The 72,089-nt window shown below is 43.8% G+C and overlaps 1 protein-coding gene across 1 annotated transcript; it reads left to right on the top strand.

Annotated features, from left to right (window-relative positions):
- The first annotated feature begins 25,129 nt into the window (after nucleotides 1-25,129).
- LOC142791063 (uncharacterized) lies at nucleotides 25,130-67,840 on the top strand. Its single transcript, XM_075885408.1, has 2 exons — nucleotides 25,130-25,203; nucleotides 67,105-67,840. Exons 1-2 carry the CDS (start codon nucleotides 25,130-25,132, stop codon nucleotides 67,838-67,840), a joined length of 810 nt encoding a protein of 269 aa, XP_075741523.1.
- The last annotated feature ends 4,249 nt before the right edge of the window (nucleotides 67,841-72,089 follow it).

Raw genomic sequence — 72,089 nt, 5'->3', positions numbered from 1 at the left:
GTTCCTGTCGCCAGAATAGCACAACCTGCACTTCCCTTATGCTCTTCGACGCTATTTTCACGTCTTTATTTGAACGCAAATAACAATCTTGGTCGCCACTGGGGGTGAAACTAGAGTTTCGCACGTGTTACTTCGTGGAGGGTCGTTGAAGAAGGGCTCCACGCGTTGCACTCTGCTATTTTTTTTTTTTTTGGTGAGAAAACATGCTCGGTATGCACAGACACACCTCATTACAAGAAAGGTGCGATGAAAACGAGCGTTGTCGCCAGCTGGGCCCCTCGAAAGTGCGTAGGTTACTACACCTCGGCATTATTGCCGAAGAAAACTACGGCATGCACCAACATGAATCAGTTTTTGTATGTACCACAAGAGGCTGCTAGGTCATATTTATTATAGCTGTTTTACTCCCTCATTAGCAGGAAGCAAAATTCTTTATGGTAGAGCTAACAAGGAGCGGTATACAACATAGGGTCACGAAAGAAGAATGAAGTTCCGGCACTGAGCTTTCATTTTGACTACATTGTTTTAAACTATGCTCAATAATATATGTAAATAAACAGGCGAAGAGAACGTGGTGTCTTTTATACAGCCAGTTTTTTTTCTTTTGTTCTTCAAATGTGGCGTCGGCCTTTCGATACTAACGCAGACTCTTCTTACGCATTCAAATTATTATCGCTCTAACACATCAGTTGGAATTGAACTATGATGAATCACAGCAATCAGAGTAACAGATGATAGGTTATAATTAACAAACTATTAGGCTATTATTTCCGAGCGATTGCGTGAATTACAAATTCTTGAGTATTTTTAATGGTGGCGAGTCTAGCAGTTGACATTGCAGGACCTCTATTCAGTGAATGGGTACTGATAGCCTACGTAATTGATTGCGAGGTTCTTGCAATTTCTTTATTATTGAACGCACATGCACCCAAACAACGTCATTTCAGACTGGCGCATACACTATTGATATCCATTTGAGACACCAAAAAAGAGTACAGAAATCTGTAATCAATAATGTGCACTCAAAAGCTCCAACTAATTCTTTGCACGTCTTAAGAGTCTAGTCCTGTCTGACCATATAAATACGACTGCGGTTTGACGCTGAAACATGCTGTTATGTTTTAATTTGAAAGGGTGACTAGATTACGTTTATTGTTGTCCATAGCAACATCTGTTTCTCCTCGTGTCAAGACTTCACTAGTTTTGTGTTATTAACGCGATAGTGTTAGAAAGCTCGTGTTCCAGAATTTCTGCCGTCCGCGTTGGCACCATTGGTTGTGAGAGAAAAATTGTGCGAGAGCGAAAAAGTGAGAAGAAACAAATAAAGTAAAAATAAAATTTTTGGTTCAATTCAGGATCGAAGCGTTTGTGTGGCAAACAGGAGCTTGCCACAAAGCCACGACATTACTTCCAGCTTGTTCGGAAAAAAACACTAAATAAATGGCGTGTTGTGGAAGGAATCAACGCATTTTGTACGACAGGTGTCCCAGCAAAAAAAAGCCCATTCGGCTATTTGTAGGTGCATTTGCGAGGCTATCAAGATACATAAAAAAAGGCCGAGATAGCGCAGCCATCACCACTAAGGACACACGGGAACTTTCAAACAACTCTAAAATTGACAAAGGTGTTCATCTAGCGAAAAAACATACCAAGCTTCTCAGAGGCGTTAAAGAAGCGAACAACAAACGCTAGGTAATGTGCTGCCATCTTTAAAGCATTGTGAGACTCTTTATGCCCCTCGAAGAAAATGCCATTTCAACGAACCACAACACTTGCATAGATTTAGCTTTTCATTCGCACGACACCATTAAGGAAGTGAAGTACTGCAGTTGCCATTTCACCGATCATAAGGCGATGATTGTTGCGATTAACCGAGAGAGGCCTCTAGAAAAACAAGTCAAACATTTGCCAGATAACTAACGCAAGTAGGATGACACAATGTGACCATTTACAAATACAAGTGTCACGTCTACGCACAGTTCTTAATAAAAGAGCATGTGACTATATCACTGTACAATATTTTCAGGAAGTTGTTAAAGAGTGTCTTTAAATAGATCGAAAAATTGCACCAAGACTGGGTCGCGCTTGTGCGTGCACGTTTGTGTGTGTGTGTGTGTGTGTGCGTTGATTGATTGATATGTGGAGTTTAGCGTCCCAAAACAACCACATGATTATAAGAGACGCCGTAGTGAAAGGCTCCGGAAATTTCGACCACCTGGGGTTTTTTAACGTGCACCCAACTGTGAGCACAAGGGCCTACAGCATTTCTACCTCCACTGGAAATGCAGCCGCCGCAGCCGGGATTCAAGCCCGCAACCTGCGGGTCAGCAGCCGAGTACCTTAGCCACTAGAACCCCGCGGTGGGGCTTGCGTGTGTGAGTGTGTGTGTGTTTGTGTGTGTTTGTGTAAATAAACCTAAAATTAACTGTGCACTTAGCAGTTGAAGGGCGCACTAGGGGCCAGATTTCGCTATGACGTACAACTCTTAAAAGTAAAGCCTAGGGTCCCACACTTTTTTAAGGTCATCATCATCATCATCATCAGCCTGACTACGTCCACTGCAGGACAAAGGCCTCTCCCATGTTCCGCCAGTTAACCCGGTCCTGTGCTTGCTGCTGCCAATTTATACCCGCAAACTTCTTAAACTCATCTGCCCACCTAACCTTCTGTCTCCCCCTAACCCGCTTCCCTTCTCTGGGAATCCAGTCAGTTACCCTTAATGACCAGCGGTTATCCTGTCTACGCGCTACATGCCCTGCCCATGTCCATTTCTTCTTCTTGATTTCAGCTATGATATCCTTAAACCCCGTTTGTTCCCTAATCCACTCTGCTTTCTTCTTGTCTCTTAAGGTTACACCTATTATTTTTCTTTCCATTGCTCGCTGCGTCGTCCTCAATTTAAGCTGAACCCTCTTTGTAAGTCTCCAAGTTTCTGCTCCGTAGCTAAGTACCGGCAAGATACAGCTGTTATATACCTTCCTCTTGAGGGATAGTGGCAAACTACCTGTCATAATTTGAGAGTGCGTGCCAAATGTGCTCCACCCCATTCTTATTCTTCTAGTTACTTCAATCTCGTGGTTCGGCTCTGCGGTTATTACCTGCCCTAAGTAGACATAGTCCTTTACAACTTCAAGTGCACTATTACCTATCTCGAAGCGCTGCTCCTTGCCGAGGTTGTTGTACATTACTTTCGTTTTCTGCAGATTAATTTAAGACCCACCTTTCTGCTCTCCTTGTCTAACTCCGTAATCATGAGTTGCAATTCGTCCCCCAAGTTACTCAGCAATGCAATGTCATCGGCGAAGCGCAGGTTACTAAGGTATTCTCCATTGACTCTTATCCCTAACTGTTCCCATTCTAGGCTTCTGAAAACCTCCTGTAAGCACGCGGTAAATAGCATTGGGGAAATTGTGTCTCCCTGCCTTACACCCTTCTTGATTGGTATTCTGTTGCTTTCTTTATGAAGCACTATGGTAGCAGTTGATCCCCTGTAGATTTCTTCCAGAATGTTTATATATACTTCATCTACGCCTTGATTCCGCAGTGTTTGCATGACGGCTGATATTTCTACTGAATCAAACGCCTTCTCGTAATCTATGAAGGCAATGTATAGGGGTTGGTTATACTCTGAGCATTTCTCTATTACCTGATTGATAGTATGAATGTGGTCAATTGTTGAGTAGCCTGTTCGAAATCCTGCTTGTTCCTTTGGTTGATTGAATTCTAATGTTTTCTTTACTCTGTTAGCAATTACCTTTGTAAATAGCTTGTATACTACAGAGAGCAAGCTGATCGGCCTGTAATTCTTCAAGTCCTTGTCATCTCCTTTCTTATGTATTAAGATGATGTTAGCGTTCTTCCAAGACTCTGGTACTCTTCCCGTCAGGAGACACCTCGTAAACAGGGTGGCTAGTTTTTCTAACACAATCTGTCCTCCATCTTTCAGCAGATCTGATGTTACCTGATCCTCACCAGCAGCTTTGCCCCTTTGCATGCTCTCCAAAGCATGCAAAGGGGCAAAGCTGGTCATGCTGACGATAAAAGAAAAAGAGTGCGTCAGTCGCGCAGAATTTGCACTCTTCTTTTTACCTTCGGCAGAGGTAATTTCTTTGGGAAATACGTTTCCTTACATTAAGATCACTAATAATGAACTGTCACGAAGAAACTTTTTGGTTTTGTGCTTAAATCTTTTACAGAGCTAATTCTGCACAGCTTGTTTTCATTCTTAAAAAAAGATATAGACTAGAGAGTGACATTCTCCCCCTTTTTTTTTGTCATGTGATACCTTGAAGCCTAGTTTACCACATAGAGCTCTATAGGAACGATTTCAAACTGCCAAGACAAGATTTTCTCGTATTATCAGGTCTTTTTAAATGCGAAGCATTTCATAGCGAAATTCGGTGACTTTGAGCGTATCTATCTATCTATCTATCTATCTATCTATCATCTATCTATCTATCTATCTATCTATCTATCTATCTATCTATCTAGCCACCTACGACGTTTAGCTCTCCTGGCCGTTTTGATAATCGTATCAATACCAAACTTGGTATGGCATAACATGACTGTATGAAAAACATATTTGACTAGACATAACACGAAATTTGTGATATGTATGTCATGAATGTCATGATTCACATTTGATGCTCCTGCACTCCTTGCGGTGGTTTCGTTCACATGGCATGTTGCAAAACTGGTATCGTATGACATGATTGCATAGCGAACACAAGCGACAGACCGTAATATGAAACTCATGACATGCATGTCGTGTAGCAACATGACTACATGCTACGCTCATTATGCACTCGCGGCCGTTTCGCTAGCGTCACGTATACAAAACTTGTCCTTACAGTAGGTGAATAGATGACAAGGGCATGTGACTGGTGCAATCATGATAATCAAAAGATGCGTGTTATGTACCGACATGACTATAAGCCACGCTCATGATACGCTGGCGGCCGTTTCGTTAGCTTAACATATACCATATTTGGTATTACGGGACGTGAATAGATGACGAAAGCATGATAGTGGTGCAAACTTGATAAAGATGAGATGCATGACAGGTACGCTCATGATGCGCTCGCGTTCGTTTCGCTAGCTTGACATGTACCAAACTCGGTATTACGTGACGCGAACGGACGACATAGGTAAATGACACATCCAAACATCAAAATCACGACCTGTGTGTCATGCAACAACATGACTACATGTCACACTGATGATGCGCTAACATCCGTTTTTCTAGCTTCAAATATGCCAAATTTGGTATTACGTCACGCCAATAGATGACGAAGGTATGTAACTGGTGCAAACATGATAATCATGAGATACGTGTCATGTAGGAACTTGACTACAAGCCACTGTCAAGGCGCTAATACAATTCTACGTGACGTGGTGCGCGTGCTTGCCGGCGTTCATTTCGTGGCGTCACGCGCCGGTACTGCCACATACTCGCAGGCGCGCACCTCGCGGTGACGCTTTGACTCATGCGCGTTTCAGCGCGTTCGGCGTCTCTCCGTCAAGAAAGGAGGGATACGCAGTGTTGTCGGGGTAACGAATCGGGGCGAAATGCCACATGTCGCATTTCGCGCTCACGCCAGGCTTTACACTCTAAAGTGCTCACGTTTTGCGAACGTAGAGCCGCTGTGACCAGCGTGCACGCGAGCCAACGCTACATTGGAGTATATTGGGCTCTTCATGATGCGCTCGTGGCCGTTTTGCTAGCTCCACATATACCAAGTATTGTGTTATGTCACATCAATGAATGGCGAAATATATGTCTGGTGCAAACATAATAATCCTGCCACGTACGCGTGTCATGTAGGAACATGGCAACATACCACGCTCATAGCATGAACGCGGCTGTATCGCTAGTTCTACATATAACAAATTTGGTATACAGTGTCGTGAATAAATGATGAAGGTAAACTACTCATACAAACATAGTAATCAACACACAAAATTCATGTACGGCTTATTTTATCTCTACCTCATAACGTTGTTCTGATTTTGGATTGACATATCGACATTTCTCATTCATGCTTCGCATATCATTGATTTTCACTGTACGTGGGTTATGTCATTTTTTTATTAAACTGAAAAGCTTTCTGTGACATAGACTCAGTGCTACCATGTGTCAGCCATAACTGCGTCCCTTCAAAAACATCGTTTACCTAAACCTTGTCTTTTCGTACATATATAAATACAAAGCTAATAACTATGTAATACAACGTTAGGAAAGCACAGTTTACCGACGCTATTACCAGATATTACCTACTAGCAAGCTTGCTTCAACCCAATGAGACTTATATAAACGCCCTGTATCAGCATCTGATGCACACACTCTGAGTTTATGGTACCTAGAATATGTGCATGTAAATACAGACAATTTCTGACACATTCAGATTAGAGGTAGGAACTCTCGCAAGTGTGTTGTCTGTAGCTTTCGACGAGCATACCTGCTATGTAGAGGCATTCGCTTCGCTTACAAAAGAGTGGCCAAAAGTGCTTCATGCTGGCTTTAATTAACTCTGTCGCCTGCTATTGTATTGTAGCAGTGTAAAGCTGTCCATGCTACTGATGCAAAAAGGCAGATGGGCTGCTTGCCTGGTATTTCTTTGGATACTGCGAATACTCATGCATGTTTAGGCGATAGGGCAATCCCAATTTCTTACCGAAAGGCATTCAGATACACTTTTTGTCCTTATTTCAGTCTTCTTAACAGTGATTAGTGAGATTCGACCAGGTGGATGGCATAGAAAGAGCCATAAATAAAGATAAGCGTGCTTTATTCCCTTCACATAGGAATGAGTAAAACACAAAAGTAAAGCTTCTTCTCACAGACAGACGCTCTGAGCGGGTGACCGTTTCAGACGTGCTTCACATGGGCTTTTCGTATTTGTGGCATTTAGTGTATTTTTCAACGTATGCCTTCGGATTTCAGCTAGAAAGATCGTGAACACTACCAGAGTAGGTGGAGTGTGTGTATTCTTAGGCAATCACCGGACAACCATTTCTTCACCGACGGAAATTCGCGCTGTTCTGATGTGTTCGGCCCACCGCGTTGGCTCGGCTGGAGTATGGCCGCACCGGTGAACGGTTGCGTCCTTGACTAAGCCCGCTGCCACCATGGACTCAGTGAACGCTTCTGCACCATTGAACTCACTTCAGCGACTGCAGCAACCCACGGCAGCAGTCGTAGCCTCTCGTATGGTTGAAATCGCAACAGAACATTGGAACACCAGCTCAACGAGGCCTTGATCACGCCCGCCACTTGGAGCAGATGCTGCGGCAGCATTGGTCAGTTCAGCGCCCTCGACACAGACGTAACTCACTACAACAAGTCCCGAAGACAGCATGGATCACGAGGACAGCGAGCCATCGAAGTCAGACATGGTCAACTGCCGCAGATACACAATGCGAAGACTCAAGGGCGAGCTGCGGTTAGAGTCGTTGAGTAGGCCTCACTTTATCGTGCTCGTCCGGCCGGCAAACCAAATGTCTATACTCTCCAAGAAAAAATTACCCGAAAAAAGAGTAATGGAGCCCAATAGGGGCGCGCGATAAACGGATAGACCGTTGAAGAGAAACCACACAGGTAAGCGCGCCGTGTGCAAACCACAGTCTATCAAACACGCTCAAAAGGGATGAACCACCCGGCGAATGCAGGCAGTGCGAAAAGCGTTGCCAAGGGCACTAGCCGTCCTCCTCCTCTCCTGGCTCAGTCTTTCTCCGTACTTTGCTGGCGACGGCTCGCGTTGCGTCACGCTCGGAATGCTCTAACACGGCCGCCTTGATTCGGCGATCTAGGAATTACGACGTGATGCTTTTGCGTACGCTTGGATAAGCGTGGGCTGCTGCTTTTGCGTTTCGCTGCACCCATGAATTCTGGATAAAGCCTTGACACGTCACCACGCCGCGCTGTATATCTCTGGCTTCAAGGTAGTCACGACCAACACACGACAGCAACATTTGGGAAGGCCAACATGGTAGCCGAGAAGACAGCAGGCCTATCGGATATATACTTCAGTCCGACTCAGGGCAGAAATCAGTGCTGGATTCTTTCGCAAGTAGGTTATCATTTTTTATTCTACTCTATTTGTCGCGTGTGCGATACGGATCGCGCTTGCTGGAATTGGGCTTAGTCGTGTTGTATATCGCACGCACAAAATGCACCGCGAAGGTCAGCTTGCACGTCTGCAGTTCGCCTGTGCTTTGCGACCACCTGGAAATTAGCCGCCATGGCTGTCGGCCTCCCGTACGCTCGCTCATCGAGAGCTCGCCTGTCTTCGCCGCCGCGATGAGCTTGGGCTGACGATATTGGGCTGAGACCTCGTCGCTGGGTTGGAATTCGTCAAAAACACGTTGCGGGTTCTCGTAACGAGCTTGGTTGTAGCATGTCGCGCGCTGTAGGTGCACCAGCCCGGGCTGGCGGGCCTTTCGCTAGCGTCGGACCTCAGTGAAAATTGGTTGCCATTACAGTTGGCTTTCCCGTCCGTCGATCGCAAGCAGCTTGGCGCCATCCGTTGGCCGGGCGGACTCGCGTTTGCGCGCTGCACTCGCTCGAGTTTGTGTAAATGGGCTGCATTACCGTCGATTTCTATGGCGCTAGCTCCAAATCACCATGCTTCTCCTCGAGAAACTGAACTCCCGCATGAAAGCAATCGAGTGGGCCTTGGTGCAACAAGAAGAAGTAACTATGCAAGATCATGAAGGAAACGAACGAGAAATCCCACAAATAAAGCGACTGCAGATGAATACAAGACGAACTAACCGCGCGCCCACAATCGCAGCAGGAGGGGCTCGGAAGTGAGTGGTCAATATCATGACAATTTTTAACATTACATGCATACAATTGAACTGCAGGAGTATCTTTCGGAGTGTTCAAGCATCAAAGCATCAAGTTCGACATACGAACTTCTCATCATTATGCTTCAAGAAACAAGGGCCCGGTCCAATCTCGCAGCAAAATTATCCGACATTCGCCTACCCAACTGTTACTCATTCAGCCAAAACGCCCTCTGATACTGCCCCTTTGCTGAAGGGGCAGGTGACAGTATTAGTTAGCAGGTAATGCACTGCAATACTTATGAGAAGCACACGAGCGAGCAATTAGTACAGGGAGATTTTGGTGGTGAAGCTCGCTCTGCCAGGGAAAGGTAGGCAGCAGGCACAAGTGGTCTCATCAGTCGGCTACGCCCTGGTCGCTGCACCACTTCACAACGTGAATTCGCGTGAATACAGCAGCTTTTGCACGAGGCCAAGGGCACTCTTATCATACTAGGTGGAGACTTCAATGCCAAAAGTTATTTCTGGTGATTCGCTGCTTTTGATTTCAGATGACGCCTTCTTGCTGTTCAACTGGAATCATTACCGCTTTATATTTGCAACCAAATTGCGGTTCACACCAGGGCTGGGATGCATGCAAAGAAGATCGATACAACTTCAGACCTAATGATCACCACCCCTAAAGCAGCGAAGAGTTGAAAGATTCACCCTAACACATGGTCAGTGATCATTACTCCAGTATTTTTTCTATTATTTAGAAAATTCGCGAGCAGCAAGGACATATTCGGTCTATAAACTGGTCCCAGTTTCGGGATAGTTTCGGAGCGAAATTGGGAACTGTGAAAGGATTCGCACAACTCTTGCGCAACAACCTTAGCGCTGCCACAGAAAACAACGTTTGGTGAGGAAGGTGATGAAGCCGTTGACCAGTGTATAGTAGCTGTAGAGAGAAAATCCAACAAGCTCACACAACAGTACAAGACCAAGGTCAGACGCGACCAGATTCTGCATCCTATCTGAGAAACTTTCAATGCTAATAAACAACATGATGAGCTACTCGGAAAAATAAAACCATGAAGCAGCCTTAAGGAATTCTTCGCAAAATGCTTGGCAAAAACAAAGCATCCTCATCAATCGAGAAACTGGCATTCTGATATGACAATGACAAGCACGAAAAGAAAATGGAGGGGCATTTTGAAAGCCAGATTTACGGCACCTTCTCCACTCGAAACGCCAATAATATATTTCACAAACACAGACCTAGATTCTCCTTTCACGCTGGGAGACCTTCATGCAGCATTAAAACATGACAGATGTGAGTCTTCACCGCACCATAACAAAATCACTAAGAAAACGCTACGCAATCTGCTGAAGAAGCTGAAAGACCCAGCCTTCCTAGATTTCATCAACAAGTAGTGGACTCAGATAGTAGTTCCTGTAAAACTGCGTCTGTCGATCATCAATCCTATACCAAAACCAGCACACGACCCTACGATTATAGCCAATCTCCGCCCCATATCGCTTACACTAGCCAAATGTAGAGTGATTGAATGGATGATCCATACGACGATTACAAACTATATCGAACATAAAACCCAGGTTTCTACTCATCTCAAGTCAGCTTCAGACCCAATATTGCAACGCAAAACAGCCTGTGGTTGTTTGGAAGTGTCTTAAACCAGAACTAACGATGTGCAGTTCCCCAATATATTTTGGCTGTTGGCGTACAGAAATATTTGATAACGCCAAGCAGGACCACAACCTCAGAAATCTAGCAAAAAGTAAACCCTAGCGAATGAACATTTGAGTGGATAGCTATTCTTTTGGAAGCGATACCAATACGACTTCGTAACGATGCGGATATAACCCGTACTACTTACTACCACAATCGAGGCATTCCTCAGGGCTCTATTTTGGGTCCTGTACTTTTTAATGGTGATATGTAGACGGTAGCCCAAGAACTGAAATCGAACCCTGGTGCCCAGTATATCATATATACGGATGACATAATCATTTGGACAGTAGCGCAGGACCATGGTGCGAATATTCAGGATATGGCAAATGAACTTCAAGCTGCTGTTTCATGATTAGGCCTGACTTTGACGCCAGAGAAACCTCAACCGATCTGCGTTAGTGTTACATGTAGTGCCCTCCCACCTGAGCAGGTGATAACACTGACACTAGGAGCTCATCAAACCACAGCAACGCACGGGCCTATTAAAAGTTCAGAATTCTCAAACGCAGATGTAATACAGGCTATCTTAAGACAACCTAGGTAAAAAATGACGAAAGCTACTAAAAGCGATAGAGCGCATCTCTCATAAATTTGGCGGAGCCCGATAATACGCCTGCCCCACCATTGCCTGATCAATCGCAATTGGTCGAAATCGAAGTCGCAATCAATTGCAACAGTGGCACCTATAACGCTGAAAAAAAGCGCCAAAAACCTTGAAGGTTTTCACCGACATGTCCTCCGGCCTATTACTGGACTGCCGAAGTTTAGCATTGCACCAAAACTCCAGGATCTTGTGCCTGTGCACCACATTGATGATATTTTGAGAAATTCTCAGACATCCGTACTCAATATATTGCAATTAAGCATGGAAGGACATGATGCCCTGCTTTAGGACACCCGACGGGTCCACTTGGAACTGCCGGACACTGCTAGAAAAGACACTGTCCTAGTCTTCCCTAACCTGTGCCACTCCAAGACCCCTGCACAACTCGCAATTACAGCCTCTGCGGCCAGAGAACAGCTGTCTTAGCGGCACAATTCGTACACTCTCAATGCCATGTTTACTGGTGCCGCACTCAGCGAACAGAGCTTTGCTCTAGCATAGTAAAAATCCTCGACTGGTGAGGCCAAGCGCAACACGTGCAGAATGGACTACATGACGCCTACACAAGCAGAGGTTTTGGACATCTGGACCGCCCTTCAGAATAACATAGCACTGTCAACTATTTACACAGACTTATTTGAGGCGTTAAAGGCATAGAAACTCAAAATACAGAAGATGTCATCCGTAAAATTTTGCTGCACAAAAAGAAGAACGACATTGACACTAGAGTTGTCTAGACACTGGATCACGTGGAGATTCAGGAGGAGGTAACAAGGTGGCACACACTCTTGCTACCTAAAAATGCAGATCTACTTTATCTTCTCCGACATCTCCTGCGGGCATTTCCTGAGCTTGGTGGCCACCCCTAAGCTAATATGTCACCCGGCTCTCATTTTGAAATGGCACGCCTTTGGTGCTTCCTCAAGTACATTAACCGGGAGCAGCTGAATATGTCGGAACCTCCTCCTCACCCGATTCCAGAAAATATTCATTAACAAAGTACTTGCAAACGCAGGCACTACCCCCCCATCATTAATAAATACAGACTCTTGCGGACCGGAAGAGGGGGCCGGAAACCTTCATCCCTGCATATGTACCTTATGCCACTCCTAATGCTTGGCCAACAGGGAACACCTCATTCTACACTGTCCTGCACTACATAATTACCACAAGAACAACACAATTTCGCTACATCACGATTTGGAAGCGCTTCAAAGGGACACTCTCGGGAACCCTCACCAGCTTGTCACATTAGGGTGTTTTGGCATTAGCAACAGCTTGGCGCGCGTGAGTTAGTGTGTGCCTTTCTCCCTCCCCCTCCTCGACCTGATCCTAGTACGTCCCTTTTCCTAATAAAAGAGTTTGTCTATCTATCTTCTTACGAAATATTTCATTATTTACTGTACATAAATAATAAAGACCTTGTGAAATTTCTATTGATTTTGATAGCTATTGTACCACTTAACGTGAATGCATTCGTGTTGACAATTAGTAATATATCTGCACTCTGACGACTAAGGTCCCTCTCAAATGAATAAACAAAACAAAGCCTTGTAGTCATACATGCTTGTAGTAGGTATCGTAGCTTACGGTGAAAACGTAACCAAAGAAAGCGATGTGAGAGCCAGAAGAGTGTGACTGATTGGACGCTTAACTTGGGCTACGGTCACCTACTCGCAACATGTGGGAGTTATTGAACACCACTTCCCGGCCACAGGAAAGCGCAACGCGTGTCGTGTCTTGTGTTTAGCCTGCCGCGACTATTTGTGGAGCAAGCGCATGTAGGGAACACGAAGTTAAAGCCATGCACTGAGTTGGAACTTTATTCTAGTCCAAAGATGGCAGAAACTGGACAGGACCGGAGGCCCGCTCGCTCTTCCAAGATGCTCCACTCAGGATGGCGCCAGGAGCTGGAGCCTCTCAGCGATGCACCGGAACTTCTCGGCGGCAAGGAGTTGGGTGCTTAGTTCCGTGCTGCTCGTGGCAGCTTCTCAGGAGCTTTGGCCTCGTTCTTCTGACCGTACGTTCAAAAAGCACAGCCGCTCCAAGCTAACCCAAAAGAGGAAGATATATAACAGGTGCATCTCACCGGCACTTACCTACGAAGCAAAAAAAGTGGTGTACAGAGAGGGTTCGGTCTAAATTGAGGGTGGTGCAGCCTGTGATGGGGAGCATATGATGGGGGTGACCTTAAAAAACAACAAGCGTGGAAAATGTGTCAGGGAACAAACTAGGGATAAGGATATGGCCACATTTTCTACTCAAGTTTCGTGTTGCCCGTTTCATCTTCAGTAATGCTCAGCTGACGTCTGTTCGCCGCTGACAGTGCCAGCGTCTTGCTGTAATCTGGCTTTCCGTTTACCGGCCACAAGGTCAGCCAGCAAAAATGTTTCATCTGAACATCCAGTCTGCTTCCTTCATCGACGTAAGAAACGGGTGACATCTGATTGATGTGCTTTCCGGTCCTTGTACTAAACACTCGCCTCCAGTCGTGAGCCAAGTCCACACCGTGAAGGAGACGTCGACACCGACTTCGATCAGTGAGCTAGCCACAGGCAGCAAGGACTACATCCAGAGTATGGTGTTGTACTCGATCAGACTCGGAAACCGAAAACCATGACAAATACTGCAACAACTATGACTACATCTGTACCAACGTCCGCAATGATCGAAATGCAGCAACCAAGGGAGCCCCCGACCTTCCGCTGATCATCATTTGAAGGCCCCGAGTCTGGCTAGAGAAGTATGACCGAGCGTCTCCCTTCAACAAGTGGGACCGAGATGAAAAGCTACGTCACGTGTACTTTTACCAGGAGGACGCAACAAAGACCTGGTTTGAGAACAGAACGTTCACCATGACAACATGGGACATCTTCTGGACCAGCTTTTGGACGTGTTTGCAAGCGTCGTACAAAAAAAGGGCCACTGCTTTCCTGAAAACACAAGCGGGACATTTAAACAAAAGCACGACAATCTTGAGGAAGAGGTTGTCCATGTGTTCCGCCGCATTGACGCTGACGTGACAGTAGAGGGCAGAGATACGTGCGCTCGGTAACGGTTTATTGATGGAACGCCACTTCTTCGTTCTTCTTCTCTAGTGGCTCTGTCCTAAGCAAGCGCCGTACACGCACTCCACCACACCCTCCTATACAGGTTTTATCACACTCCCGTGGACGCGTTGCTTGAGTGCACCTCTAGAAGAGAAAGAGAGAGAGAGAGAGAATTTATTAGAAGGCGGAGAGGTCGGCCTGAGCTAGTTCGCTCTAGCCTGCTACTCTACACAGGGGATAAGGGAAGGGGGAAGAAAAGAGGGATGAAGGGTGATGATGGGGACAAGACGAGGTGGTGCGTGTGTACAGTAGCCACTTAGCGTAGTACCCTACAGTCTAGTATCTAGTCCAGTGCTTTTTTATAAAGTCTAAAACAGCCTATATAGCAGTTTTTGACACTGTTTGGTCGTTCATTGCTGACAATATAAGTGGCTTTCACTTAATGGCGTTCGTCCGATGCTTGTCAACGTTGCACATAGCATTTTTCTTTGCGCCATGTATAATGCGCCCTCACAAAATGTGAGCCAAAGCTTCGCGCACTTGGCAGCGCTCACAATTCGGGCCGTCCGCATGGCCGATTAGGTGGTTGTAGTGGCCAGTGAAGGCGACGCCGAGGCGAATCCAGTGCGGGGTATTAGCATGTCTTTGGCTGTTTTTATCTGGAAGACGAAATGTCATAATGGGGTCTGTTTATGCAGACGCTTGTTCCGGTGATCTGGTAGCGACCAGTAAGTAGCAGCGCATTCGCGCATGAGTGATCTCAACAATGTGTTGACATCACTTCGCAAATGCGGTACTTTGACGTACATAGGAGCGTTGTATATTGCCGCTCTTGCTTCGCTATCACCTGTTTCGTTGCCAACCAGGCCGCAGTGTCCAGGAATCCATTGAAGTGTAACCAAGTGACCGCTCCTGTGTGTTAGATAAAATGCTTGGATGATTCCAAATGCTAACTCGTAAAATTGCACTCTTCTTGAGTGAGAATGGATAGATTGAAGCGCTGATTTTGCATCAGACAGAATGGTCCATTTACGTGGTGCTTGGTCGTTCACCAATTTTATGGCTTCCTGTATAGCAACAAGTTCTGCAGCTGTCGAAGATTACCTGTGATCTAATTTGTACGGTCGAGAAACACCGAGTTGAGGGATCACGAAGGCTGCAGCTGAGGCGGATGAAGTTACGGATCCATCGGTGTAAATGTGCACAGAGTCGCTGTATCGGTCATCAAAATGTGCCAAGGTGAGTTGCTTGAGGGCATTATAAGAAACACGCGACTTAAATGAAATTCCACGTATGTGAAGGCACACTAGCGGTTTAATCAATGTCCATGGAGACACTGCAGTGATTACGGCAGGTGCAAAGCCTCAAGGGATCATGAGTCTATGCGTATCGAGGCATCGCGAGTAGGTACAGCCTGGTCGGTCCACTTGTAGCGAAGACAACGGGTGTTGTGCATGTTGGGTCAGCAGACGAAGGTGAACTCGAAGAGGCTCACAGCACGTGTAAACCTGCATAGGGTAGATGCGTGACTCCTCTATAGTTCCAGAGGTTGACGTGCACCATGGCAGGCCAAGGCATATTCTCAGTGCTTGTGCCTGAACGCTCTCTAAAGTACGAAAGCACGTTGCCCGCATGCTGGAAAGTACAGGTGAGCTGTGCCGTATATAGCCCACAAACAATGTCTTGTATAACTGCAGAAGACTTCTCTCTGAAGGGCCCCATCTCAGTCCTTCTATAACATAAAGAACATACACAAAACTGATCAGTTTGTTCCGTAGCACAGTTACATGCTTTTACCAGGACAGGTTGCGATCAATGACGACCCCTAAATAGCGGTGCTGCTTGACCGCGGGAATCACCGCTCCGTGAGCGAAGATTGGTTACCGCGACATTGATTTCTTCGTAAATGCCAATACAGCACATATTTCTATTGAAAGTTCCAGGCCCTGACGACGCAAGTACTTAGATGTTATTGATGTGCCTTGTTGTAGCCTTGCTCGCAGCTGTGATCGCGGTGCTCCAGATGCCCATATGCATATGTGGTCCGCATACGCACTGGTTCTGACAACTTCGGGAAGCTCAGCTTCAAGACCAATGAGTGCTATGTTAAAAAGCATGGGGCTCAGGACGGCGGCTTGTGGAACTCCACGGCTTTCGTGGTGCCTGGCCGTGTCACCGTCAGATGTCGGCATAAAAATGGAACGTCCTCTGAGATAGCTCACTATCTAGGAAGTAGAGTCGCTGCACAGGACTTCGCACTTACTGTCAGTTCATCAGTGGTATCAAAAAAGAACGAGCAGCAAAGTCGTTTCCGAAAAACGCCCTAATCACGCGACTCATCATGCCCTTGAGACAGCGTATTTAAATCTACCAGGACAAGGTTGTCAGACTTTGCACTACGAGACGGCGTAGGCCTTCTGTATAGCGAGTACACAGAAACCTTAGAAGTTCCTTCGTTTGCCGCTTCCACAGGTTCCGTAGTTGATCTGTCTGTTGCCACGCTTATTTGCGAAGGTTGGAAGCAGCGACACTGGAGCAAGGTACTTACGTCTGTGGGGTGACTGTTGACTAACAAGTGGGACAGTATTGGAGTGTCTATTGATGTGACCTCTGAGTACGGGAGTGGATGACCTTTGACTGACGCTACGATTTCCACCAGCATGCTGAGCTTAATTGCAGCATACAGCAGGCGTTCGTGCGCTGCGTCAACCAAGAACTGGGTTAACCGGTGATCAGGAGGAAACAAGGCCAGGTGCCGCTTCTCCTCAGTGTTGTCCAGCTGTTGATGCCGATACTCGTACACGAAGTAGTGAGTGACGGCCGAGAAGTCGAACTGATGTGAAAATTCTAGATGACTTCTGATCTTCTAGTCCTCTTTCCAAGGCCATAATTTCGCTTACGAATGTCATGTGTTCGACAAACTTCAACCATCTCTGTCTCGTTCAGTGTATCTCTGTCTTGTTCAACTCTGAAACGTTCACTCTTGTTAGATACGGCTCCTCTGACGAGGCGTTACGGTGAAGTATCATGATCCAGTTGGGGCGTAGAAACTCGCAGGAGTGCGTATAGGGCATCGCCATGGTGTTGGCTTAGGTTGATGTCACTTCCCTGATCGCTCTAATAATTGCATCTGTTGAGAGAGTGGACAAAATTTTCGAAGGCCATTGAGAATGATTCCGCGACAACGAAAGACCGGTACACCTCAGTGGTTTGCACGTCAATGCACTGGTGGTTTCCAGAGGGTCGTTGATACTTCTCGCCCCGAATCACCACGTCTTTGTTGAGTCAGTGATAAATGATGTGGCTTGCCAATGGCGCCCCCATGATAGGAATAGAACCCGCGTGCTGTTCTTGTTATGCGAGTTGTTAGCAGTGTCTACTTAGTAGATGCCTTGCACTAGCCAACCAAAGATAATCTCAACCGTGCATAGGTTCTATCTCAGGCGTCAATTCTCCCAATCACTGTCCGCCAATAGTTGTCCGATTCGAGGATGACGCTGATGTTGCGAGTTGGTCGATCTCCAAGTTGTGGTTCATCAGTCACAAGCATTTTGTGTTCGTGCAACTGCATCAAAAGATGTTTTCCGAGTGCTGGTATGTTCACCGTGCATATTTCTGGCGCCTCCAGAGCATTAGTTGTGATTTATGGTGAATCGAAGCGACTGTGTAGCTTGATTTTCACGGATTGGTATCGGTAGTTGCACGGTAGTTGCAATAAGTTTGGAACTGCCAAACGTTCGCAGAGACAAGTCTTCTGTGCCGACGGAAGGTAGATCGAGTCTCGTGTATACGTCATAGCGTATTAATGTCCTTTGGCTGCCAGCGTGAAGCAGTACACGAACCAACACGGCATTGTGCCTTTCCGACGCCCATTCTGTAGGCGTTTGCATTAGAACTGCTGGTGATGGAGACGTAAAACTGCTTCAGGCAGCACTGGTGATCACTGGCACGCTGTCACTTTTCGTTGTGTTACTGTTGTCAGCATTCGCTTGGTTGTATGGTTTCCATATTTCGCAAAGTGCTGCAAGGTGACAGTTTGCGCAGTGCTTGCACATAATCCGTGGTGCGTTTCGGCACTATCGTGCCACAGTGCCGCAACGCATCGACAGGCGGAAAGTGCCGCAACTATCTAGAAAAACAAACGAGCCGCCGTCCCCTTGGAAAAGCCCACCCGTTAACCTCTTTATTCCGAATCCTCGTTCTATTCAGTTTTTATCAGTAACCATGGAGAAGAAGGTTTGTTAACTAATACGAGAAGTCAAGCAAAACCTGTTCACTAGGCTGGTGCGGAATCCATCCAAAACAGTTCAAAAGCTTGTCTCGAAGGCTAGGATGATTGAGACGACGGTCGATATTCTCAACCACCAGTACGATTGCCGATTGATGAAAGACAGTGAAGCTATTTACATCCTCGGCTCCGATAACATACGTAAAACATTTCGAAAGACCGTGCGGGAGGAGCTACAGAAGCTGTTGCCTTTGTTGGAGACCTAAGTTGAATCAATTGTAGACATTGTCCGCGAAGAAGTTCATCGATCGCTTGGAGTTTATAATGTGTTACAGCAACAGGCGGAAGCTATGATCTATGCTGCTGCAGTCCGCCGTTCGTTCCACTTCCGCGACAACGCCACGACGCCACACTATCACACTACCATTGCAACACAACGCCGCCAGCGCCACGACCACCACAGCCTCAGCGTTCACCTACTGGACAGCGCAGCGCGCCAAGGAAAACGGATGTTTGGCATGCCCAGACAACCAGCCTCTCTGCTATTACTGCAGGGAAGCAGCCTGCAGGTCACGCCTACTGTCGCTGATAGTACGGCCAGATGGGCATGCGTGAATTCGCCGCCAACGGACCGCCTCCCCAGCGCTTGAGAGGCCACAGGACATCGCTCACTACATCGCGGGAACGCGAAAGATGCCCGACAATTTTTTCTACGTCCTACGCCATGCCGCTACGCCTCACCTCAGCATGGCTAGTACGGCGGCTCTACGGGGGGCTGATCTCGGAGCCTTTACTCGAAAAACTAAGGGCCACAACCGTTGGAGGTGTGGTTGCTGTAGGAGAGAAAGAGAGAGAGAGAGAGAAATAACGTTTATTGCACCCGTCTAGAGATTGACGGGGGAGGAGGCTTCGGCCTCTGCCCTCAATCATCCCCCTAGCCATCGGCCAGAATCCCTTGGGGCTCGGCGGCGGTCAGGGCGAGACCGATGACTTGACGCTGTTCTTCGGCGTCACGGCTGTGTAATAAGGCCTCCCAGGATTCTACGTTTCTACTTGCATCATTGTAGGATGGGCAGGTCCATACCATGTGCACTAAACCTGCAGTGCTGTTGCAGTGCGCACATCTGGAGTTGAACACTTCCGGATGCCATTTACTGTACAGGTGAGGGTTTGGAAACACCCCAGTTTGCAATTTTCGCCACATAATTTCCTCCTTTTTGCTCAGCTGTTTAGCTGCCTTTGCATAAATCTTTTATAGTTAATAGTGTGCGGTAATTTAGGAGTTTATAGTGTGCGGTGATTTCGTGAAATGTTTTTAGTTCGTCTCTTGTGGAGAGGGACTGCTCGCGCGAAGGCGGCGGGTCAGCGTCGATCGACCGGAAAGTCAGCCCTCGGGCGATCGCGTGCGCCTTCTCATTTCCCTTCAGACCTTGATGAGCCGGGGACCATACTAGTGAGATCAGCTCTGCAGGTACTGGTCCTTGTCTTAGAATTTTGGGGGCTATAGCAGAAATCCTGCCCATATCGTAGTTTTTAATGGCTGACTTAGAGCCGCTAACAATCACTCGTGTGCCTTTTTGAGCTATTGCCAAAGCAATCGCAAGTTCTTCTGCCTCTGTGGTGGTTGTGCTCATAGAGGTGCAGCACAAGACCAGGTCCCCGCTCTCGCGAACCACTACCGCTGTGTGTGCTCCCTTTCTTTCGTATTCTGAAGCTCCGTGTAAAGCACGCCAGATCGACCTTCAAGTTTCGCCTGCAGGGCTACAGCTCTAGCTTTGCGTCTGCCTTCATGAAACGCTGGATGCTTGTTTTTCGGCAGCGGTATAATTTTCAGTCTTGCCCTAGTTGATTTAGGTATGCTAGCGGTCTGCCTGGAACAGTCCGTGGGCTCGAATCCCAAGCGCTCCATAATTTTCCTCCCTGTTCTACTTCTCAAAAGTCTTTGGTGCTGTGACATCATGGCGGCTTCTATTAGTTCATCTAAAGTGTTGGAGACACCCAGCCTAAGAAGTTTAACCGTAGAAGTGTTCGGGGGAAGCCCTAGCGCAGTCTTGATGCCTTTTCTTAAAATGGCTTCAATTTTATCTTTTTCTGCTCTACTTAATTTAAGATAAGGGGCAACGTATAGTACACGGCTTATCACGAAAGTTTGAACTAATCGTAAAAGATTGGCTTCCTTCATCCCCGCATTCTTGTTAGAAATGCGCTTAAGGAGGCGGCACGTCTGGTTCGCACTAGCTTCGAGTCTCCGGATAGTTTCAGTGTTTTTTCCATTTGCTTGTATGCGCATCCCTAGAATTCTAACACTGTCTACGGTTGGAGTAGCATTACCATTCACTCGTAAAGCGATGTCACAACCCCTTCCGATGGGATTGTGTGTTTTCCTTTTTTGCGATGGTATAAAAAGAGCCTCTGATTTTTCTGCCGAGCATTTTAACCCTAGTGATTCGAGATATTGTTCGATGGTATCTATAGCCGCCTGAACTGCGCTTTCAATATGTCCGTCACTACCCCTGTTTATCCACAGCGTCACATCGTCAGCGTATATTGTGTGATGCACATTTTCGATTCCTTCCAACTTCTCAGGAAGTCCAATCATCGCTATATTAAAAAGAGTCGGAGAGAGTACAGACCCTTGTGGCGTCCCTTTATTCCCTAATTTAATGTTTTCGAGCGACTGCCCTCCCATGCTGATAGTGGCTGTACGATTTGAGAGAAAGCCCCTCACGTAGTTGTATGTCCTGACGCCTAGGTTTAGCGCACTAAGGTTCTTAAGTAAGGCTTCATGTTTGACATTGTCAAACGCCTTGGAGACGTCCAGACCCACAATTACTTTGGTGTCAACAGTCTTTTAGTTTATTATCTCCTCTTTAGTTGTAGCATAATATCGGACGTCGATAGGTGGGATCTGAAGCCTATCATAGTATCAGGATACAGGTTTTCATCTTCCATGAACCTAGTCAGTCTTGTTTGGATGACGTGCTCCATCAATTTTCCTACGCAAGATGTGATAGAAATGGGTCTGAGATGTTCAAGACTGAGCTTTTTCCCTGGATTAGGAATGAAGACTACATTGGCCATTTTCCAAGCTTGCGGTATTTCTCCCTTGTCCCAGCATTTTTGCATATAAGCTGCAGTTGCTGTAGGACAAACTACCAAAGATCCTCTACCACCAACGACGACACGATGAAATTTCAAGAACCTGCCGTAGCCCACATGCTGCTCCGACGTCGAAACTTCGCGGCCAGAATAAGACCTGATGAAGCAATGTGGAAGCAGCGGAGCAAACCGATGTAGCCGTGACCTGATGCCATGGCCCACCCGCAACTGAAGACGAAGAAAAAGTGACCTCCACAATCTCATCGACGGTCACAACGTCACCGCTCTCACCAACACTGGTGCTGCCTATTCCATCATTAGTGGGGCGTTTACCACCAACCAGAAGAAATTAAGTACAGCTTGGTATGAACACGAAATCCATACTACTGGAAGCCACCTTATAACGCTGCTGGAATTTTTACAACCAGTCACAATCAACAACCGGAGGTATCCAGCGAGCTTTCTTACTCTACAACTGTGCTCCAGGGAAGTGATACTAGGGACAACTTCCGGAATTGCTATGGCGCCTGAGCTGTGGATCTGTAGCACTAACTTCAGAAAAAGCGCTGCCCTATACTGCGTTGGAGGACGACGTATTGAATGTAATAGAACAGCAGGTCACCCCGTCTTTTTACAGCGTCATTTACGTTGGTACCGAAAAAACAACAATCTTTGAAGGCGTCATCGATGGTGATCAGAACCTACTTATAAACTGTGCGATTTCCATCCCATGATGCAACGCCATGCTGCGGGACAGCAAAGCAAATTTGGTGCTAACATACTTCAGCCAAGAATATAGGCACTTCAATGTTGGCAAAACGGTCCCCTACATCGACTAATTCGTAAAATCCAGCAATTCATTCACCCTCTTTGGTGCTTTTGATGCTGCTTCGTCAAGTCGAGGTTCCGAACTAGATTTCGACGTCAACCTGAGCATTTCTAAGTGCGCGCAACACTAGCTCAAGTCTCTCCTCCTGCAATTCAAGAATTTCTTGTCATCATCGAGAGTTCGACAAACCTCAGTCGCGAAAAATCGCAACGTACAGAAGAAATTGAACGACCAGGTCGGCGAGTCCCATACCTTGATGTGAAAACGCGCGAACGCAACGCCATAAAAAAACAGGCTGACGAAATGCTACGCAATGACATCATTCAGCAGCCCAAGTGTCCATGGGTGTCACTCATAATATTGGTGAATGGGACCCTACGTTTTTGCGTCGATTCTTGCCGCCTGAAGAAAATCACGAAAAAGGACGTGTGCCCTCTCTCTCGTATCAGTGTGTAACGTTGATACACACTCATATATTACCACGGCCTTGTGATCGGTGAAGTGCACGCTGGGAGATTCCTGCACACATTTGACGTCGAAGTTGGCAAAGGCCAGATCGAAGCACGGTTCTCTTATCATGGTGAGCAGTTTCCGTTTCGCCGACACTCGTTTCAGTGAGTGCACGTCACGCATGTAATGAAGAAACCATTCTTCATCTCCTCCGCGGCCGTTAACGTTAAAAACTTCCGCGACTATAAGAGGCACGTGGGGACACTCCTAACCACTATCATTCAATGTGTCCTTCCGACTGCGCTCAACTTGACTACTGTAAGGCATCAGTTTGATTGGATTGAAGTGCATTGCCTTGCCATCATATTGGCTCAACACAGGGCTCACGTTTTCGTGTTTACTTTTTCTTTGTAACAATAAATTACGGAACCAACGGCAGTGCTAAATTCGTTGCTGTTGCTGGACAATTCACCAAAGCAGAGGTTTATAACCACAAGGTGGCAGAATCCTACAGCACTCTGACTCCACATAAAAATACCACAATAATGATTGATTGTTTTGTGTCTTTTCTTTTTTATTCACTTCCCGTGAGCACCAGATCGAATCCATAAGGCATAAAATCATGAAACTAATGTAGATGCGGCTTGCTGAAGATATCTCTGGCTGCATGACTGCGAATGTTATACAAATCATTAGAATGCAAAAAGAATAAAAAAGTCAACTTTATTGCACATTAACATATTCAGACACAAGCTACACAGGTAATGTTTGTAACTGGCTAACATGCACCAAGCAATATCTCAGAGTCAGTAATCCTCAGCACTTGATTACGCAAGCGATTCCCTGACTCGGACGTGGCCGTCTGCGTGCTCTCATAAGGCGTTCAACTTACCAACTGAAAAAACTCTGACAACATCTAACTGAAGGGCAACTGAGGAAAAAAGAGCACGCATCGTTGTACACCCATCTTTAGTAAAAGTACAAGTGCTAATGCTCGCAAGTGTCAATGTCATCAGTACAGCACAATGCCCGCAAACGCGGGTAATTATAGTCCTTGTTGAATAATAATGCGGATTAGAACAACATAGAGTAGTCCAGACTTCATCTAAGTGTGCGAGTCATCTTGGCCCCCCTGGGAGGGTGTTGCAGATTATTCTCTTGAAGGTTGTTTTTTAGTCTTGGGTTCTTGGTTTGCCTTTTCTGTCCTGAGAACCCTGGTTTGTATACTGCTGTTATATTCCCCCTTTTGTTCTGAGGCCGACTCATCTAGCTTCTGTGCTACAAGATTGCTATTCGGCACGTAATGGCTAGATGGTGGTGAAGGAGACGAAGAGAGTATTTTCCTTTCTGCTTCTGCTCTCATCCATTGTTTTATCGTTTCCACGTGACTTTGCCGAGCCCTTTCTGCATCTCCGCTCTCACCCTTAGTAGAATCATCTGGCGTTCATAAACTTCGGCTTCTTCCATTTTCGATTCCAAATGATCAATGTCAACTATGTTCGCATTCTCCTCATCAATTCCTCTGAGAAGCTCGTACTGTTCAGTCAAAACCTGGTGAAACTTCTTCAACTCAAATACTGTTGATTGGTTCATATGCCAATGCTCTCCGATATCTGCGATCACCTGCGTGACAGCCTTGCGTGTTTGATTCCGCCTTTCGTAGAGGGCCTCCATGATCCGGTCAAGTGTCGGAAACGGGAGAAGTCACTGGTCAGCCGTGTCACGGGGCGAAATCGGAGCCAACTCGGCATCCAAATCAGACGGTTCGCACAACGAATATATGTAAATTGTCGGGCTGTTGTTCTTCGTGATCTTGCGAATATCGAGCCGTCGTCGTGAAGGGCGAGTCAGGACGGAGCCCAAGTAGACGTGAGGGCTTCGGTCTCGCGAGCCCCCAGACGATGCCTGCACTCACGTTGATGCACCTTCAAGATGTACGTAGTCGACCTCCATGGACTGTCGTGCCTTGCGATCATCGGGCCGTCGTTGTGAAGGGCGAGTCAGAATGGAGCCGAAGTAAACGTGAAGGCTCCCGTCTTGCGAACCTTCAGACGATGCCTGCACTCACGGGCTGCACTGTCAAGATTCACGTCGTTGACCTATGGACTGTATTCACTTGTGAACATCGGACTGTCGTCATGAAGGGCGAGTTGGGACAGAGCCGAAGGAGACGTGAGGGCTTCCGTCTCGCGAACCTCTACACGATGCCTGCACTGACGTCCGTCCATGGGTTCTGCTAGTAGTCTTAGTGGCAACCGGAGTCGGGCTCCCAAGTCTCAGCGGTGGTTAGGCCTCGCACAACAGCTTTGCCCGCGGCGGCTTCACAAAAGTCATCGAGGCTACGACAATGGTCGAATTTCGTGAAGTCCGCTCCGTCTCACCTCCGAAGGTCCTTCCTCCCGAGATTCACGGCAACAAAATGTAACAAAATAACTGGTGTGCCGACGTTAGACAGAGGCGACCCATTTATTCTGCATGGAGACCAAGCTATCCATTCCCGGCGCGTGCTGATCTCCACTTCGTCCTCTTCGATAGTCCGGTCCGCTCCAACAGAATAATCTGCAGCAGTTCTAATGACATGGCATACATACAAATGAGTCAGGTGGAGCCAGTCAAAGCTGGCGCCTGTATACGGTAGTCGAATTTCGAGTGACGAATGCATTGTCCCGATTGTGTACAGTGCGAACAGCCTGGCGAAGCCAGAAGCCTTATAGGTTTAGGCAGTAATATTTTCACCACGTGTCCTTCTTGGCTAACAAAGCAAGACCAAGCAGTATTCTCTGATCCAATATACATCACGCACTTGTGTGTAATACACACTATTGCGCGTTGCGTATATCACGCTGTATCTTACCCCGTGAGTGTTTCGGAGGGCATGACCCATGCATAAGCTTTCTTTGCATGTCATGAAAGAAAGAAGCCATTCACCAAATTGCCCTTTAGTCGTCAATGTGCTTAAAAAACCAACGCTAAATTTAGCAGCAGCTACACCATGCATTTCTAACGATCTAAGACATCTTACAAACACAGCGTTTAGTGACAACCTTGCGCCTTATTTTGAGGCGTAGATTCCTGAAAACTCTCTTTTGCACAATTTTTCCAAAGGTCATAAGAACAAAAACGTATGTTAAAAGATTGTCATGGGAGAGCAATATAGAATATATGTATGCTGGAGAAAAACTACGGCTTACTATAAAACCGAGTTTATTTACATAAAATAATTTGTGGATTTCTCGAAGAATTTTTGAGAAGTGTGTATATGTACAGAGCCTACAGCTATTCAAGTGAACTAAGTGTTTAAATACGCCACGCACTAATCGAGGCAGTGAAACTAGAGCTTGCATTCTGCGTCACGAGCTAAATTATTCTTTGTATGGCGTCTAATCTTGGTGTCAAGAAACAACCTAATAGTTTTACAAAGTCTGCCGTGCGAAATATTTAGCGCTAATAATCTGTCTAAATTTTTTTTTCACAACCCTGTCCAACTATTTTAGAGTCAAACTGCCCGACATTGATACACCCTCAGTAATTGTTGGATACGTTTTTGGCACACATCCTATTTTATGTGTTTCTTCAGAAACCAGGTGAAGTGCACCAAAGGTGACGCGAAATACAATGATCTACACGAATCTGCATTTGTCGCAGCAATTGACAAAAGCTTTAACAATTGTCGTCCTTAAAATACTCAAAAAAGTTGCTTACTGTTTCAACATAGGGCAGCATCAAAATGCTTGATAGCCGCCGACACGGTTAGCGACTGTATTGTAAAAGCAATGTTCCCTGTAGAACTACAACATTTACAAAAGTGACCCTGTTCTATAGCGTCCGTACAGCGCTTTGCGGCACGCCCTTCAGCTGTAACCACTCAATTATATTTGATGATCGGACAAAGAAGCTGTGGTTCGTGGACCGACGCTTCCGTTGCTGAGAAGAACCATCTTTTTTATGATGTGTAGTGACTTTTGGCCCAGTGACGAGCTTTTTCACTGGTGCTTTAGCTGCATCAGTTTCATTTCTATTTTGTATTTCTTTCGACTCTGTTCCCGGTCCTCTTCATAGAACGGGCCTGTCGGCACACATGAAAGTTTCTTTGATTGCTTATTTTGTGCCTGCTTTAAGCCATAGGCGCGGCCTGGTTGTTCTGGTTTTAGGACCAGTGAGGTTTAGTGTCCTACATTTCGTAAAATATGTCAGTACTAGCGAAGTCAGGTTTTGTTTGAGCAATCATATAATTCTTTTGAAAGAAATAATGGCACACAGCAGCAATGAATAAAATTAGGGAAAGTGGAAAAGACGGTGGACACATATTTTGAACTAAACCTTTATTCAAGACATGTATAATTAGAAACATGGCTGTGGATAGTTCTGATAGTTCTGGCGCTTAGATAAAAAGTGTAGCACGTCACTGTAGACTAAACGCTCTTCCTCGCCTGCTTGTGTTGTAGTTCAAAATAAACTGAGTTAATAAAGAGATATGAAATTCAGTATTGAAGTTTGCTCTTTTTTAGTGCATCACCATGCACTACAGCACCAATGCTTGGCTTTTATTTCCCTAGGCAACAAAATTATAAATTCAGGGTTTATTCAAATAACCAAACTTGGCCGTAGATAATTATACTAAATAGAATGGGGCTCGTTTGGCTTTGCGAGGCTCTGGTGCCGGAGAACCACTGGCTTAGGTGACTTTAACTACTACTATATGGCCCTCCTTTTGTCAAAACCGCTTTGTAAACGCCTACTGAAGATAATTTGAAGTAAAGTGTGGGATCGGGATAGTTGTTACTTTAATAGCAAACTTCTCAGCGTGAAAAACTTCCCACCACGAACACTAGAGACTAGAACGAGCGCTGAGTTTTAACTTGTTTAATACTGCTAAGACGCACATGTATATGTTACAAAAAAAAGATATTATCACTTGTTTAAGCGGAAAACAAAAATCACACAAAAGCGAAACACTCAAAAGAGACTGCAAGAAACTACGTGCTCACTCCGGACCCTCACGTGTTAAATTTAGATACGCCAATTCTTTTTCAGATAAAGCTATTGATGGTTTGCTGATTCAGCTGGCTTGAGCAATTCTAGCAGCATCAATTACGAGTCCTGTACCTTCGTTAGGGTAGGACGCGAGAACTCTTGTCTTTCTGAACAATGGCTGGCACCCCACTCGAAACAAGTAGTGGCCGAAAAATCTTTTTTGTTTGTTAACAAACAAAAAAGGTTGGCGCTGATTTTACTTTTTTTCTGTGAAGACGCATAAGAATAATATGCCCTTTTGTGTAATAATCTCTGAATGGGACACATGGCAGAAGTGTGTTGCCTCTTGGCTTCAGAGTCAGCTAAAGCTGTTGCTGATCAATGATCCTTTTTGTTGAACAATTCTTTGCAGATTCTCGGTGATCTTTGTCAATCGGCATAGAGGATCTCTAATAAGCTTTTCTTCAAAAACCACTTGTAATGTCATTGAAAAGGCAATTGCTGAAACTAACGCGGTTGACTTCCAAAACGAGCGTGGTGTTTCTGTTTCTGGCCTCTTGGATGTGCTGAAGTTTCACCTTGCCTCTACTTTTCTGCACTGGAATGGTGAAGTTTTTCTACAAAAAACAGGCACTTGTCCTAGCTCATGCATCACCTCATTTTTAAGTGATTTGGATCTAGCTCATTTGAATAGGAAGTTTCATGAACGGTTGGCACAAAATAATGCCAGTAAGTGCTTTTGGTTTGTCAATAATTTCTCGATTTTGTTTGATTACATTATTGATCTTTTTGGTGAGTGCTTACAGCAAGTTTCGCAAATGTTCCAGGAATGCCCTGAACCACTATTCTTCACGAATCAGCTGAAATAAATTGGTTCCCTGAGGTTTTTGAATGTAATACTAACATTTTCAGCTGGGAATGTTTGTTGGACATATGAGCCACGGGGGAAGAAACTCGTTTTGCGGTACGCATCTTCTCACAGCAAACTGGTAAAGCATGGAAATCTAAAAGCATGTATACATAGCACTTTACTGAAATGTTGCTTCCACTCAGTGCAGCGAAGTATCGACAAGTAGATTCTTCGTCTAGAGGCAGCGGGCTAATCCGGTTCATTGCCAGTTCCTGTTTGTGAATAGGTAACGATGGGGACGCTTACAAGTAGGAACTCCCAAGAGCGTGCCAGTGATACCGTAGCTACATGGTGTCTCGATAAGGTCAAGATAATAGGCCAAAGAGTGGGCGTGTTGGTGTTTTTTTTCCACACTGAATAAATTGTCTCAGTTATATGTCCGAAGTATTCTTGTAGGAACTACAACGAGCAGCTGCAAGATTAGGCACCCTAAAAAGTTTGCTGACTTCGCAACAGGAATTCTTTATGGTTTACCTCAGTCTTGTGGACTAGAGAACGTAGGTAAGTAAGGCAGGTGCCTTCATGTAAGACTTCAAGGACATTGCCAGAAAATAAGAAGTGTACGACGGGACGGTTTCTTGCCACTTATTGTTCCGAATGTGGGTGCAAGCCACTGCACGAACAAGCAAGAGTTCTCGCGTCCCACACTAGCGAAGGCACAATTCTTGTAATCGAAGCTGCAGCAATCGCTCGAGGCATCTGCATCAGCAAACCATCGATAGGTTTGTATGAAAAATAATTGACGTATTTAAATTCGGTACGCAAGTGTCCGGGATCAGGCCGTGGTTTCTGCAGTCTCTTCTGACTTTTTGATTTTGTGTTTTTTTCTGCTTAAGCAAGTGATCTTTTCTTATTTTTTTTTCAACATATATATGTGCGTCTCAGTAGTAAAAAACCAGCCGAAAATCTCCGCTCGTCCTCTTTTCTTTTGTTTGCTGTCGAGCGTTTTTCGCGCTGAGTAGTTTAATAAGTTGGATGATCTCCAGAATTGCCTGATGGAAAATATTTTTTCAGAACAACTTGTGTGGACTTGCTGGTAAGTAATCTTGGCAAATTTTGTGAGCAATTTCGTACATTTTCTTGAAGAACACCTGCAAGGCGCGCACGTTTGTTTAGTTTGGCATGTTTTCGCGATGATGCTCCCTGGACGTTGGCGAATGGCGCACACTTATAGCGGACAACATTCTTATCAGTAGTCGGTTGATACTTTGCGCAGCCTTTTAACATGCAAGGGGGCGCACAAAGCGCATAATTTTGGCTGTACTGATAGCTAAGTTTGTGCTAGCTATCTGGATGTATTGAAAGCCTTCTGTGAGCTGTACCGAGTGAGGCAGCGAATAAAGACAGTGTGATGTATAACAAAATCCCCCAACACAAAACAAAAACTAAACAACACATGTTTTTATTGAGTTTTTCTCTTCGCTCCGTGTATTTTATTCCATGTAATTTAGGAGGAATGCTACTTAGATATAAAGTAATTTAATGCAATATTGAATTGGACTGATGCCGAGCATGACAAAGTTAAAAAACGACTGATTGCGGCGAAAACTATATCCTCAGTCGCTAGATTACTATGGGTCACACAGTAATCATTTCTGACCGATTTGATTGCAAGGTGTTTGTTGTAGGAGAAAAGCGGTTCAGCAATTTGATGTAATCGAACCAGTTTTCATGGATTTAGTCTCGCAGGTGTCATCAAATTATACGTTTTATGTTCACTTTTCAATGCCTTTTTCCATAGGGCCACTACGTTACTGGTCACTTGAAAAAACCGTCCACAATTATTATCGACGGCGCCCATCACCATGGATGTAGGAAACGTTTACGTGGACTCGACTAACAACCTTTTTACAACCATTACAAGCATTAAAATGGCTATAAAAATTACGGGGAAATGGCCTACTTTTGTGCAAAAGATAATGAGTGGTAAATTCAATTTGAGTGTGAAAGAGAAAAGTGGACGAAAACGAACTTGCCGTGGGCGGGCCCGAAACACTACCTTTAGTTTCAATAACGTCCGTTCCACTTTTCATCAAAGCGTTTTTCGTGAGCTCTCGTTAATATTGTGTCTTGGAAACAAAAAGAAGCACTTGAAGTTTAAGCCTTCCTTTATTACTAGCGCAGATCTTGTTTTGACGGGTTTCATGCTGTCGAGTGGTAGTGCAGGGTTTAATGGTCATAATTGTACAGCGAACTGGGAGCGTGGGAACACCCAAAAGACAGAGCAAGGAACACATGGCACGAGCGTTCTTTGACAAGTGGTCACGAATTCTGAGTGTCACCAGTTGTTGGTAAGAGCTCGGGCTGTGTCGTTCTGTCTCTGTATTTTGAGTGTTGCCACGCTCTCAGTTCATTGAATGAATATGATCTACCTACTTGCTCACGTTCTCAGTCATTTGCAATAGAATTTTGGTCATCTGCCATCCTGTAATGAGATCACGTGATTTGTGACGACAACGCCCATAGAAAAAGAGTTCCACACACGGAGTACGCTGATTGATTTTTCCACGTTTATTTATTTATTTATTTATTTATTTATTTATTTATTTATTTATTTATTTATTTATACTGTCAACCCTCACTTGAGGGTCATTACAGGGAGGGAAGCATAGGATATGGAAAGTAAATACAGACATTGATATTTTCAGCAACTTTGAACAATAACACAATAGCATATTCATTGCTCGGCAAAGTAAACATCAAGAGCACATTCAAATTTTTTAACGTCAGAATTTTCAACAATATGTCGCGGCAATTTCTTCCACGCTTCTATAACATCAGGGAAAAAAAGATTTGCGAAAGACGTCCGTGCGAGCACCGAAGGGGTGAACTGCCGCGTCATGATTGATCCGGCTGCTGAGCTTATGCGGGGGGTGTACGTAAATTGTTCTATCTATTTTTACTTGACCATGCAATATCTGAAAAAATACTTTTAGGCGCTGCTTTTGTCGTCTAATTTCTAGAGATTCCAAACCGCTTAGTTTTAACATTTCGGTAACCGAATCAGTCCTTTTATACTTCGAACATATAAATCGCGCGGAAAGTCTCTGAATTCGTTCCAGTTTATCTATTAAATCCTTTTGGTGGGGGCTCCAGGCAGCACAAGCATATTCTAAAACAGGGCGCACAAATGTTTTATATGCAAGCAGCTTGACGTCTTTCGTAGCATTCGGTGATTTAGCACGCAAGAAACGCAGTTTTCTGTAAGAGGCACAGCATACATTCTTGACATGTGCAGGCCATTTCAAATCATTCGTAATATGCACTCCCAAATACTTAAATGCACACACCTGCGGTAAATAATTAGGTCCAATGATGTACGTAAATGGTAAAACGTGTTTCTTGGTAGTTATGTGCGTATATGTTGTCTTAGAATAATTTATTTGCATCTCCCATTTACCGCACCATGTTTCAAAATCATCAAGACAATCATTAATTACAATTTGGTCATTGACACACGTCACTGGGGCATAGAATAAACAATCATCAGCAAACAATTTAATTTTTACAGGAGGGTTAACAATGTCAACAACATCATTTATATACACCAAAAACAGCAATGGGCCCAACACGGAGCCTTGGGGCACACCGGAATAAACATCAAGTGATTCAGACTCAAACCCATCAATTCGTACCAACTGCTTGCGGTTCGTTAAGTATGCCTCAATCCACTTTAGGATATTTTCGTTTACGCCTGTTCGTTTGAGCTTGAAGAGCAATTTATGGTGGGAGACCTTATCGAAGGCTTTTGCAAAGTGTATGCATATCACGTCGACTTGTTCTCTGTTATCTACGGCAGCGGCAAAATCGTGGAGAGTTTCAATCAGTTGGGATAACGTGGAAAGCCCTTGCCTAAACCCGTGCTGTTGCCTACATATCAGCCCATTTGTCTCCAAGAAAATAGCCATCTGTTTGGCAATGACATGTTCAAAACCCTTACAGCAAACACACGTGAGAGACACTGGCCTGTAGTTGGTAAAAAGCATTCTGTCGCCACTTTTAAATACCGGTTTCACAATGGCGCTCAGCCAGTCTTTTGGAAGCGAATGTGTCTTTTGGAAGCGAAGAGTGATTTTCGAAGATAATGAATAAGTAAAACGACATCCACTCCGCATACCGCCTCAAAAACACAGTTGGTATTCCATCCGGTCCATTAGCCTTTTTTTCGTTCAAATTAAGTAGCTGCTGAAACACGCCCGCTTGATCAAATGAGACTGGATCCATGGCGCATGTGCAAGTATCAGCCGTTTCCTTATCTTCATCCGTGAAGGCCATCTTTGTAAATAAAGATTGGAAAAAGCGATTGAAACCATTAGCTATATCTTGTTTCTGGGTTACAACATCAGAGCCAACCGCAATATGTTCAATTGCTTCTTTGCGATCGCTCAAGTATAGCCAAAATTTTCTAGGCGAAGTGCGCAAGAACCCAGAAAGCGTTTCATTGAATAACTTTTTTTTGGACTTGGAGATTTGAATTTTCAACGCTGCTCGTAGTTGGGAAATCTGCTCAGAGTGGCCTTGTCTTTTGCGTAATCTCTTTATTTTGTGTTTAGTGTGGATAACATCTCTAGTGATCCAGGGGTTAGCCTTCCTTGTTTTTTTCAATCGAATGGAAACAAACCTTTCTATACAGCTGTTAATTATTGATTTCAATTTCTGCCACAAACAATCAACTGACTCGCTATCAGAGGCTTGCTTGAAATCATCAAAAGCAGTTTCCAAAAAGTCTAATATAGACGTGTCATCTGCCCGGCCGTAGTCACTAACAGGCACCCGAATGAAGGGTCGTTTTCCAGGTTTTGTACCACATAAAATCTCAACCGAAATCAGTTTGTGGTCAGATATGCCATCTTCGACCGTAACACTGAAGTCCTCCATAGTGCCCGAAAGGAATACCAGGTCTAGCAGTGACTGAGAACCCGATGTTACTCTAGTGGCCTGTTGAACAATTGGGGTTAGGTTATGGCTGATCATTATTTCAAATAACTTTTCGCTGCTAGTAGCATCCTTATTACCTGCCGATAAAGAAATCCAGTCTATATTTGGTAGGTGAAAGTCTCCGGCCAGGACTAATTTTGTTGTCTTAATTACATTTGAGTTCAAAAACGTCTGAAGGTCTTCCAGGAACTCGGGCGAAGTGGCAGGTGGTCTGTATACGGCTCCGATAAGGTAATTAAATATAAAGACACTATATACCCAATAGCGTAGGCAGGAAGATATTCACCATGGCAGCTAACTTGCTGCAGCGTCCGACATGTTATTTGAAGCGCGAAGGTTTCGCCTCAACCCATGGCAAGGTATGGTATCGTAAAGGTTTCTTTCTTCCTGTGTACATCATGTTTATTTCCCATAGTGACCACTGTACTTTGCTTGGAAATATCACATAGTAGTGCTAATACTATAAATTATGGGGATTGAACGTCCCAGAGCTACCACACGGTTATGAGAGACGCCATAGTGGAGGCCTGCAGAAGTTTCGACCAGCTGGCGTTCTTTATTGTGCACCGAAACCTAAGCTTACTGGCATCAGGCATTTTCGCTACCATCCAAAATGCTGCCGCCTTGACCGAAGTTTGATCGCACAACATGCGGATCAGCTACCGAGTGTCTTAAACACTATGCCAACATGGCGTGTGCTATTCATAATAATATTGTGTCTAATATGTAAAAATGAGGCCAAAAAATGTTGACTTCCCAACTGCTTATTCCTAAAACAATATCGTCGACACACTTTCATGCGGTACAAGTCACACCTAGAGTGTTTATTCGCAATCTAGTAGGACTGAGTTGGTCGCAGGAAAACAAACTAAAGAAGGGAGTATTTATGCACTGGTAGGAATATATTTAATACATCACCGGTTGCTTGTCGTCTCGAAGCCTTTGCGATTGAGTAGCTCGAGTTGTATCCCCTAGTCAAGATGCCTTGTCATCCCAGCTATGAAATTTTTAGGGCAGCGTAACGCAGCAGAGCAGTACATCAGGCCCTTGAAATGATCCAGATGACGTATGTGACTGATGCCATTTGTCAATGAAGTTGTCTTGGGTGGCTCGTGTTCGTTCGTCAAAGAAGAAACTAAGTTGAAGATCACCAAGGGTCAAGATGCCCTTAGTCGGGGAAACTTCATGAAAACGCACCAAGCCACGTTCGTCTCCTAACCTTCCTGGTAATCAACTGCACCAGAACATTTTATGAGCCACCATATAGCCCTGCTGCAACTTTTTGAGACTGCTTCCACTTCCTCCGACAGGAAAAAATGGTCACAAAGAACGGTACCACCAATCTGCTCAGCTCGTTCACCATCTGAAAAAGGGAGCTTGAGGACATTTTGATTTTTGTGTTGCGAGCAGCGTTCGGTCATTGGAAGAGTTCTTTACAACGCCGTGTCGATACAGAATGGCCGAAATAAAAAAAAATGTTAAGCATGTGTGTCAAAATTGTGAATAGATTCCACTTTCCTGCCAGACCCTGTATCTGAGAATCTGGCGTCATCTGTTTAGAGGATACTACGTAAAAAGGGTGCAGTGGGGACAGAAAAAATTATCTAAAAGATGCAGAAAATAGCAGTCATGTTGAAAATTTCTCTAAGGCAGTTCTGCTTATTAGGTGGTGTTGAGCGAAATATTACAATCTCGCCCTACGTAAGCAACAGATGTCACTAAGTTAGCAGTATTAAAAGCACATCTCGTAAAACTACATGCCGTTGGACCAAATTAAGGTGCAACTCTCCATGAGAAGAGCATGATCCGATAAAGCCGAACGAGAAGTGAGGCTGACGCGTAGGAAAACTAGGCCGACGCAGGAATGGAACGTTTCCATTTCCCTCCCTCTATACAAACCATCAACTTGCCCTTACTTTATGTTGATAAAGCCAAGAAAAGTTGCGGGGAAACAGACATTGCGTCATCGAGCTGCCTGTAGGTCAGCAAGTTTTGCCGCTCTTCGGAACTGGGTGCCACGTCGTCTTTTGCAGCTGTAAATTAGCGCTTATCTTGGGCCCGGATGAGCTGCACATTGTTCACAACCAGGAGACGTGACCTCGAATTGAAAGTCCTATAATATGCTTCTTAGCAAATGTGCATGAAGTTGAGTGGTATGAGGAGAGCCCAGCATGTCTTACTTTTAGTTGTCATTTAGACTAATTTGGTAAGCAAACAACAAAAAAAAGACGGTGGATGAATGGATTGATATGGATGTACCCTTTAGTTCGGGCAGTGGCTCACGCCACCAAGCCGTAATACTTAGTGAACCAAAAACTAGATTTTTTTGTTTTTTTATATAGTGAGCTTGATGACTCGTACTTTGCAGTGAAGGGTTTATTTGCACTCGTGCCTTGACTTTAGTCACCAATCAGATAACCTCCTTCAAGGTAATTCTACCCGCTTAAAGTCTATTTAGCGCTTTCTGTTAACCCCCGTGCTTCGAAAAACTCTGCGTCATCATCCTGAACTTTAGGATGAAGCCCTTTACAGAACAATATCTAGTGCTCGGCAGTTTGCTTCTCCTCTCCACACGCACTGCATACAGTGTCTACCCCTTCGTATTTTGCCCGATATGTCTTGGTTCACAATACTCCTGGCCTCACCTCAAACAGTAGAGAACTATACCGAGTATTACCATAGGCCCTTTATTCGGTGATTTCCTGCTTGAAAGTTTGATAGATCTCTAGTGAGGATTTCCAAATTATGCATTTTCTCCACATATCCATTTCAGCTTCCTTCACCTTCTTCTTTATTGATAAATCTTTTCGGTTTGGGCGCTTGCTGTTTTCTAAGTATTTACCCATCAATTTTCTAGTTTGCTCCCTCCATTTCGTATCGACATGTTTCCTTTACAAGTAGCTAAAAACCTCCCTAGCCAAACGCTTCTCCCCTATTTCTATCAATCGCTTCTGAAATTTTATCTTGCTGCTATCTTCCCTGCCCTCAAATGATGTCCATCCCATATCACCTTGTACTCCCTGATTTGGTGTACTCTCGTGAGCTCCTAAGGCAAGCCTACTCCTTCCATATTGCTTAATTTCTAATTTTGCTTTAACTTCTGATATCATGCACAAAACCGCTTTTTTGAACGTCAGACCAGGAACCATGAACCTTTTCATATTCCTGTCACAACCTCATACCTATTGTAATTCCACTGTGCGCTATTTTTCATCACTGCTGATTCCTGTTGCCTTTAGTCGTCACGTATATTTTGTGTTGCATTAGGTACTCGGCCTCATTGCTTATTCTTTCTCCCAGATATTTGTATTTATCTGTTATCTCTAGCGTGACCTCCTGTATTCTAAGTTCACTACCTTCGTTGTCATTAAAAGTCATGACTGCTGATTTTTCTTTCTGAATCTGAAATCTAACCGATCTTCCTCAGTACCACAAATGTCTATATATCTGTGAAAATCTTTTTTGTTGTCGGCCATTAGCCCTATATCATCTGCGTACATCAATGCGGGTAGTGCCTGCTCAATGAGCTTTCTTCCCTTTTATATGACCACTAGTCCACTTCCCTTTTATATGACCTCTAATCCTTGTAAGTACATCATGACTAACAAGGGTGAAAGCGGAAACCCCTGCCTAAGCCCCCGTTTTACCTCTGCGGGCTTGGATACCTGTTTTTACCATTTTATAACTACCTTGTTATCTTTAGAGATATTCTTTAAAATATTAGTGACTGCATCTTTCTCACCTAGTGTGTCCAGTATTCCCCACAAGTCCTCTTGAACCACGCTATCGATGCACTCTCTTGATATCAAAAAATGCTAGCCATTGGGGCTTGTGTTCCTTTTCTGCAATTTTGATGCACAGCGTAAGGGAGAACAGATTGTCTTCCAACCTCCTGTCTTTATGAAACCTATTCTGTAGTTCCCCCAGCACCCCCTTCTCCTCTATCCATGCCTGCAGTCTTTCCTTTATATATGCATCGCCAACCTGTAGACCACTGATGTCACTTTTACAGGACGGTAGTTGTTGATGTCAGCTTTGTCCCTCTTTCCTCTAAAGATCATGCCGATCCTGCTGAGTTTCCGTCTATCGGGAACTTCCCCATCGATTATTGTTTTGCTCACTGCCTCTCTCAAAGTCTGCTTAGACTTAAGACCCACTGTCTTTATCGGCATAATTCGAATGCCATTTGGGCATGTTGATGTACTACTAGAAACCCTCTTCTCAGCCCTTTCCCACTATCGTTGTGCAAATGGAGCAATTGCGCCACTTGATTCAGTCTTGCCTATTGTGGGGCATAAGGCACTTATTTGTAGAAATGTTTCTGTCACCCTTGTTCTTATATGTTCAATGGCTTCGTCCCCTTCTAGCCAAGCACCTTAAGCTGTAGTTATAAACCTCTGCTCTAGGCTCGTCTCAATTCTTAGGGTGTTTCGATGGTTCCAAAATTTCGCAGCTGCCTTTCTATCTTTTCTATGTACTACTGACAGCCACTGAGCCCCCTTTCTTTTAATCTTTTCATTGATCGAAACGGATGCTTCTCTTCTACAGCTTAAAAAGTTATCCCATTTTTTTCAATAGCATCTGCCAATTAACTTCGCTAATTAGCATGTCTGTGTTCTCTGGAAGCTTCCTGAAGTTTTTCATTTGCTCTCTTATATTCCTCATTCCACCAAATCTTGGGTTTGTGTCCTCTTTAGCAGGGCGACTTGTCGCGTGCCTTAGCAAGCTCTAGCTCAAACAGTCTAATTATATTTGTGTATGTTCGCACTGTTTTCATAACCTGAGTAACTTCTTACTCAATTTGTTTAGTAGCTATTTCTATTTTTTTTCTGAATAAAAATTTTCCTGTAGTTGCTCATCTTGTCTCCTTCCCACTTTCACTGCTCTTTCAAATCTTAGCTTGATACGTTTGTGATCACTACCCAGACTTCTGGAGCAACATTCATGTATGTACACTCCCCTTAGCCTATCATACAACATATGTGACATCAGTGCGTAATCTATTGTCGACTGTACTCTTCCTACCTCCCATGTTATTTGCCATTCACACTTCTCAGTACTGTTGCGAATGATCAATCGTGCCTTTCACACATATCCATCATCATTTTGTCTTTTGGGTTGGTATACCCATCTATATCATCTACGTGTGCATTCATATCTCCTAATATAATCATCTCACACTCTCCTCCTATTTCCTCAATGTCCTTTGATATACACTCCACCGTGTCCTATTTTACCTCTCTGGCCTTTGCTCCTGTCCAAAAGTACGCCAAACCAAGGAGTGCCATTTGCCCTACCACTTTCCCTTTTAGCCATAAATGTTCTTTGCACTCCTGCTTGACCCTTTGCCAGTCTGTAATTTTATGAATCAATGCCCGAATACCGCCTCTTTCTCTGCTGCCTTCTGTTCTATTACAATATTCCCATGGTTAGTTTGGATTGTTAGCAGGTTGTTCCATGTCCCTGAGATGTGTTTCTACAAAACCGTATACCATCACCATCTCTTCCCTTAAATGTTCTTATATCTCTTCCCACTTCAACCTGTTCCTGTAACCCTGCATGTTATTGTACCCTACGTCTGAATTGGCTTAGCCGTCGAGTCTGCGTCTATCTCTGCCCCGGGCTCTACCTATGTTAGATATTGGGGCCACTTCGGAATCGTATCTGTCCATACCACCTGTCAAAGAGTCTCCCTGGTTGTTTTCCTCGTTACTAGCTAGCCTGCCCCCCTAAGGACCCGCGCGTTAATTAAAAAAAGCTACTGCGCATTCTGCAAGTCGCCAACCCACCTCATGACCTTGCCGCCCATCGAAGTGAATTCTGTCTTGTTGAAAACCACCCAACTTATGGACCTCTCTGTTTATTTCCGCCACCTCAAAGCCTTTCTCTCGACTCATCCGCCATATCTTTTGGTTCGCGCTGACAACCGCTCTCTGCAGGTTGCCGTCACTCACCGGTACCTCTGCTTTCGTGCATATCACTACCTGTACTAGAGGAGAAATGGCGCGTGTGTCATCGACCCCTTTCGCCTGTGTGGTCACTAGTCCGGTCGCATCTTCATTTTGGACATCGTTTAAACAACGTGATTATCACGAGGTTTCGTCCATCAGGTGTAGTTTGGAGTTTGGCGCTCGCTTTCCTCATGACTGCTTTCAGCTTGCGTCCTGGGAACATTTCTACAGCAACCCTTTTGTCATCTCTTACCCTCTCTTTGATTGCTTCTGCGCATCGATTTATATTTGAGTCCGAGTCGATTATCACATGCTGTGACTTTTCAGCTAGAGCGTCCTGTATCTGGTGGTTACTTGCACCTGTGACGCCAACTGCTTTGTCCCTCCCCCCCCCCCCAGCCCCACCACTACTTTGCTGAAGCTGGGTCTTGCGACAATTGAACCGGCTGAACCTGTTATTTCCAAATTTGCTTGCTCTTTCCTCTACGCCGTTATGGTTTCCGGTGCCCTATTGTTCTTTCCGGTGGCCGCTCCTTGGTTCACCTTCACAAGTGCTTCCACGGCGGACCTCAGCGTTACTCCCATAGCCCTTGTTTTCTCTTGCTCTGTCACCAATGCAGTCTCCAGCTCGGTGATTCTCATGAGCAGTTCACTCTGGGCAACGATCATTTTCTCCCTTTTTCCTCGACCTCACATTGCCTACACTTGGCGTCAGCCTCCTCTCCATCTGGTTCTGCACTTGGGTTAATTTTGAAAGCCACCCCATATTCTGAACACTTTAAAGCCTTTTTAACCATGTCTTTCTGACACCAATTGTCCTTATAGATTGTCTTGCTCGATAACTACAAAACATGAACCCTGCCTTACGAAAAAGAGAAAGCCTAATCTCTACTACAAAAATTTTCGTGTTCAATGTACGTGCGCCTCCCCCTATAGGTGGCAAGTTAAATAAAAACACAAAAATAAACACCCACACAAGCTAGTAAATACGTGGTGACTGATTCCCGAAAAAGCCGTACAATGTAATAAGGGCTACGAAGATTTTAACCGCTGCCTTATGAATTATGAAGGCAAGCTCAAAACATGCAGAAACATGCAGAAAAGCAATAAAACACGCAGAAAAAAAGAAGAATACTTAATAAAGAAGAGCCACCTAGCAGCCCTTTTTCATTAGGTAACATTTTTTTTTTCAAAACTAAGCGCGAGATAGAAGGTCCCCACTAATCTAACACATTTATTGTTGGACACATTGAAAGCGGGAAGGGGGGAGCAAGGCGTTGATGCTTACAATAAAACTTTCAAGAAGTAATTTTGGATAGTCATCGGCGCATATCATAGGGTTTGGCATCCCTCGTAACTATGAAATATATTTGTCGCCTCTAGAGCTTAAGCAGTCATTACAAGACTGGTATAACTGCAGCGACTACGTGCTTGTTATAAAGTAATCTTACTGGTAGCGGCAATCTTTGATACCATGAGAGCACTTTTTCCAGGCAACCTGGGCGCGCAACGCACGAACTGCTGGTTCAAAGTGCTCACACTACAATAAAAAGGCCGATAATACCACAGTTTAGATGAGCTGCGTCAATATCAGTGGGCAAGATAGAGCAAGCGATAGCCTCCACAGTCTTTCTGAATTGCTCTACTGTCTACACTTTGATATACAGGGTCTTCCTTGATTTCCACTGTATCATTCGGGAAGACTGCTAAAACTCCGCAATTCTTTATTTCTGCGCCTATTTACGGGCATAGCGTCTTGTTCGGGGCTACTGACTCTTCCTTTCTGTGCTTGATCGTGTCAGGCACTTCGTTCATGGGCTGAACAACTTCGCAGTGCTATACCCTCTAACCTGGTCCTAAATTTTGCAAATTCATCGTAATTCGTTGCACCAAATCATTGATCAGTGACACCTACTTTTAATGAAAACTTCTTCCCGCGATGCAATTTTTTCAGTGTTTCAGCAGTTGTAGGCAATCAAAAATATTCTTAGCACAAATAGAACCAAGAAAAATATTTGGCAGCCCTTGCAGCAAAATCATGGGTATAATGGGGTACTGACGTAACCACCATTGTTAAAAAAAAGAATTGTTTTAGAAGCTGCAAAATTTGCTTCAGCGAATTGTAGTCGTTGCGTTTGCGATCATCCATATATGGTCCTTCTTAACGGTCACGTGAAGTCTGCGCAGATGCTGAAATCAAGAACGCGTAAGATTTGAGGCAATAACCGATTTGTTGCCAAGAAGAATAGTAGACAGATATGCCACCGTGACTGATCTAAAAACATTGCGAAGACAACTGGAATTGTTAGATGAGATTGAGAAAAAAAGAAAATAAAAATGCACCTTTGGCATTAACACAAAAAGAACAGGTCCTGTTATATATATAAAAAAAACATTTGCACCTCCACAGAGCCACAAACTGCCGTCCCTGCTTCTAGAATTCCAGGCGAATTTGTGAATAGTATTTTCAGGCCTTGTGTTTGCATAAACTCTTAATACCAATATATGAGGTTCTTACCGAATCCTATTTCTTATCAGTGCGACGATTCTCAAAATTACCTTGCCACACTGCCTTCACACAGTGTCCGCGCATCGTTTTCTAAAACTATTTCTAAGTACACCGACAAACTTTTCTTCGGATTCAGAGCTGAATCTGAATGATCAACACTTCCTTGGTGTCTGATTGTACCTGCAGTATATTTCAGTGCGCCAGGAATAAGAATAAAGCATACTTGTCGTTCCCTGTGCGAAGCAACTGTATCTATTTTCCTTGTACGAGAACTATGCAAAGTATATATAAATATATATCCATAAATATATATATAAATATATATTTATATATATATATGATTAAAAAAGATATTCTCTGGGTCCGGTGCAAATATAATTATGACATAAAGAAGCACATTTACGAAAATTTGATAGTTGTTTAATCTACGTTTGGGCCGTGGCACGGGCGAAACGTAGAGTAAACAACTATCAAATTTTCGTAAGTGTGCTTCTTTATTGCTAAATATATAAATATAAATATATATATGTAGTCAAGTAAATCCTCCATGAGGGGTCACAACGTGATTTATTTCGATGTTTCGGCCTTGAGTCTGGACCTTCATCAGAATCTACATATATATATATATATATATATATATATATATATATATATATATATATATATATATATATATATATATATATGTATATATATATACATACATATATATACATACATATAAATACATACATATATATATATATATATATATATATATATATATATATATATATATATATATATATCGGGTGCAGTCTTTGTCTTACAAAAGCTATTACCAACAGCTTTAAGAATGGCCGTCCGATGACGCCGACAGCTGACGAACTAGTTGCTCGTAGTTGAGCACTTTGTTTCGTCATTCGGTAACCCCATAAGGAATGGTAAAATTTCAGCCACTCAAAGGCAACCCTACAGTCTGTGCTATAATCACTACGTCATGCAGCAGCACTTGAGAAAGAAAGAATACCACGTGACAGCCCCTGAGAAAGGACACCCCGGGACGTTTCAGTCGCTTTCAAGACATTGCGGACGTCGTAGGAAACGAGCACGCCGATGATACCGCTCGGTGAGCTCTTGAAAGAACGCAGAAAGACATTTCATTACTCGCAAGTTCTGACGCTAACAGCAGCCTTCAAAGGCTGGCACAGGAAATCTCGTTCTTTCTCTAGTTGCCCCTAAGCAGCCTGAGAAACCATAATAACTGTGAACACCGCTAGAGTTCGCTTTTAATGTCTATATGCGAACTGCGCTTTACTGCAGCAATATCACACAGCTCTATCGTTTGTACGTTAGGTGGGGTGTTCCCCGAAACCTATTTCTTTCACATTGTATTGGCAAACGACACTTTCTGCGATGCTTGTTATTTCGAGGATATGTTTATTCACATCCTTTGTCATTGCCCGGTATATGATGATGAGCGAAAGTCACTGGGGCCCTTTTAAGAGCACCACTACAATCAACTAATGTCTGTAGGATCCATTTTAATGTCGTCTGAGAGGACATTGCCGCTGAAGATGACCAAACAACATTTCAAGTTTCTAAGAAAAACTTACAGACAAGTAGCTGTAACAACGATGTCTCGCATACGCGAGCGTTATGTACATGTAACTGCATGTTTGTGTATGTGCTGTTATGTGGAGTTCATTTGCTCTCTTCCCGCACTTTCTACTCTCTCTACAACTAACCCTTTTTTGCCCGTATGTGTGGGTTGGATAACCAGCTTTTCTGAACTGGTTCACCTCATTGCCTTTTGTTTTATACAATTGCGTTTTATCTGTGTGAAGCAGTGTAGCTAATAGAGTTGGTCGTAATATATTAAAAATCTGCCTTGAGAAGCCACAGGAGAGTTCGCGGCTTTCTACTTCCTGTCCCTGCAGTGTGGCAGCGCGGCCTTTGGTCTGCTGGAATAAAAGGAGTGATCCTTATTGTATACAAAAAAGCCATAGACTCACCATAGACCCAAGGCTCACCAACGCACCAAATGCGTTTCAACTTGGTAGAGCAGCGTTTATAAAGCTGTTTTCTGAGAAATTTTGTTAGAGGAAAATAAAGCTAGAAATATTCACAGATTCCACATACAGTTATAATTGGTATGCGAAGCACAAAGGAGGTAGGTTGATGACATGTCACTATCAAAACAGAGCAACGTTGCCAGGCGGACGTAAAATATACCGTACATAACTTCCATATCATTATTATCATCTTTGGAAGTGTTATTTGCCTTCATAGTCTATTCACGTCACGTGATTCTTTATGTTGTATATGTGAAGCTAGAAAAACGACTGCGAGCACGCTACGAGCGTAGCATAAAGTGATGTTTTATATTACATACACGACATGATTATCATGTTTGTACGTGTAATTTACCTCCGTTGTGTATTCACGTCACCTAATACTATATTTGGTATATGTGGAGCAAGCAGAACGACCATGGGTACGCTATGAGCGTAGCAAGCAGTCGTGTTTTACTAGACACGCATATAGTGATTATCAAAATTGGACGTGGCATTTAGCCTCGTCGTCCGTTCACATCACATAATACCCAATTTGGTATATGTACAGCTATTGGAACGGCTTCGAGCAAGCTATGAGCGTAGCATGTTGTCATGTTTTACATGACTCACACGTCACGATTATCACGTTTGGATGTGTCCTCGGCGTTTGTTGTCCTGTCACGTCACGAAATTGCCAATTCGTTATATGTGGAGCTAGCAAGACGGCCGCGAGCACGCTATGATCGCAGCATGTATTATTGTTTTACATAACATAATTATCATCACATGCATTTCTTGTAAGTTACTTGAACACATTATCGCCTCACATATGTGCAGATAGCTTAAGACTGACAAATTATTTTTACATAATCAGCATGGTTTTATAATTGGTCTATACTGTGAAACACAGTTGCTTGAATTCACAACATACTTTGAAAACACACAAATTTGAACAAGAACCTGCAAACTGGCTGTTTTTTCTTGACTTTTTCAAGGCGTTCGACCACGTCGCACACTGCAGCCTTATTTAAAAACTGTCGTCTCTTAAACGGGAAAGTGTCACTTTATCATCGCTCCGGAGCTTTCTTTGTAATCGTTACAATTTTGCAATCGCAAACAAGTTTTCATCATTCTCAAATGAAGCATCGTCTGTTGTAACACAGTGAAGCGTCCTCGGTCTTTTACTTGTTCTCACATTCATCAACGATCTTACACATAACGTGTCCTCTACAATAAATCTATTTGCCGACGAATGCATAGTCTATCGGCAATAGAAACTACAGAAGATCATCTGGCTCTTCGAGATGACCTAGAACATATAATTTTGTCATGCTGCACAAGGTAATGGCAATAAACAGGTCCAAATGCAAAGTAATGTCAATTACTTGGAAAGCTACACCTTCATTGTATTCATCTCATATCAATAAAGACACTCTTGCAACTACCTAGGAATAAGGTTCCTTTCAAATCTTTCTTGGTCTGACCACAACATCTTCATATCAGCCAAAGCTTCGCGATCTTTGGAATACCTGCGTCGAAATCTAAGAAATTCTCCTCTGAATATAGGTAAGCTAGCACACCTCGTGCACTCTTGTTTGCCCTCAGCTCGAGTACACCTCCTCTTTTTGGTCTCCTCACCATAAGTACCTGGTTGACGTATTAGAAGGAGTTTAAAACAGGGCAAGCCACTTAATTTCCAACAGTTACAAGTATCAATCTAGTAACACCCACACCAATATGGCCTTGCTGACACTGTTTCACAAACTCATTGACTTATCTTGAACACTGGCGTGCTTGAAAAGACCCTAGTTTACGTCACACGGGCTTCATATTCATTTTAAATTCTCGCGTCTTTACGGGTGAACACGTGCATTCGATACCTCAGAACTTCCCCGGGCTCTCCGATTTTGGAACTCCCTGCCAGATAACACCGCAAGTTTAGTTAGCGAAAACACTTTCCGTAACGCTCTGACTCCTTATCTGTCCAGGAAAGCGAAAAAAGTCTATCATTATAGCTGTGTGTTTTTTGTATCGTAGTAACCATTCTTTTTTGTATTTTGGGTCATCATTTTAAATTACCGTAGTGACAATTTTTGTTTTTATGCTTTCCCCTTTTTTCCTTTTTTTCTTGATACTTCAATACTTATTTGTATAAAATCTAAAGTTTGTTTGACTGACAAGACTATATAGATAATGCCCCAACTGACTGTTTCCGTGTTATGTTATATCTTGCTAATGTTGTGATTATTTTTTGTAACTAGTGCTGCCCCAAATGCTTTATGTTGTACTGCTCTGCCATTTGGTTGATTAAATTTGTTCCTGTATTTGTATATCGCAAAGAATTCAAAAATTTCACTTTTTGCTCTGCCCCCTACGCTGTGCCTCAAATGGACCTGTACGATATTTTTAAATGAACAAATAAATAAATAAATAAATAAATAATGGTTATCTTGTTTGGACGTGTCATGTACCTTCGTTTCTAATTCACTGTACGTATTACCAAATTTAGTGCATGTAAGGCTAGCAGAATGGCCATGAGCGCATCGTGAGTGTGGTAATTTGTCATGTTCTTACGTGACCCGCATGTCATGATCGGCGCGTTAAAGTCTGTCACTCAAATTCACCATTAAGTCATGTAATACCATACTAGTTTTGCAAATATGTCAAATGAACTATGAACTAAACCACCGAAGGAACAGTAAGGACACGAAATGCAAATCATGACACTCATAATATGCATGTCACGATTTTTTCGTGAAGACTAGTAACTTATGCTCGTTATGCAGTCATGTTATGCCATACAAATGTTAGTAATTATATCGTCAACGAAACAGTCAGGAAAGTTAAATGTTGTGGGCGGCTAGAGAGACAGATACATAGATATGCTCAAAGTCGCCGCAGTTCGCTCAGAAACGCTTCACATTTATTAAACACAGGAAGAGTTATCATCAAAATGTTCTCTCGGCCACCTTGTAGTGAAGAAAGGAAACAGATGCCGAAAACCATACAGATTGACAGAGTTTGTAACTAGACAGCAAACCAATCTGATAAGAAAATAAAAAAAGTAGGGGATCCTACAGCTTTATCTTTAGGAGTTGAACGCGATAGCGACATCTTGTTCCAGGTGCGTATTTGAAACACTTAGTGCAATAAACCTTTTCGAAATTGTTATGCACCCACTTTACGTGGCAGTAAGAGAATAGTTGCAGTAGCGTGTGTACCTTTTGTAGTGGGGTACCGGATTTAAACCACGGAGCCATTATGATAATTTCATACTCTGACGCCTGTTGGCAATGAACGCTTGTACCACGTATTATTAGCGCATTATTTCGCGTTGCATCGTAAAGCATGTATAGAGGACCCGTGTGTTTGCGAAGCGTGAAAGCTACTTTGACTGCATTTTAAAGCAGATGAAGTTCTTCTCACTGTTTTCACAAGCATATGTGCTGCCGTGCGGTCGAACATCCGCTTGCCACGCTAACGGCCTGGGTTCGATCCCCACTCGGATCTGAACAACGCTGGTTCAGTCCCCACTCTGCTCCAGGATTTTCTATAGAAGATATATTAAATGCGAAGCATTTATTAGTCAACTTCAGCGACGTTGAGCGTATCTCTCTATACATCTATCTATCTAGCCGCCCACAGATTTTACCTTGCCTGGCCGTTTGGACGATGGTATCGATACCGAAATTAGTATGGCATAACATGACTCTATTATCGTTACAAGCGACTAGCCATAACACGAAAATCATGAGATGTATCATGCATGTTATTATATCCATTTCGTGGTCTCTTTGATCTTGCGGTGGTTTCATTCACATGACATGTTTCAAAACTGGTATGGTATTACATGACTGCATTGCGAACGCAAAGTACAGACTGTAACATGGAAATCAGGACATGCTTTTCATATAACAACGTGACGACATGCTTCGCTCATGATGCGTTCGCGGCCATTTCGCGAGTTTCAGATATACCAATTTTGTTATTACGGGACGTGAATGGATGTTGAAAGTACGTAACTAGGCCAAAAATGATAATCATCAGTTGCACGACATGTAACAACATCACTACATGCCTCACTCATGCTGCGCGCGTAGCGGTTTTGCTAGCTTCACATATGCCAAATTCAGTACCAGGTGACGTGAACAGACGACGAAGTGAAATGACACGTCCAAGTATGAACATGATAATCATTATATGCGTGTCGTGTAGAACATGACTGGATGCTACGCTCATAGCGTGCTCACGGCCCCTTCACAACACTAAAAAAAAGGGTTGTAGAACTTACTAAGATTTGTTTACTAAATACTTGTCACATACGTTACTAACCGCTGGGCAAGTGAAGTTAGTAACTGGGACTTAAGTAAGTGCTACTACCTCCACCGTTACGAACGCCGTTAGTAATGGTTACCGAAGTAGATAGTAACGGTTGCTAGAAAAAAAAATACTTGACGCGATCAAGTTTCACGAATCACCTGTTTTGCAGCAGTCGTATTTCCAAGCATCAACAATTTGATATATCACTGAGCATTTACGCACATAATGTCATAAAGTGGAGCAGCCCATGTACAAAAGTGCACGCGAGAAGTACAGTTCCTAAGTTGTTTCAGGAGTATTTATAGTCCAAACTTTTGTGATTGGAGCTAGTGGTGGTGGGCGACTATGCTGTAGGATTCAAAATTTAAGTCAGGCGCCTTTATTTGTCAAACGTGCAGTTTTTTATATGATAGAAATAACGTATTGTAGTACTTTTATTCTAGCATAATAAGCAAAACAATTACTTATTACTAGTTTACGTATTACTACGCAACATGGCCTAATATACATGACATAAGATTGGGTAGTAAGTCAACGTATATTGCGTCAACGAAGTTGAATGCATAACCGTGGTAATAAATAGGTTGTTAGATGCTCGTAGTAATGACCACTAATGTTTGTTTACGACGTTCATTAAATACTTGCATTAAGAAAAGTTACTACCATTGCGCAAAACGCAGTAACCACTGTAACCTTGAAGCGTGCGCTAAGGTGGGTGCTAAACTGGTCGTAAAAGGTAGTGATGGCCAAAGAATGTTAGTAACAGCTACTGCTACTAACAGTCTGCTCGTGGTTACAAGCTTCCACATATACCAAACTTGGTATTACGAGACATGAATGGACGACATGACACGTTGAACATGATAATCATAATATGTGTGTCATGTCAAACATGAGTACGTGCTACGCTCATAGCCCGCTCGCGGCCGTTTTTCTAGCTCTATATATCGCAAATTTGCTTTCACGTCACGCGAATTCACGACGAAGATAAACAACATGTTTAGACAAGATAACCTTAACATAGAGGTCATGTATGGTATAATTTACCTCCACCAGGTAACGTTGTGTTGAATTTAATATGACGTAAACTTTCTTCATTTGCGCTTTGTATATTATCAATTCACACTATACGTAGGATCTGTCTTTTTTTATTTGCATCGATCTCTATTTTTGGTCTCACATTAGTTGATCATCTTTCGCTCACAATCGACGACGCCGACGCCTACGCTGACGTTAGACTTTCTGCTAAAAGAACTCTTTAACGCTGTCAAATTAAAAATGGAGACACTAGAACGCACTCAAGTAAATATTACAACCTGTCACTTAGTTCATTTCTTTTTGCACAACAGATGAATGGTGACTACCCCTCTTGGCGCATAATCACACGTATAGGAAATATAACATGATGTTTATTCTGTATAGGACATTATGTCGAATATGGATGTCGGACCAGCTCGTGTCTTGGTATCAGCTAAGACAGGAGCCGATGCTACAGATAACTTTTAAATTCAAGAACTTTTTTTATTTAGACCCTGATGTCTATGCTTACAGTGCAGAACAGAAACAAAAGCTCATCAACTTTCCTTGGACGAAAAGAGAGAGAGTACGAAAAAAGCAGTTTTTGATCACGTAATTAGGCAAGTTCCCCAGTGTATTTTCTGTTCACCGTTAATTTATTCTTTATAATGTAGTCACCTATATTGAAAATGAAGTTTCACCTTATCGTGCAGAGTAACTATGCACTTTGGCGATGACTGGCCGGATGAGCACATAGACGACGTACACAAAGATAAATGCCCATCGAAATATCTAAATTGAATTCCAGATGTCCCAAGAGTGCGTTTATCATTAAGTGAAGCTGCACAGCAGGTATCCAGAAAGCAACGTCTGCCCTGTGGTGAAGTCATCAGTTTCCAAAGCGTCGAGGGGAACAGGTTTTCACGTCACGATCAGCTTGAGCCCAACGGCACCTCTGGTAATTACCTGTCGTCTTCATACCTTGGCTTTGTGGCGGCTCCGTTTCACCGTTTCTATTTGTTGTGAGTGTCGAGAGTGACACCGTGATGATACTAACAGGTTCGGCATGCATAATTGCTTGCAGTAACTTAAGCCAACGTAAATGAGAATAACTGATAGATTTGTTTTACTTCCCAAGAGTAGGAATAACTTCAGGTACTATATACATAGAAAAGTGCTGCTCAAGCAGAACTACATAAATGTAATGTAGCAATAAATAATTTACACCAAGGTAAACCAAAGTTCCATATTTCAGTCAGTTTTGAACAGACGCAGTCAGCCTGACGTAAACAAATTTATTTGTTATGGTTGGACTGCCTTCTTAACTTGCGGTGTTTTCATATAAGTGAAAAATAGTAGGAAGCTGGGGCAAAATTATGATTTGAATTTAGCACTACAGCTGATGACAGTAGCGTAGTCAGCACATGCCACTACTTAACGATTCTGCTAAGTTCCTCTCATAGCGATGACGTTATTATTGACCTCAATCTCACGGCTGTGTGGAGCTCAGCAAAACTTAGTCATGGCAGCGAATCACATGGTTCTTTTTCTTTTGCATCAAGAACACGCATGTTGAGGCGTAAAATTTTGAAGACTTTGCTGAAAAAAACACTTTAAATCGTTGAGTTCTGTCAGTTTTATTTTAATAACCGGTAAGGCCATTGAAGTTTCATGCTGCGACAATTCTAAGCTTGCGTTTGCGAGCATAAATTATTGGTTAAAGAAGTGGAAGGCTGAATCGATGTCATCCAATGTACAGTACAACAACGAAAAGGGCGAATGATCGTCGCTCGGTAGCGTACGCCGAGTGCATGTGCAAATAAGTAGCAGACGACGCGGAGAATGCACCGCGTTGACGAGCATATGCGCATGCACCAAATTTTGAAATATAATAAGAGCGCTCCACGGGCACCCAGTCACACACTATCGTGTTCACTCTAACTGAACTGTAAACAAAGGACCGTACTGTATATAATAGCTCGCCGTTAGTACCTCCAGTACGTCAGGGTAACCGAGTCGTTTTGTTCACCGTGCATGTAAAAGAAGTACGATAATATGCTTTTTGTGCCTGTAGTAAATTGAAGGCATATTTATGAATCCCTGTGAGGCAGTTTTAATATCTAGAATAGTATATAATGTAGATAACAGCGAAAATGACCTGAAAAAGAATCCACGAAGTTTATTTCATATATTATTTTAAGTTCACATTCTTTTTTCATGGCCCAAGGTACGTCACAAGAATATGAGTCTACAAAATAGCAAAACTTCAAAGGAAAAACTTCGCAACTAAAGGAAAAGACACCACGAAAAAGGAACACTTAAACAGGTCGAGCGCAGCATGTTTAGGTGTTCCATCTTTGTCGTGTCTTCTTCTTCAGTTGCGCAATTTTTCTTCTGAGTAATGAACCAACTAGGCTCTCGAGATGTCCTAATTAAACTAGCGAAAATAACATGAAATACAACTCGCCAGGTGCAGGATCACGGGAGTGGAATCCGGCCTCAGCAGCCGAGTTTTTCTTGCAAATCAGAATGCTTGATAGTCATGCATTGAGATTCAGGCACACGTTCAGAAACATGAAGTGATCAAATGTTGCGGAGCCGTCCTTTAGAGAAAACACAAACAATTATTATTAGCAAAGTCACATGCCACGTATTTCATTAGGTCAGCATTATAGAGGATAAATTACACGTCTAAATAAAACGTTAACGCATATACATATTCAATAGCAGGTCATCTATGAAAAAATATCAATATCGTTACAGGTTGTGGTATCACATGGCTTACGTTGGCATATCATTGTATATGTGCGTGAGATAGTATGAATATATGCCATTGCATTCAATGCAACTACATGTGCGCAGTTCTCTGTGAAGTGAATCTCCTCCGCATCCGTCTTCCCTTGATATATACAATACACCCATTCTTGTTCTACTTGCAATGACCAAATGCTTTCATTTGAAGAAGCGAAACGTAAATTTAGAATTGCGTATGAGCGTGCTTGACGGTTCGCTAATCCAACACATGCAAAGTAAAAAGAACGTAGTTCCTCTCTTGGGATTTGTTACCTTGACGTCAATCGAGTTCAGTGTCAAGAAAAGTTCATGCGAAGTTGAATACACACCATTTTCAAGCCCTGTGTAAAACTTAGTGAGAGAACAGAGCGGTAGTAAAACAATGGAGCCGACATAGGCATACTGCGCTCGCCTGCGTGATTTATTTATTTGTTTTTCGTCCTGATTGATGGTATTATACAGGCCCACGCGTTCTTCAATTTAAACAGCTCATTTTAGCGTTTCATTACTAAACGTTTATTTTGTACCAATCATAAACAGTCACTAAAAAGTGCTTGGAGGTCCATTTCCAACCTTAACAGTACAGAAACCTGTGTGAAAGTACCAGAGAACAGACTGATTCATGAGTATTTCAATTCTGTGTTTGCACTGAACAGTCTCTAAAACAAATAGCTTGGTTAGCCTAGACTAGTATAGAGAAAGATTTCTTTTTCGTATTATGAAGCTAATAGTGTCACGTGTGTATTATCATTCTGTTTTGAGTATAAACATTCACAAAAGAAAAGTTCGATAGCGAAACATTTCTCTTTTGAAGACTGTAAAATTTATTTCTCTTCATGGTATCAAAAAGGGAGTTTTATAGTTAGCCGGACGAGTGGTGCAAAACTATCTCAGCAAAAACTGGAATACACCTGCACAGCTTCTCAGGATTAGTGGGCTGTCGCTACGAAGCAACTTATGATATTTGAAAGTGACATCACTGGTTTACACTACCTCCTTCTTTAAGGAGGACATAATTATAAATATTTTTGTCTTACACGCCTGCAAGCAGTCAGTCATGCCATACTTTCAGCACCCTGTAAATCAAGTTGTTACCCATATATTTTCTTACACAAGTATACAAGATGAATTAAAATATTCAAAAGTTCCCTACAACTATGTCAGGTGATCAGAAGATACCACATATATTAGAGGCTTTTGCGAAATTATTCACAAGCAGCTGTTGCATGACATCATCTCCTTAAGACTTGTCAGGATTTTGTCTTTTTATAGGGACGCGAAGGTGATTTATTGGGTGTTGTTCTTGCTTTCAGCCTATGCCTAGTTTTAGTTGTTGGTCCTCCTGGGCCTGTTATATATATCTTGGAAGTAATCATTCCCTAGTCATTTCATGTATATACTGATTGAAATTCATGTTTTCTTATGTCTTTTTCATCACCGTCAGCCGCCTGGCTGCGCCAACTGCAGTACAAAGGCCTCTACCATTTTCCGCCAGCGAGCACGGTCCTGCGCTTGCTGCTACCACTTGATAACGTATGTATTTCTCGAACACGTATACTTGTGCATTAGAATATAGTGAACTTGGCTGTTTATCAAAAGTAACCCCACCAAAGTTAATGGAGGTCCAAGTAAATGGACTGCCTGTTCTTATGCTAAACCGGCGTTATAATGCCTGCAATGAGTTCCGCTAAGCTAATGTCAAAAAACAGCTGATATACGAACCCTTTAAACTTCACTACTGTGTAAAAAAAAGTCACGAGGTTGACATTCGATTGTTACCTTGCGATAGTGGGATTCAAAAACAAGAACCTTTTGGATTTTTTCGCTTTAATAGGTGAAGGAGCAAGAAATACTTGAGAACTTGGTGAGTAGTCTTTCTTGTACGAAGTCAAATACTTCTAATAAGGAAGAGAAAGCTGTATCAATGAAGCGCACATCTGTATTCGCCAAAGATGCAGATGAAAATTAGGTAGTAAATTAGAAATGTCGCTTGAAAGAAGTAAAACAAACCAAAAACTCTCCATAACGTGCTTGTGGCAATATAGTATCCGAGGTCTAAGCTGCTTGCTTTACACGAAAAGATTCACTGTTACATACCCACGAGCACAATTCAGGAGGGGCATCAACGGAAAAAAGCCCGGATATTTAGGCAATGAATTGCCAGTATATTGTACCTGCACTACCTGAACATGACGAGGATGCACGAAATTTTAACAAGTTGTGTCAGTATACAAAACAAACTTACACTGGCCGAACTGGTAGAGAAGTAGCGATGGTAAAAAATTTTTTATTATTAGAGTTTTTACAGGTTTGGGCTCCTCGAGCCAGACCAGATAGTTGTCTGAGCAATGCTTGTCCTCTTCGAGTGTGTTATTTCAAACTCGTATTTTAAATAATTAAGGGTCCTTAATGCAGACAGGCACCTGGCTGATATGATAATATATCAAAACTATGGTTTACAAAGCCCCTACATGGACTAAAAAAACAAAAAGCGACATTTAAATAAAAGAGCTATAATCTCGGGTTCTTGAGTGTCAAAGGAAAGCCATAAAACTTCTGAATAGAGTATTTGGATGCTGTATGCAGGGGTGAAAACCCTAACTTTTTTTCCCATGACACTCAATAACTAATCATCAAGAATCTAGTGAAATTCTGAAAACAATCCCCCATTAAAGAAGTCATGTCACATCTCACTTTCCGAAGACGACGGTAATGTCATTCCACACAATAATTGTGCAACTAATTTCAACGACTGTTTACATCTGATTCAGTTTGCCTTATTCCCCAGAGTTTAGCTATGAGTACTTGAGCCCTTAATTTGTCACATCTGAGGTAATGGCGTCGTTAATCAACAAACTATTAATATCCACCTCACCTGGAGCAGAGAGCATTAACTCATAAATTCTTAGAATAACAGTCATCGCATCAAGTATATTTCTCGATCAGTAATTTCAGCAGTTGTTGAGCGTAGGTGAACTTTCATACGATTGGAAAATTCTTAACAAAACTGTTCACAAATCGAGAGATCAAAACAACCTTAGTAACTATCGACTAATTCACTAACCAGTGTCTCCTGTAAATTATTCGTACACATCTGTGTCTCAAACGTAAGCAGTCATTCGGAAACTACTTATTTCTTTTTTCATAGCTAACATGGGTTTAGAAAAGGTTATTCATGTGAAACGCAGCTTTTACGATTTACAAATGACTGATCCCGACACCCTGATAATAATTATCAGCCGGCTGCGTATCCATAGACTTTTCAAAAGCATTCAGTCATGTCACCCACTGTCGCCTCATAGAAAAGCTTTCATCACTAGTATTCATCGCTACTTTTCATACTGCAAACAGTTCATGGTCACCAAAGGCACTTGATCTCCCATTACTGACGTTTTTTTTGGTGTTTAACAGGGGAGCGTTTTAGCCCCTCTAATATTTCTCATATTCATTAACGACCTGCCATCTTAGATAACATCCAAAGTCGGATTGTTCGCCGATGACTGTGTACAATATAGAAAAATTGATACGCTCGGTGAGCATAGTGCGCATCAACCTGACCTCAATCGTATAACACATTGGTGGGATCAATGTCATATGAGCTTGAACATTGACAAATTGAAAACCTTGACTTTTAGGCGAAAACTAGCGATTTCGGCGTTTACATATTCTCTTAAAAATAATGCTCTTAATTACATCTTGCTACAAACATTTTGATATTCATTTCACACTAACCTATCTTGGTCTACGCGCATAGACAAAACAACTGTAAAAGCATCACAACATTAGACTACCTAAAGCTTATCCTTATCAGCACGCCTATGACTACTCGCAAACTCGCCTACCAAGCTTTCGTACAACCTCAGCTCGAATTCGCATAAGCCATCTGGTCTCCCCATCAGGACTACGTCATAAAATTCATTAAAGAGGTCTAGAATCACACAGCTCGCTTTTTTGCTCACGAATACACAAACTTCTAGTATAACAAAAATTAAGTATTCTCTTTCACTTCCACAGCTTCAGACACGTAGGAATATTGCTATAATCTGCTTGCTACACAGGTCAACTTACAGTAACCATAAACCACATTGCCTCTTACAGAACCTCATTGCTTTTTGAGATACATCATTAATAGCTTATGCTTTCAACGCTTGTCAGGCGAACGCACGCATATAAAAACTTTGCACTTCCCCGGGGCATAAGATTATGGAACGGGCTTTCTGATTCCATTTTAAACATGCGTGAGCCCACAACATTCAGAAATAAGCTAGCTCTATTGTCTTTTTTAATATATTTTCTGCATTCACATGCTTTGTCAAAAAATTTCATTGTCTTACTGCTATTTCAGTAGTTGTGGCTTTTTACCGTTCCAAACATTTATGTTGTACTTTTGTTTGAGGTGTATTTCGCATCTGTGGTTCTTTTTTACACATGTATGTATCCATCGCTATTGCCTTAGCGTGTTTTGCTATGCTTTATTCTATGTCTATCAATGATGTTTTTATTCATGGTTTTTTTCTACTGTATTGTTGAATTTGCCATATTTTACACAATTCTCTAGTTCTTGTTTCTTACTAGCTTTACCCCCCCCCCTCCCCACACACAATGTTCCAAACTTAGGAACCCGTGACGTATTTGTATAAAAAGTAAAGATAAGCCAAGGCAGAGTGACACGAAAGTGTGGTTTAGCGACAGTCCTTTGTCAATTAGGTTTTTAAGAAATTTTTTATGGCCACCTCCACGTTTGTTAAAGGGCCACTCACCAGGTTTTACAATTTTGAGCTTACAAGCACAATGCGTTGACCAGGAGTTCATGATCACGTCTGCCAAATTTTGCAATGCTACGCACCGCGGAAATGGGTCAAATTCCAAGATGAACGCTGCTCCTCTCCCTTGTGCCGGCGGAGCCCAGAGAATAAGGGCATGACGTGCGCGTATGAATAACCCCACGTACACAGCGAAGCAGTGACTTTGGTCCTCTACGTATACGACTATGCTCTGACGTTGAAAAGAGTGGCACGTGACAGGGCGAAAATTATTTAACACAGCATGTGTAGTTTATTACCTTGTTGCTTGAAGAGAATAATAAAGCTCTAGATAAATAATGAGACGCAATAAGGGAATGTAACCGTCTTTTTTTTTAATTTTTCTCTCGTGAATTGCAATAATGTGCGGGGCTATTGTGTCGACGTTTCGCATGCGTTCGTGTACCCGCCGTCAGCGCATCGAGCAGACTACCACCGTGGAACGCTTCTACGCTTTTGCGCACTCATTGTGCTCGTCAATTCTACAGCGTTTCCGAACCATCTCGCCGAAGCAGGCAGAAGACCACAAAATAACACTGCTGAACAAAGCAACGCAACTCGCGTGCTCGGGAGTAGGACTTGTTTGGGCGCGCCATGCGCACGTGACCTCTAGGTCGGATGCCTGAGAGGCTAGGGAAGAGATTTGGCTTGCGAAGTCTACGGGGAGAAGCAGCAAAGGTTTCGAGTTCGCCTCCTCTCATCCTCGTTTCGCGCCGCTTTAAAAAAACCTGATTTCTCCGCTCGTGATGAACCGATTGAAACTTGTGTGGCAAAATGTTTCTCATCGGACACTAAACAACTTCCACTGTCTAAATAAAATATGGTATAGGGCCTGGTTAGTGGCCGTTTAGGTTTTGTTGAGTACAAAATACGGAAGGCTTGCTGTAAGGTTTCTGTTAAAACTACGGTGCCTTTTATTGGAATGGTAACGTAAAACTTGTTTGTAGATAGTGTATCACTTAGTTCGACAATATCAAACACGTTCATATAACTCGCACCATCCACACTGGTGACAGTTAGGGAATGTATAACATGGCAACATGCGTTTGTTCACAGCATCAACCACCGTATTTTTCAGGAATCGAAACGTAAGCACTATGTGATTTTAGTTATGTCATGTTACCTTTCTATTATCTGCTAACCAATACACCATGGGATACATTGAGTTGTTGCATGGCGATCTCAATATTACAACTGCTCAAATTACAGACGCTTTACTTGTGCTTTGGAGACTCAGCTGTGTCTGTAAGGAATAACCGTACAACTGCTTGTTTTTAGGAAAAGTTGGTTGAGCTCACTTTGGCGTAGCCTACATCAAAAAGCATTTCCTGTCGATTTGCTATTAGCCTAGGTGCCAAATAACTACATCAATTCATTGCTTTCCTAGACAATCACTACATTTGTAAGCTTTTCACACAGTAGACACAATAGGTTATTTGTACTTTTTGCTTTTCACACGTTTGCTTAGTTACATTAAACAATTTGAGCTCATCAGTCTTCAACAATCTGCACAGGTAAAGAATGAAACACTGTTGGATAGGTTGCTCGAATGAGCATATTAGATTCATGAATGCTTCTGCCCACAATATTAGGTAGAAAGAAAAAGCCAATATCTTTACATTTCACGGTTAGAATACTCCGTTGTTCCAAACTAGATGCCACTTCATGAGTACACACAGTTTTTAACGGACCAGTCCTCCCTCTTGAACCCTTAATTTTATGGTCCCGCTTCGGAAATCGCAATAATTGCATTATGAGCACTCAAGTGAATGCCTACTTAATGTTGAGAGAGACACTACGAAAAGAACGAAAAAAAACACCCCTGGAATGTTGCTTGTCAGCTTAGGTATGATAAACACCTCAGGTGATATATTATATAAAAAATCACCCTCTAGAAAACTGGGTCTCTGTAACGAGGTATACAAAATTTTATTCTGCCCGCAAGTTTTAAAATTGAAAGAAATGAAATACTTGACTACTCAAAGTCATAACTGTTTCGAGCCATCCGGTTTCTTTGTCTCTATTTCTTTATGTATTTATTTTTTGTAATAATAAAGATGTAGGCATCCTTCGAAACACGCATAGCTTACAAAATATTACAGAGTATTAACATGCTTAAATACGCATATTGCATCTTCCGCCTTCCTGAAGAAAGCTTCACAATTCAACTATTGTATTACAAACGCGCTCGATTGTGCAAATTCATTTAGATGTCTGATGAGTGGTACATTTGCGCATGCTTTCGCAACGACAAATGAAGCTAAACAAAAAGGCTGTAGCAAGCACAATAACTTTTTTGAAAAAGTCTGTCTGGTTCATTTTTTTGTGCTCAAAAGTGGCAATATCACTTGGCTGCTCCAAATTATGACTAGGAAGAGTTTATTTGACGGAGAAGGAAAAAAAATCCTAGGTGTTGCATGGGGCACTACCCTTCTTATTCGCGAAGAAAATGCATACAGTGCGAACCTTTTCGAAGCGCGTGTGCAAACAAGAGCCGCTCTTTAACGATTGAGGCGTTCGCGAAGACTCGTCATCGTCTGTTGGGTTTCCGATGCTCAGCGAAACGCGCGCTTTCCTTGGGAAGTGGAAAGTCGGAGATTAACATTGTTTCTCTCGAGGCGAGGTCTTGAAACATTGGAACTATTGAATGTCGGTGTCAAGAGAGCGGAGGATTAAATTACAGAAGAAGGGTCGAAAAGTGGAAGTCCTTGAAAAACGCACCAGGTTGTGTTTTGTTTAACTTTACCACTTCCTCGTCTATTCGCCAGCTGTATGTGCTAGCAAACCAAAAAAAAAAGAGGCTTCCAAAGGTACTCTTTATATTCTCGAAAACCAGCTCAATTCAGTGAGTTACATCGTTTAAAAAAATTTTGCTGTTATAAAAGCTGAAAGCAAAAAGGTCTAGGACTATTTATAGACTATATACTAGACCAAGTTTTTCAGTGCATATCTTGTGTTAAAAGCAACATTTCCAATACGTTAGAAATAATTTGTCATCATTGGCTAGTATCAGCTAAGTCCAAGCCGCTGTTGTGTTAAAACCGCTCATTATATCTTATTGATGACCAGGAACAAAATATCTTACTTTCCGTGTAACAGAATATCTTTAGAAGTAGTCCTCTCTCTATGTTCTCTCACAAGGGTGTACTCTATACTCCTATAGCCCTGCTTTAATCTATAACATAACGGCCGATCTAAACAGTGCACCAATCTTCCATAAAAATCAGTTTAGATGCAGCACTAGAGTGTAAAGGTCATCTAATACTACTGTTCATACTAGTGTGAAGGTGCACTCTTAATCTCCCTTGAAAAGTCGTGCCACTCGTGGCTGTCTTTCTGAGTGTAAAGATCGCAAAAAGACGGGTAAACTCTATTCCTAACGGCAGTTTATTGCGTGAAGGTCGCAACTGACTAAACAGATTAGTGGCTGGTATTATAGTGTCCGTTATGGAAATGTAATAGAATTGTTGAAGATTTGTTATAGGAAGAGTGTGAGACAAGGGGATTCAATTTTCACAATGATATTTACCGCGTGCTTACAGGAGGTTCTCACCAGCAAAGATCGGGAAGAGTAAGGAGTAACAGTAATAGAGATTACCTTAGCAACTTTCGCTTCGCTGATGACATTGAATTGCTGAGTAACTAAGGGGACAAATTGCAATTCATGAATACAGTATTAGACAAGCAGAACAGAAAGGTAGGTCCTAAAATTAATCTGCAGGAAACGAAAGTAATGTTCAACGCGGAAGAGATAGGTATGGGTGCACTTGAAGTTGTAAAAGAGTACGTCTACCTAAGACAGGCAGTAACCGTGGAGCCTAACAACAATATCGAAGTAACTAGAAGAATAAAAATTGGGTTGAGCACAATCGGCAAGCATTCTGATATAATTACTGGTTCAATGCCACTACCTCACAAGAGGAAGGTAGATAGGAGCTGCATCTTGCTGGTATTTGCCAACGGAGCAGAAACTTGGAGGCTTACAAAGAGGAATCAGCTTAAATTCAGTACAACCGAGAAAGCAATAGAAAGGAGATGGATAGGTATAACATTAGGAGACGAGAAGAGGGAACAGTGGGTCAACGGAAAAACTGGGGTTAAGGATATCAAAGTTGAAATTAAGAAGCAGGAACATTGAAAGAAGGACCGAAAGGTTAGCCAGAAGAATTGTTCGCTCTATCCTGTAGCAGGCTAGAGCGAACTAGCTCAGGCCGACTTCTCTGTCTTCTAATAAATTCTCATTCTCTCTGTACATAAACACGGCACGCAGCGCGTAGGCAGTATAACCGCTGGTCATTAAGGATAAAAGATTGGATTACCAGAAACGACAAGCGGGTGAGGGGGAGACAGAAAACTAGGTGGGCAGGTAGGATTACATTGTTCGCGGGTACAAAATGGCAGCAGCAAGCACATGGTCGAGTTGACTGGCGGAGCATGGGAAAGTTGGCTGGGGGAGCCTTTGTCCTGCAGTGCGCGTAGTCAGGCTGATGGTGATGATAATCAATCGAAGTTCTACTACCCTGTTAAGCAAAACAGCTCAAGCTTCGTTACCTTGAGACGCTCAACAAGTGAGACAAATGCGAAAAAGCTCACACGTTTCATACAACTTATACCTCAGTGGTAGTGTGTTAGTGAATCAATTGAAAATACGTTTAGGTGATGCAAATTACGTTGTGGGGAGCTGTACATCACGTAGTGTAACATCAATGTTCAGAGGGGGTGCATTGATGAATGGATTAACTTTATTATGTCCGGAACGCGCTTTAGCACATTGCGGGCCGCTTCCATGTCGCAACGAAAAGATCCAAATCTCTTTGCTGCGCCGCGGGCCCGTTCAACTGCGCATAACTGCTGTTCGTGTTCGTAGCTGGTAATCGCATCCTCCCGTTTGAGAGGCATGATGACTTCACCGCAGCTTAACGCGGGACACCGTCAGAGCGTGTGTTGTTAAGTAGCTATATCATTGCAGAAAGAACATGATTTAGTTAGCTGTACTTTGAGATCGTACTTGTGCAATGGCGTAGAGTTAGAGTGCCCCAACTTGAACAAGCCTAAGTGACAGAGGTTTAGGTGTGCTTAGTTTTTGGTGTGGTGGCAGATATTGCCTCCGTGTCAAGTATAATTACTTTGTCAGCTCGTTATACGCGAAGGCAGGGGTGAGGCTGTCATATCGCTTACTTTCTTCAACGTTCTCACGTGATGTAGACACAGCTTGCGTAAGGCGTTGTCATAGCGGGATGCTGTCTCCTTGATGTACACGAGTAAGCAAGGCCAGCGCACACACTGCAAGCACCTGTCCTTGTCGCTACCGTATCATGCTCCTTACTTAATGCTTCCTGAGCTCTTCAATAATGAACTAAAGTTGACACATCTAATTTTGTTATGTTTTCTTGAAGATATAACTTAGTTTTGATGACACACCTAGAGGTTCGCTTTGAGTTATTACTTTCTCATACATGCCCCGTAAATGCCTGCTGTCGCGAAATTTGATAGATATACATGGAATAAGGAACACAAATCTGTATATTACACCCCATATGCCGTGTACACCAATCAAATCATATTTTTGGGCACTTCAGTGGCGACAGTAGTCTGTTTTGTCATTTGGATTTTCGTGTAAACGTGCGACCTAAGTAAAGCGAAATGTCGAGGCCGCAATATTGTGACTGACTATGTTACATTGTCTGTTTCGTGTCTGATCAAGTGGTGGCTCAAGTTAGGACATAGATTTAAGTTGCATACATATACTTAATTTGCAATAATTCCGCATTTACCCTTAATTTTGCAGCATTCAGATTTGAAGGGCTTGCCCAGTTTAATTTGTGCAACATGCCTAGCGTTTTTTTATTGCCCTGGTTTTACTTTATTGCAATTTTCCGCAGAAATGCAGCACAAACGGGTTCACAAGCCAGTTAAAACTCAGCATGTAAGGTGTTCGTAAGCGTACAAGGAAACAGACCAGTATGCAATGACGGAAACTGGGCATTTGTTAACTGAAGTGAATAGGTCCGCTGGGAATGCTTGTATAGGTTGATGTCGAGAAGTTGCGCCAGAAAAAAATTTTCAGTGCTTATAGGCTTAAAAGTTACAATTTATAAGCTTAAAACTGACCATATTGATCAATCGTGGCGTGGCACCTATCATAAAAAGATTCTAGAATTCCTGGATAGCAGATATTGGGAAATCCTTTCTTTATAAATTTGCGCGAGTTTCTCAATTTCCAAAGCAAAAGATCCCTCACAAGTTGATCCGACACTGTCATCCGACAGTGTCAGCTATCCGACACTGTCATCTCACTTTCACTCTCAGATACACTTCAAAGTCGTAGCATTCTCTTTCATAACATAGTAGCATTATCTTAGTACCGCAGCCAGAAAATTCTTCTCTCCAAGAGATCAAGCCTTGCTGTGGTTTTTTCGTGGGTTTCCATTCTTTCATTCCCTTTGATTAGGAAGGAGGAAGTCCCTCTGCGGGGACTTCGAGCCGCGGCGGTGCATGCTTTATCTGTAACGTGAGCCTGGGTATCAAGCCCAGATGTGTCTTGCAATGTGAAAGCCCAGGCCTCGCGAAGCTCCCAAAGGGCTCTTTCCGCGCTTCAGTAAGAAATACTCACGGTCTAGTGCTGTAGTCTCGAGAGAAAAAGGCCGCAAGGGGTTTAGAAGTGGTCAAGCAATGGTTCAGGTCAGACCTCCTGTTGAGAGTACCACTCGTAAAGCGAAACGTTCTCACAATTAGCGCAAATCCTGCGTGATGAACGTCACATAAATCGATTACTAATATGGCACAAGCGTTAAAGAAGGCAAGGTGCAGAGTATTCAATTTGAATAGGTAATAATACTAGCAGCAGATCTGGCAACTTGGTGATGTATTCTTTCTGTAGAACTGCACGACAAAAAGTACATAAGGAGACACAAGGGCAAGGTACAAAGAACTTGAGCACTTATTCATATGCCGCTCGGTAAATTACGTAATTATTGCTACTGGCTGGCCCGAGCATGCGTGTAGGAAGGGTATCAATGGCGCTATAGGTTGGTATTGCTAGCCTCAGTGTAGGTGTTTTTTTTTTTTGGCGTACGTTACGTTGCTTGAATTTTTGCCGAAACATAGGTGCCAGATGCAACAGCGTTTTTTTGCAATCAATATTAACCTGGTTAATATATGTACTATTGTTGAAGAACGTTACTGAGCCTAGAGGTGAACAACTGGCGTTAGTGTGAACACTGATATAAAAGCATTTAGTGCCATTCCAAGTGTTACTAAAGAGGGTGAAATCGGGAAGCTTCGGAAGTATTACAATCACGGTGATTGTGAGTTGTCCGGTTGAGACTAGCTTGCAAATTCCGCCAAAAATCTTATATGATATTTCTAATGACAGTTTCTACCAAAGTCAGTTATAGAACATCACTATAGCAGCTTTACTACCTATTACCGGTGGGTGAGCAGCGATGGTTCGACAGACAGCTAACAGCTTGTGATTCCAATTTATCTCAATTTCAGCGGCGAAGCTAAACGCTAGGCTATCTCACTCTGTGTTTGTTGGCCGGGTATTCAGCAAAATACCTACAACAACTCACTGCCAATACATGCGCCATCCTTTCTTGTCAGTATGAAGGCAAGTGTCGATGCGATGGAGCAAGCTTGCCGATGCTTATTCAGAAGCTTAACAAAGTTGGTCGCACAATCTTGTGATTTCAGTTGATGAGCTAGACACAAGGTAATACCAGTAAGGCCTGAAGATCTTTTTTTCCGCTTTGTCCATAGGTCGAACATTGAAGAAGCAGTAGCAGCGCTTCCATTAGTTTGAAAATCATTCGAGATACACTGAAAACCTGGATGATTTTCTGTGTGAACGAAATTGTACAGATATTGAAACACGCAAAATGCTGATTGCCGCAAATAATAGTCAAGCTTTTGAATCCGTAAAACTCATTTTGTGGTCCCATGAAGAAATTGGTGAAAATATTTGACGAACGTGTGTCAAACAAGATCGCCATGATCGCTTGTTCTACTAGAACTTCGCGACAACGTGCCTGTAGTATTGCTGACATAAAATAGAGGAATGTATACAAAATAACGAAGAAATGAAATTTTAGACAAAGATACTGGTACTGAGGATAACGAAATTTCATTCATTGGGCCAAAAAGTGATGTGCAGTTTCTGGAGTCATTCACCCAATCGTTCACCCGTGTAAATAATCCTACTAGCATTCCTTTGTCGACCATCCTAGCCAGTCATTTATTCCTTGAAAGCGGCGGTGCTTTAGACGTTCTGAGCACTCCTTTACATCCTATGACTGTTCTGCTACAAAGGAAAATTTCGGTATTTTTCTGGTATTAGGTCCACACTTGGTAACTTTTAATTTTTCGGTGTTCCCGAAAACTTTTGCGATAGTTAGAAAAGGCGTGCAGTAGGGATTTACCTTGACGCTATTCATTTCTTGTTTCAATGTGAAAGTTTCTATGTAGGTACCATTGCATACTTCATTTATAGCACTGATTGCAAATGCCACTGCGAAGCGACTAGGCGGAACTTGTATTCCAGTGCCTCTCCTTTAAAAGCTTGTGCACTCAAGTTTTTGTAATGCAGGTGCTACACGAAACCTTCATAAACTTTTGTTGGTGCAGTGTTGTCAGCGCCAAATAATCTTGAGACCAATCTGATTATTTTTCTCGTTGCCTCCCAACACATTCACTAAATTTTTTTAAAAAAGACTTCAAAAATGGCTCTGCCCACAGCTGATCTTGCCCGAACGCCTGCGGCTGGTTAGGGCTGAAGCCCAAGATGCGACGGGCAGAAGATTTTTTGACAGTGACCCTAGTAAGTGCGGTGCAGCCGAGTCGCAACTTCCAATCAAACTTGTTTTTAGATGCGGAAGCATCTTATACTCGCGCCTTGTAGTGCGCCGTCCGCACCGCTTCTCGAACATTCGACAGCTGACGCGCGCGCATGCGCCGTCGCGCCGTCGCCCACTCTTCCACCATCTGTGCATCCCTTCCTACTCTACACACCGCGCGCGCTTCACTCCTCCACCATCTGTGCACCCTTCCTCCTCTACACACCGCGTTCGACATCTACAATTCTCCTGATTCTCCAGTGGACGCGCATGTGGCGTCGCGCTTCGAGAACATTCAACAGCTGACAGTGCATGCGCCGTCGAGCTGTATATATACTCAAGGTCGGCGCTCGCTCGCTCAGTTGCCGCTCGTCAGTTGGTTTGTACGGCGCGTCGACGTCCAAGGTCGCGGTGAAATGAATTCCAACGAATCCACAAACACAATGATCGACGTCCCTTCGACCAGCGCCGCCCTTTCGCATACGTGTGTACATGTTCACTCATTTAACACCCCATCCTACAACCACGTCAACCAATTTAGCCATCGACCCAAGTAAGTCGCAATTTAACACCCCATTTCACAACCACGTTAACCAATTTAGCCATCGACCCAAGTAAGTAGCACTTTAACACCCCATTAACCAATTATATGCTCCGCATCCTCCTCAGTGTTCCCCCGAGGGAAGCTGCGGGCAATCTTTTGTGCGCGCATACCGATTCGTATGCCGAGGCGCATGGCGCAGACGCAGCCAACATGCCTCAGGTTATCTCCGGAGGGCCGCGGAAGATACGCAGCCACACCCCTTTTGGTTGTCGCGTTCGAAACCTGATTGATTGATATGTGGGGTTTAACGTCCCAAACCCACCTTATGATTATGAGAGACGCCGTAGTGGTGGGCTCCGGAAATTTCGACCACCTGGGGTTCTTTAACATACACCCAAATCTGAGCATTCGGGACTACAACATTTTCGCCTCCATCGGAAATGCTGCCGCCGCAGCCGGGATGCGAACCCGCGCCCTGCGGGTGCATTCGAAGCCTGTTTTTTTCGGAAAATAAACTAGTCTTGTCCCGAACTACAAGGAGTGTAGGTGCCTTCTTTTCGCGCCTCCGTGGGGCGAGTACGCTACAAAGTGGTGACCCGGACGTTTGGAAAAACAGCAGCCATGTCAGACGAGGAAGGCACTTTAAGCTCACCCAACGCCTCGGAGCTAAGCTTCCTCATTTCTGGCCCAAAAGCCCCAGGGTGTGGTTCAGCCAAATCGAGGCCCGCTTCGAGCTTCGACTAATCACATCGCAGCAGTCGAAATACCTGCACGTCGTTTCAGCACTTCCACCTAACATCGCTGACGCCGTAGATGATGTGCTCGCCTCCACTCCATCGGAGAAGCCATACGATGATTTAAAAAGCGCCGTCCTGAAACGTACTGAGGTGTCCGAACAGAGCAGGCTGCAACAACTCCTGTGTCATGAAGAGCTCAGTGACCAGCGTCCCTCACAACTACTGCACCGAATGCGTCAGCTGCTGGGCCAACAAGCGTCAGAGGAGCGTCAACATCAATTGCTTCGCGAGTTGTTTTTGCGGAGACTGCCACAGTCAACACGGATGATACTCGCTGGCTCGGATGACGTGATTCTCGAACGTCTCGTTCAACTCGCCGACCTTATCACCGACTGCACTGAGCCACCAAAAATGTCTATTGCTGAAACAGGAAGGCCCGAACATGCAGACCGGTTAGGTCACCAACAGGACAGAGTTGACCGACTGGCTGCAGCAGTTGAAAACCTCGCCATGTCCAACAAGCACCGGCCTGCGCGGCATCGTTCGCCGTCCCGTGATCGAAGCCCGCAGCACCGCGGACACTCAAGCGAGGCAGAGCAGAACATCTGCTGGTACCACTGTCGTTTTAGAGAGCAAGCCACTCGCTGCACCAGTCTATGCTCGTGGACGGGAAACGCACCTGCCAGTCGCTAACGGCGGAAAGCGACACGGGCCATCGTTCAAGCCACCTCTTGTTCGTTGTCGACCACATCACCGGCACGCGCCTCCTTGTCGATACCGGAGGGGAGCTTTCTATCCTACCAGCAGCAACTCAACATCGCTGGGGCGGCAAGTCCATTTCCAGCCTAATTGCAGTCAATAATACTGCTATTGAATCATATGTAGTCCAGTCAGAATAGAGTCCAGTCAGACCGATGTCAGAATTGCCACCCTGAGAGCAGACTTTCTGAGCCACTTCAATCTTGACGTCAGCGTTTGCGATCGTCGTCTCAAGGATAAGGTCTCTTCGCTCGCTGTTATCGGACTGAAGTCTGACCTGTCCTCATGCGGCATTTGCGATTTCAACCCAGAGTCACTTTCTGGTTGAATTCCCTGTAATCACCAGATCTCGGAACACTAAACTGCCAATCAAACACAAGGTGATGCATCACATTGTCACTACTGGAACGCCCGTCACCGCTAGACCTAGGAAACTCGCTGGACAAAGACACGCAGTCACCCGCCGTGAGTTCTACCACATGCTCCAACTCGGCATTATTCGACCTTCTTCCAGCAACTGGTCTTCCGCGCTGCACATGGTGCCAAAATAAGAGTCTGTTGACTGGCGACCTCGTGGTGATTATCGGGCACTCAATGCTGTGACAACGGCAGACCAATATCCTCTCCCCCACTTCCATGATTTCAGCACTCGCCTCGCGGGAACGACCATCTTCACTAAGCTGGATCTGATGGCCGCTTATCACCAGATTCCAGTAGAACCAAGCGATATCCAAAAGACGGCCTTGACAACGCGTTTCGTCCTGTTTGAATTTGTTCGTATGCCGTACGGACTAAAGAACGCAGCACAAACTTTCCAGCGTTTCATGAATGAGGTCACTCGTGGACTGCTCTTTGTTTTTGTCTACTTAGACAAAATTTTGTTGCCAGCAAAACGCCGGAGAAGCATGAAAATCGCCTGCGCCTCCTCTTCAAACATTTTGACGAGCACGGTCTGGTTTTGAAGCCCCAAAACTGCTTCTTTGGTGTTGAAGCGCTAGATTTGCTAGGTTATCGAATCACCCCACAAGGCATCTTGCCGCTCGAATCACGGGTGCAAGCAGTCAGGGAATTCTCCACGCCTACCCCTTTCCGCAAGTTGTGCGAGTTTCTCGCGCTAATCAACTTCCACAGGCGCTTCATATCATCCTGTGCACACATTCTACAGCCGCTAACTGACTTGCTGCGCCGGAACGGCAAGAAAACGCCCGAGTTTCACTGGTCAGCAGAGCACGAAAAAGCCTTCCAAGACGCGAAAACTCAGCTTGCCTCCGCAACACTTCTGATGCACCCGCTTTCCGACGCGCCAACGCGGCTCATGGTTGACGCTTCAACGACGGCAGTGGGAGCAGTGTTGCAACAATATGACGGCAAGGACTGGAAACTGATAGGTTTCTTTTCTTTACGTCTGAAACAGGCGGAAGTGCGCTACAGCACCTTTGGAAGAGAGATGCTGGCCATTTATTTCTCCGTAAAGCATTTCCGTTTCTTTCTAGAAGGCCGCATTTTCCAAATTTTATCGGACCACAAGCCGCTGACGTATGGGTTCAAGGACAACAGTTTCTCATAATCGGAAAGAGAACTGCGCCAACTTTCTTTCATTTCCGAATTTTCCACGGACATCCGCCACATAGTGGTGAGCGAGAACCGAGCAGCCGACGCACTCTCCCGTAACGACACTGTTTCAGCTTCCGTCGACTTTGAGACATTAGCCGCCGCCCAGCGGGAAGACCTAGAGATAATCGAGATGAGGCAAAATCCACTGTCACTAGTGCTCGAAGAGATCCCGCTGCCATACACAACGACTATGGTCACACATCGCAGAAATCTCCAAGACCCTTCGTCCCGGTCCAGTTTCGGCGTGCAGTGTTTGACAGCCTTCACGACCTCAGCCAAACTAGGAATCCACGCGACGCAGAGGCTCGTCACTGACCGCTTTGTGTGGCACGGAATTAACGCCGACGTTCGACGCTGGGCTAACTTCTGCCGAACATGTCAAGCAGTCAAGGTGACTCGTCACACGCGCACAGCACTCCAAGCATTTCGGCCACCAGAGTGTCGTTTCGACCACGTGCACTTGGACTTGATGGGACCTGTTCCTCCTTCCCAGGGTTACAGATACCTGCTCACTTGTGTCGACTGCTACTCATAGTGGCCCGAGGCGACGCCGATTCTGGAGATCGCCGCCGGGACCGTCGCACAGGCGTTTGTGGCCAAATGGGTTTCACTCTATGGCTGCCCACTGCGTATAACGACCGATCGTGCACGAAAATTCCAGAGCAACCTATTCTCTGCGCTGGCAAGGCTTCTCGGAACACGGCTCCAGTACACAGTGGTTTACTATCCAGCGAGCAATGGAATGGCGGAGTGGCTAAACCGTCAACTGAAGGAAACTTTAACGGCCAAATTGGATAGAGAGCGATGGGTGGAGAAGCTCCCTCTCGTTCTTCTGGGCCTGCATATGATGATAAAATAAGACTTTGGATTCTGTGCAGCAGAAATGCTGTACGGCTCTACAATTCGACTACCGGGAGAATTCTTCGGTGAGAAACCAAGCACTACGCGGACGCCTTCAGAACATATGGAAAGGCTACATTCCTGCTTGGAGCTTCTGCAACCCAGCGCGCCACGCGTCAGCCGCAACCAAAGAGTGTTTCATCTCCCAGACATGGAATGAGGCAACCCATGTGTTCGTGCGACGTGACACAGTGAAATCGCCGTAGACTCCGGCGTACGACGGGCCCTTCCGTGTGCTTTTGTGATCGCAAAAAACTGTGACCATTCGTGTTCGCGACAGAGACGACGTCGTTTCTCTCGATCGCGTGAAACCGGCTCATCTCATGGACTAACTCGCACATTTGCTCGTTTTTTTTCCCAGGCTCCGCGGTCTAGGGGGGGGGGGGACCCCTTGTAGCGGGCGATGACGCCGGTGATCGCGATAATTTTAATTTGTGTGCGCATACCAATTCGTATGCCGAGGCCCAAAGTGCAGACGCGGCCAACATGCCTCACATTATCTCCGGATGGCCGCAGAAGATACGCAGCCACGCCCCTTTTGGTTGTGGCTTTCGAAGCCTGTTTTTCTTGGCAAATAAACTAGTCTTGTCCCAAAGCTCAAGGAGTGTAGGTGCCTTCTTTTCGTGCCTCCGTGGGGCGAGTACGCTACAACTGTGATGTGGTGCGCCCTTTCAATACCTTCTTGCCTCATCTCAACCCTAAAAGGAATGCTTCTGATTCTCGATTTATTCCGCAATATTCGCGGAAATATATCTCATGAAGTAGCCTCAACCATCCTATTTTTATTCCTCCTCATCTTCACGGCAGAAATGTTCACTCTAGCTTTCTACTGTCAGTCTTTCTGTATTATGCTATGCATCATTATTCTGAGCTAAGAATTGCTTGGCGTTCACCAGCTTTCTGTACCGCCTACAAACAACGTTGTCTAACGCCGGCCTTATACTCCCAGCTCAATTTCGGCTGTGCGCCTTTCTAGTATCGTCTTGGACACCTCGGCTTCATAAATTGTTATTCACTGCCCTACCACAGTGGCTGCATTTTCGATGGAGGCCAAAATGCTGTAGGGCCGTGTGGTGAGATTTGGGCACACGCTAAAGAACCACAGGTGGTCTAAATTTCTAGAGCTCTTTACTACGGCGTCTGTCGTAATCAAATGGTGGTTTTGGGACATTAAACCCCACATATAAAATCAACGATTACTTTGTAGCTGAGTCTGCAGTCGCCGCACTTCAGCCTGTGTTGCATTGCGCCATTGTTATCTATCACCATGAGCACGACAATTTCTAAAGAGGCGATGAAGATTCGTTTTAGGCTAAACCTTTGGTAGAGTCCTGATTGCGAAATGGCTTCGAGTTCGTGATGGATAGAAAACAGAACCAAAATACAAGGACCAAGTGATTCAAGGGGCTGTGAACTAGTCAAGCTGTTTTAAAACACAGCTTTCTTTCACAGTTCTTTTTTGTACAGAAGACCGGTAAATAAACAGTTGTTTGATTTGAAATCATCTTAATCACTGAAACTCAAAGAGTGTACAAACCTCAAACTCTTTATTACTTCATGTGACACACAACCAATGTTATCCGAGAAACCATAGCAACCGTTCCCGCATTCACCAGGAATTGAAAAAGAAAACTTAATGACGTGTCCTTTTTTTCTAGCGTAGCGACAA

Source organism: Rhipicephalus microplus, chromosome 2 (genome assembly GCF_043290135.1).
Source record: "Rhipicephalus microplus isolate Deutch F79 chromosome 2, USDA_Rmic, whole genome shotgun sequence".
NCBI lineage: Eukaryota > Metazoa > Arthropoda > Arachnida > Ixodida > Ixodidae > Rhipicephalus > Rhipicephalus microplus.
This window is presented reverse-complemented; position numbering and strand designations above follow the sequence as displayed.

Coding starts and splice junctions, on each gene's coding strand:
- LOC142791063 (XM_075885408.1), top strand. CDS start 25,130: ATGGTCGAATTTCGTGAAGTCCGCTCCGTCTCACCTCCGAAGGTCCTT. Junction 25,204..67,104: donor GAGATTCACGGCAACAAAAT/GTAACAAAATAA, acceptor CTGGCCCAAAAG/CCCCAGGGTGTGGTTCAGCC.